Raw genomic sequence first — 72,089 nt, 5'->3', positions numbered from 1 at the left:
CCTTCCACCAGAGTGACCACTACACCCCTTCCCCAGAATCACCACTACACCCATTCCACCAGGGTGAACGCTAAACTGATCCACCAGCGTGACCACTGCACCCTTTCCACCAAAATGACCAATACACCCCATCCACCAGGACGACCAATACACCCCATCCACCAGGGTGACCACTGCACTCCTTCCATCAGAATGACCACTACACCCATTCTGCCAGAATGACCACTAAACCCCATCCACCAGAGTGACCACTACAGCCCTTCCACCAGAACGACCAATACACCCCCACCACCAGAACGACCACTACACCCCTTCCACCAGGGTGACCACTGGCCCCCTCCACTAGGGTGACCACTAAACCCCATCCACCAGAGTGACCACTACAGCCCTTCCACCAGAACGAGAAACCCCTCCACCAGAATGACCACTGCACTCCTTCCACCTGAGTGACCACTGCACACCCTCAACTAGAATGGCCACTACACCTTTTCCACCAAAGTGAACACTACACACCTTCCACCAGAATGACCACTGCACCCCTTCCACCAGAATGACCACTGCACCCCCTCCACCAGAATGACCACTGCAACCCTTCCACTAGAGTGACCACTACAGCCCTTCCACCAGAGTGACCACTACACCCCTTCCCCAGAATCTCCACTACACCCATTCCACCAGGGTGACCAGTACAATCCTTCCACCAGAATGACCGCTAAACTGATCCACCAGCGTGACCACTGCACCGTTTCCACCAAAATGACCAATACACCCCATCCACCAGGACGACCAATACACCCATCCACCAGGGTGACCACTGCACTCCTTCCATCAGAATGACCACTACACCCGTTCTGCCAGAATGACCACTAAACCCCATCCACCAGAGTGACCACTAAACCCCATCCACCAGAATGACCACTACACCCCTTCCACCAGAACGACCAATACATCCCCACCACCAGAACAACCACTACACCCCTTCCACCAGGGTGACCACTGCACTCCTTCCACCAGAATGACCACTACACCCCCTCCACCAGGGTGACCACTAAACCCCATCCACCAGAGTGACCACTAAACGCCATCCACCAGAGTGACCACTGCAACCCTTCCACCAGAACGACCAATACACCCCCTCCACCGGAACATCCACTACTCCCATTCCACCAGGGTGACCACTGCACTCCTTCCACTAGAGTGACCACTGTACCCCCTCCACCAGGGTGACCACTAAACCCCATCCACCAGAGTGACCACTAAACGCCATCCACCAGAGTGACCACTGCAACCCTTCCACCAGAACGACCAATACACCCCCTCCACCGGAACGTCCACTACTATGACCACTACACCCCTTCCTCGAGCGTGACCACTGCACACCTTCCACCAGAGTGACCACTACACCCCCCAGAATGACCACTACATCCATTCCTCCAGGGTGACCAGTATAATTCTTCCACCAGAATGACCACTAAACTGATCCACCAGAGTGACCACTGCACCCTTTCCACCAAAATGACCACTACACCCCTTCCACCAGAATGACCAATACACCCCGTCCACCAGAATGACCAATACACCCCGTCCACCAGAAGGACCATTACACCCCTTCCACCAGGGTGACCATTGCACTCCTTCCATCAGAATGACCACTGCACTCTTTCCACCAAAATGACCACTATACCCCTTCCACCAGAATGACCACTACACTCCTTCCACCAGGGTGACCACTGCACCTCTTCCACCAGAGTGACCACTGCACCTCCTCCACCAGAATGACCACTACACCCATTCCATCAGAATGACCACTACACCCCTTCTACCAGAATGTCCACTAAACCCTATCCATCAGGGTGACCACTGCACCCATTCCACCAGAACGACAAATACACCCCCTCCACCAGGGTGACCACTACACCCCTTCCACCAGGGTGACCACTGCACTCCTTCCACCAGAATGACCACTGCAACCCCGCCACCAGAATGACCACTACACCCCTTCCACCAAAGTGACCAGTGCACCCTTCCACTAGAATGAACACGACACACCTTCCTCCAGAATGACCACTACACCCCTTCCACGAGAGTGACCACTACACCCTCTCCACCAGAGTGACCACTGCACCACCTCCACCAGAATGACCACTACACACCTTCCTCAAGAGTGACCACTGCACCCCTTCCACCACAGTGACCACTACACCCATTCCACCAGGGTGACCAGTATAATCCTTCCACCAGAATGACCACTACACACCTTCCTCCAGAGTGAACACTGCACCCCTTCCACCTGAGTGACCACTGCAACCCCACCACCAGAATGACCACAACATCCCTTCCACCAGAATGATCACTACATCTCTTCCACGAGAATGACCACTGCACTACTTGCACCAGAGTGACCACTGCACCCCATCCACCAGAATGACCACAGCACCCCTTCCACCAGAACGACCACTACTCCCCTTCCACCAGGGTGACCACTACACTCTTTCCACTAGAGTGACCACTACACCCCTTCCACCAAAGTGACCACAGCACCCACTCCACCAGAATGACCACTACACCCCTTCCTCCAGAGTGACCACTGCACCCATTCCACCTGAGTGACCACTGCACACCCTCAACCAGAATGACCACTACACCTTTTCCACCAAAGTGAACACTACACACCTTCCACCAGAGTGACCACTGCACCCATTCCACCAGAATGACCACTGCACCCCTTACACCAGAATGAATACTGCAACCCCTCCACCAGAATGAACACTACACACCTTCCACCAGAATGACCACTGCACACCTTCCACCAGAGTGACCACTGCACCCCCTCCACCAGAATGACCACTACAAACATTCCATCAGAGTGACCACTGCACCCCTTTCACTAGAATGACCACTACACTCCTTCCACCAGAGTGACCACTGCACCCGCTCCACCACAATGACCACTACACACCTTCCAGCAGAATGACCACTACACACCTTCCACCAGAGTGACCACTGCACACCCTCCACCAGAGTGACCACTGCACCTCTTCCACCAGAATGACCACTGCACCCCTTACACCAGAATGAATACTGCAACCCCTCCACCAGAATGACCACTGCACACCTTCCACCAGAATGACCACTACACACCTTCCACCAGAGTGACCACTGCACCCCCTCCACCAGAGTGACCACTGCACCACCTCCACCAGAATGACCACTGCACACCTTCCACCAGAGTGACCACTGCTCACCCTCCACCAGAGTGACCACTGCACCTCTTCCACCAGAATGACCACTGCACCCCTTACACCAGAATGAATACTGCAACCCCTCCACCAGAATGACCACTGCACACCTTCCACCAGAGTGACCACTGCACACCCTCCACCAGAGTGACCACTGCACCTCTTCCACCAGAATGACCACTGCACCCCTTACACCAGAATGAATACTGCAACCCCTCCACCAGAATGACCACTGCACACCTTCCACCAGAGTGACCACTGCACACCCTCCACCAGAGTGACCACTGCACCTCTTCCACCAGAATGACCACTGCACCCCTTACACCAGAATGAATACTGCAACCCCTCCACCAGAATGACCACTGCACACCTTCCACCAGAGTGACCACTGCACACCCTCCACCAGAGTGACCACTGCACCTCTTCCACCAGAATGACCACTGCACCCCTTACACCAGAATGAATACTGCAACCCCTCCACCAGAATGACCACTGCACACCTTCCACCAGAGTGACCACTGCACACCCTCCACCAGAGTGACCACTGCACCTCTTCCACCAGAATGACCACTGCACCCCTTACACCAGAATGAATACTGCAACCCCTCCACCAGAATGACCACTGCACACCTTCCACCAGAGTGACCACTGCACACCCTCCACCAGAGTGACCACTGCACCTCTTCCACCAGAATGACCACTGCACCCCTTACACCAGAATGAATACTGCAACCCCTCCACCAGAATGACCACTGCACACCTTCCACCAGAGTGACCACTGCACACCCTCCACCAGAGTGACCACTGCACCTCTTCCACCAGAATGACCACTGCACCCCTTACACCAGAATGAATACTGCAACCCCTCCACCAGAATGACCACTGCACACCTTCCACCAGAGTGACCACTGCACACCCTCCACCAGAGTGACCACTGCACCTCTTCCACCAGAATGACCACTGCACCCCTTACACCAGAATGAATACTGCAACCCCTCCACCAGAATGACCACTGCACACCTTCCACCAGAGTGACCACTGCACACCCTCCACCAGAGTGACCACTGCACCTCTTCCACCAGAATGACCACTGCACCCCTTACACCAGAATGAATACTGCAACCCCTCCACCAGAATGACCACTGCACACCTTCCACCAGAGTGACCACTGCACACCCTCCACCAGAGTGACCACTGCACCTCTTCCACCAGAATGACCACTGCACCCCTTACACCAGAATGAATACTGCAACCCCTCCACCAGAATGACCACTGCACACCTTCCACCAGAGTGACCACTGCACACCCTCCACCAGAGTGACCACTGCACCTCTTCCACCAGAATGACCACTGCACCCCTTACACCAGAATGAATACTGCAACCCCTCCACCAGAATGACCACTGCACACCTTCCACCAGAGTGACCACTGCACACCCTCCACCAGAGTGACCACTGCACCTCTTCCACCAGAATGACCACTGCACCCCTTACACCAGAATGAATACTGCAACCCCTCCACCAGAATGACCACTGCACACCTTCCACCAGAGTGACCACTGCACACCCTCCACCAGAGTGACCACTGCACCTCTTCCACCAGAATGACCACTGCACCCCTTACACCAGAATGAATACTGCAACCCCTCCACCAGAATGACCACTGCACACCTTCCACCAGAGTGACCACTGCACACCCTCCACCAGAGTGACCACTGCACCTCTTCCACCAGAATGACCACTGCACCCCTTACACCAGAATGAATACTGCAACCCCTCCACCAGAATGACCACTGCACACCTTCCACCAGAGTGACCACTGCACACCCTCCACCAGAGTGACCACTGCACCTCTTCCACCAGAATGACCACTGCACCCCTTACACCAGAATGAATACTGCAACCCCTCCACCAGAATGACCACTGCACACCTTCCACCAGAGTGACCACTGCACACCCTCCACCAGAGTGACCACTGCACCTCTTCCACCAGAATGACCACTGCACCCCTTACACCAGAATGAATACTGCAACCCCTCCACCAGAATGACCACTGCACACCTTCCACCAGAGTGACCACTGCACACCCTCCACCAGAGTGACCACTGCACCTCTTCCACCAGAATGACCACTGCACCCCTTACACCAGAATGAATACTGCAACCCCTCCACCAGAATGACCACTGCACACCTTCCACCAGAGTGACCACTGCACACCCTCCACCAGAGTGACCACTGCACCTCTTCCACCAGAATGACCACTGCACCCCTTACACCAGAATGAATACTGCAACCCCTCCACCAGAATGACCACTGCACACCTTCCACCAGAGTGACCACTGCACCACCTCCACCAGAATGACCACTACACACCTTCCTCCAGAGTGAACACTGCACCCCTTCCACCTGAGTGACCACTGCAACCCCACCACCAGAATGACCACAACATCCCTTCCACCAGAATGATCACTACATCTCTTCCACGAGAATGACCACTGCACTACTTGCACCAGAGTGACCACTGCACCCCATCCACCAGAATGACCACAGCACCCCTTCCACCAGAACGACCAATACACCCCCTCCACCGGAACATCCACTACTCCCATTCCACCAGGGTGACCACTGCACTCCTTCCACTAGAGTGACCACTGTACCCCCTCCACCAGAATGACCACTACACCCCTTCCTCCAGAGTGACCACTGCACCCATTCCACCTGAGTGACCACTGCAACCCCTCCACCAGAATGACCACTGCACACCTTCCACCAGAGTGACCACTGCACCACCTCAACCAGAATGACCACTGCACTCCTTCCACCAAAGTGAACACTACGTACCTTCCATCAGAGTGACCACTGCACCCCTTGCACCAGAATGACGACTACAGACCATCCACCAGTATGATCACTACACCACTTCCACCAGTATGACCACTACACCCCTTCCTCAAGCGTGACCACTGCACCCCTTCCACCAGAATGACCACTGCACCCCTTACACCAGAATGAATACTGCAACCCCTCCACCGGCGTGACCACTGCACACCTTCCACCAGGGTGACCACTGCACCCCCTCCACCGGCGTGACCACTGCACCCCCTCCACCAGAGTGACCACTGCACCCCATCCACCAGAATGACCACAGCACCCCTTCCACCAGAACGACCAATACACCCCCTCCACCAGAACGACCACTACACCCCTTCCTCCAGAGTGACCACTGCACCCATTCCACCTGAGTGACCACTGCACACCCTCAACCAGAATGACCACTACACCTTTTCCACCAAAGTGAACACTACACACCTTCCACCAGAGTGACCACTGCACCCCTTCCACCAGAATGACCACTGCACCCCCTCCAACGGGATGACCATGGCAACTCTTCAACCAGAATGACCCCTACACCCCTTCCACCAGAGTGACCACTGCACCCCCTCCGATGACGACTGCACGCCTTCCACCAGAGTGACCACTATATCCCATTCACCAGAAAAAGCACTGCACCCCTTCCACCACCACTACATCCTCTCCACCAGGGTGACCACTACCTGCCTTCCACCAGAGTGACCACTGCACCCCTTCCACCAGAATGACCACTACATCCTCTCCACCAGGGTGACCACTGCATCTCCTGCACCAGAGTGGCCACAAAACCCCTTCCTCCAGAATGACCACTGCAGCCCCTCCACCAGAGTAACCTCTGCACCCCCTCCACCAGAGTGACCACTGCTCCCCTTCCACAAGAATGGCCACTACACACCTTCCACCAGAGTGACCACTGCACCCCCTCCACCAGAATGACGACTACAGATCATCCACCAGTATGACCCTTACAACCCATCCTCGAGAGTGACCAATACACCCATTCCACCATGGTGACCAGTATAATACTTCCACCAGAATGACCACTAAATCGATCCACCTGAGTGATCACTGCTCCCTTTCCACCAAAATGACAACTACACCCCTTCCACCTCAATGACCAATACACCCTGTCCACCAGAATGACCATTACACCCCTTCCACCAGGGTGACCACTGCACTCCTTCCATCAGAATGACCACTAACACCCCTTCTACCAGAATGACCACTAAACCGCATCCACCAGAGTGACCACTGCACCCTTTCCACCAGGGTGATCACTGCACCCCCTCCACCAGAATGACCACTACACTCCTTCCACCAGAGTGACCACTGCACCGGCTACAACACAATGACCACTACATACCTTCCAGCAGAACGACCAATACACCCCTTCCACCAGAACGACCATTACACCCTTCCACCGGAATGACCACTGCACCCCTTCCACCAGAATGACCACTACACCATTCCACCAGAGTGACCAGTGCACTCCCTCCACCAGGGTGACCACTTCCCCCACTCGACCAGAATGACCATTGCACCCCTTCCACCAAAGTGACCACTGCACCTCCTCCAGCAGAATGACCACTACACCCCTTCCACCAGAATGACAACTACACCCCTTCCTGCAGAGTGACCACTGCACCCCTTCCATGAGAATGACCATTGCACTCCTTGCACCAGAGTGACCACTGCACCCCTTCCACCAGAATGACCACTGCAGCCCCTTCCACCAGAATGACCACTACACCCCTTCCTCCAGAGTGACCATGGCACGCCTTTCGCCTGAGTGACCACTGCAAGCCCTCCACCAGAATGACCACTGCACCCCTTCCACCAGAATGACCACTGCAACCCCCTCCACCAGAATGACCACTGCACCCCTTCCACCAGAATGACCACTGCACCCCTTCCACCACCACTACACCCTCTCCATCAGGGTGACCACTACACGCCTTCCACCAGAATGACCACTGCACCCCTTCCACCAGAGTGACCACTACACCCCCTCCTCCAGAGTGACCACTACACACCTTCCATCAGAGTAACCGCTGCATCCCCTCCACCAGAATGACGACTACAAACCATCCACCAGTATGACCCTTACACTACTTTCCCGAGAGTGACCACTGCACCCCTTCCCCCAGAATGACCACTATATCCATTCCACCAGGGTGACCAGTATAATACTTCCACCAGAATGACCACTAAACCGATCCACCAGTGTGACCACTGCACCCCTTCCACCAGAGTGACCACTGCGCCCCTTCCACCAGAATGACCACTACACCCCATCCACCAGAATGACCACTCACCCCTTCCACCAGAACGACCACTACATCCTTCCACCAGGGTGACCACTGCACTCCCTCCACCAGAATGACCACTACACCCCATCCACCAGAATGACCACTCACCCCTTCCACCAGAACGACCACTACATCAGAATGACCTCTGCACTCCCTCCACCAAAGTGACCACTACACCCTCTCCACCAGAATGACCACTGCACCCCCTCCACCAGAGTGACCACTGCACCCCCTCCACCAGAGTGACCACTAAACCCCCTCCACCAGAGTGAAGTCTGTACCCCTTCCACCGGGGTGATCACTATAACACCCTCCAACGAAGTGACCACTGCACCCCCTCTGCCAGAATGATCACTGCACCTCCCTTCCACCACCGTGACCACTGCACCCCCTCCACCCGGGTGTCCACTATGTCTATTCCACCAGTGCTATCTCTGCATCCCCTCCACCAGAAGGACCACTGCACCCTCTCCAGCAGAAGGACCACTGCACCCCTTCCACCAGAGTGACCACTGCACCCCTTCCACCAGGGTGACCACTACACCCCTTCCACCAGAGTGACCACTGCACCCCTTCCATCAGGGTGACCACTGCACCCCCTCAACCAGGGTGACCACTGTGTCCACTCCACCAGTGCTATCTCTGCATACCCTCCTCCAAGGTGAACTCTGCTCCCCCATCACCAGGGTTCATACTTTGCCGATTGTGCCAGGGTAATCCCTGTGTCCACTTCATCAATGTAACCACATTGTGCTCTCCACCAGGGTGAACTCTATGTCCAATCCATTAGGATAAACTGTGTTCCCAGACCACCACAGTGACATTTGCACTGACTCAACAAGGAAACTGAACTATTTTCCTGATCAGCCCCACTTGCAAACTAGTTTGTAGTTCATTGAAAGTGGATACGCAGGTAGGTAGGATAGTAAGAAGGTGTTTAGTTTGCATTCCTTTCTTGGTCAGAGTATTGAGTACAGGAGTTGGGAAGTCATGTTGTGGCTGTACAGGACATTGGTTAACACACTTTTGGAATATTGTGTGCAATTCTGGTCTCCCTCCTCTCTGAATGATGTTGTGAAACATGAAAGTGTTCAGAAAAGATTTACAAGGATGTTGTCAGGGTTGGAGGGTTTGAGGTATAGGGAGTGGCATCGAAGGCTGAGGAATGATCATATAAATGTTTCTAAATAGGAAGGGTTTAGAGGGATATGGGTCAAGTGCTGGCAAATGGGACTAGATTAGTTTAGGATATCTGGTCGGAATGGGCGAGTTGGACCGAAGGGTCTGTTTCCATAATGTACACCTCTATAACACTATGTGATAAAGACTTATGATTTTAAAATTCCTTCAGTTCTTTGCAGTGTATTGGACTGACATTCACTTCAAGTGATGTTGAAATGGGCCCAGATTACTTTCATACACATTTGGATCCTTCTAGAGAATGGAGGCACTTACCACCACCAACGCCATACGCGACCCTACACCCTCCATAAGACCATAAGTTATATGAGCAGAATTGGGCCACTCGGCCCAAGAATTCTGCTTCATCATTTGATCATGGCTGACATGTTTCTTAATCCCATTCTCCTACCTTCTCCCAGTAACCCTTGATCCCTTACTAAACCGATCTATCTCTGTCTTAAGTGCAGTCAATAACTTGGCCCCCACAGCCTTCTGTGGCAGTGGCAGATTAACCACTCTCTGGCTGAAAGGATTCCTCCACAGTTCAGTCTCCTACTAAAGGAAGCATCTTCTCTATATCTCTCTATCTAGGCCTCTCAATATTCGATAAGCTTCAATCAGATCTCCCTCATCCTTCTAAACTGCATCAAGTACAGATTCAGAGTCCTCAACTGCATCTCATATGACAAACCTTTCATGCCTGGGGTCATTCTTTTAAACCTCCTCTGGACCTTTCCAAGGCACATCCTTCCATCATTCTTGGGTCCATAACTGCTCACAATATTCCAAATGTGTCTGACCAAAGCCTTCCACAGCCTCAGCAGTACATTTATATTTTTGTGTTGTACCCCTCTCAAAATGAATGCTAACATTGCATTTGCCTTCCTAACCAACAACTGAATCTGCATGTTAACAATAAAAGAATCCTGAACAATGACTCCTAAGTCCATTTGTGCTTCAGATTTTCAAAATAGCCTAAGCCTCTATTCTTTTGACCAAAGCACGTAACCTCACATTTTCCCACATTCCATCTGCCCACTCTCCTAACCTATCCAAGTCCTTCTGCAGCCTCCCTGCTTCCTGAACGCAATCTGTCCTTTCACCTCACTTTGTGTCATCTGCAAACTTAGCAACAATGCCCTCAGTTCCTTTTTTCCAGATCATTAATGTATAATGTGAACAGTTGTGATCTCAACACTGGTCTCTGTGCAACTCCTCTAGTCAACGGCTGATCTCCTGAAAAATAACTTTTATCCCCACTCTCTGCTATTTTGCCAGTCAGCCAATCCCCTCTCCATACAGTACCTTACCCCTAACATCAAGGGTTTTTATCTTATTTAGTAGCCTTCTATACAGCATCTTTCAAAGGCCTTTTGGAGTTCCAAATTTCACTGGCTCTTCTTTATTCAACTTCCTCATTGCCTCTTCAAAGAATTCTAACAGATTTGTCAGGCGTGACCTCTGCTTGATGAAACCATGCTGACTCAGCCCTATTTTATATACACTTCCAAGTATTCCGCAATCTCATCCTTAATAATGGAGTCTAAATGTTTACGATTTGGAGGTGCTGATGTTGGACTGGAGTGCACAAAGTTAAAAATCACACAACATGAGGTTACAGTCCAACAGGTTTACTTGGAGGCACTGACTTTCGTAGTGCTGCTCCTTTATCAGGTGGTAGTGGAGCAGAATCATATGACACAGAATTTATAGCAACAGGATTGCAGTGTCATGGAATGTAATATTAAACAAATTTAGCTTAAGTCTTTCATCTTTTAGAATGATCATGTTAGTTTTGGTTCCTTCATTTGTAAATCCCAGAACTTTTTAAAGTTACATTCTCAAGATAGCTTTGACAAAACCTCCACACAGATAATGCATTAAAGGCATGAGGTTAAAGTCTATTTGTGTCCCAATGTTGGGTCAGACTGATTATTATCAAGGTCAGGTTAACCAGCCTATAGCTTACTGTCTTCTGCCTCGCACCCCTCTTAAACAGGGGTGTTCCAGTAGCCATTTTCCAGTCCTCTGGGACGCTCCCTGACTTCAGTGATTCATGAAAGATCACCATCAATGCCTCTACATTCTCAGTTATCTCCTTCAGAAGTCTGGGGTGTAGTCCATCTGGTCCAGGTGACATTCATGTTCAGACCTTTCAGCTTCCCCAGCATCTTCTCCTTGGTCAAGGTGATATTCAAATCCTGTGCTTGGATATCGCAAGGTAGAGAGGGAAAAAGAAACCAACAGGGAGGAAAGTTTTAGCCAACATCCACAAACTAGATCAGTAACCTGATCAGATTTCTTTGTTCACCATTGCTAAAAAAAACTTGTTTATTCTTATCCCACAACGGAAGAAGCACTCTGGAGAACCTTACATTCAACTAGCATGAACCTTAGCAAGCGATATACTATGGAAAATAAAGAACATGAAAGCATGGGAAGGGTTAAAGCATGAGACCACTGGCAACCTATGTTCTGTGGAAGGCAGGATGGGATAACCAGAGTGGAACATTCTTACACCAATTAGCAGAGTAAGGTTAAGGCTGAAAGATCACTATGGCGAGATAAGATAACACAACTAATAAAGCAAGTTTCTCTGTTAAGAGTTATTATGACAGGGTTGGGGCAATAAATATTTGGGACATGACATTAAAGTATCTAATTAATAGTAGAGTCAGCTTGAGACAGGAGACTATTGTAACAGATGGAATAGCTAAATATCTATCATGACAGGTTAGTCTGAAATGGAAAGATCACTGTGGCAGAGTTAGCAATAAATATCTAACGGTGACATTAGAATAACATTAAGTAGAATGTACAACTAAAGAGATAATGGGAACTAACATCACTGGGTTATTGTGTAGCTAGAGTGAGGTACTTTGATTAATGTAGTTGGGCATGCTGATAAGCTAACAGAAACATGATTAAAAAAAAATCCACGGACCCTGAGGTTAATGGGCATTCGCGAATCTGCTTTTTCAGTGTCACGGATTTTTGTTTGCAAATAAAAGACCTATTTTTTGAAGAACTCGGTGGTTCTCTACATTTTCTCCACAACAATACCTGACACAAGCAACAGAGGAGAAAGTGAGAACTGCAGATACTGACATTGCTGCTGAAGACCTTACGCTCGAAACATGGACTATCCTGCTCCTCGGATGCTACCTGACCGGCTGTGCTTTTCAGGCACCACACTTTTTGACAACAAGCAACAGAGCTTTGAAATGGGGGGGGGGGGGGATACTTAAAGAAGAACGATCAAATCTGTATTTCTCCTTCTGGAAGGTTTCCTGCTATCTCGATCTTTTTCTTATTCTTTGTGATATGTGTATAAAACACTTCTAAAGTCGCATACCTGAGACTGGTATTCACAGTCCGGAGAAATCCTATTTTGAGTTTAAAAAAAAAACCACGCTTTTATGTAGCGCCCTTCACAACCTTCGCCAATGAAGTATTTTTGTAATGTAGCCACCTTTCTAACACAGCCAACATGCCTCCTTTATTCATGTTCTCTGAGTATGCATCTGCTCTGGATAGAACGTTATTGACACCCGATCGTGGTCATGTGTTAGAGTTTTTATTATCTGTGTTTTAGCCGGAAATGTTTCGGTTGTACTCCGTCCACGGAGTATGTTAATTTGGGCAAGAAATGAAAAGGTTTATGGTACCACAGAAACACCTCACGGCTTCAGTCTATCTTTTTAAAGGATGAAAGAAATTTCAAAACTCTTAACTCTCTCTATCTTTTGTGGTGATTGCAACACTAGTTCCACTTAATTAATCATGCCATTTCGTTCTGGAGAGGGATTTACGTCGCTGAAGTTTCACTTTCATTTTCCAGGTTTCCAACTCACATATTGAGAAAGATTTTGTCACAGTCATTCAGCAAGAAAACGACGGGCAGAAATGTCGCTGTCAACACTCCAACAGAAAATCGTCAAGATCCTGTGTTCCAATAATGGATCACTGCTTCATGAGCAGCTCCGCAGAATTCTCTCCAAAAGTGAAGCAGTATCTGACGTGCATCTAACTATGACATTGAAAGGCTGCCAGCGTTTTACCATTGTCCAAGGAACTGGGGGAGAGTCTGAGCTAGCGTCGGACAGTCGAATCATAGCCACTACCGTTGTCCGGCTCTGTAAGGACTACCCGAACAAGAAATGTCAAGACTGTGGCCAACTTCACCTGTGCAGATTTTTTATTCTGGGCCATTGCAAATACTCAGGAGAAAGGTAATGTATAGACAAATCGTCAAAGACTAAATAGCTATTAAGTCAATGTGAGATACTGTTAGTAACTGAGATAATGGAAAGCTAGTGGCAAAGGCAAACTTTAAACAATATTTATGGAAGAATATCTTACTTTGTCATACCGTATTACCATTGTTAAAAAAAAGTTTGTTCTTCGCTTTCTGTTGGTGTTTCTGAAATAAAGTCTAAGATTGTACTCAGTAATAAAAATGCATTGGGATGGTGGGGGAAAGCACCTTCAGCCATGGAAGGGTGTAGCCTCTTCCGTATTTGCAGATACCTCCACATAAAGTAGTTCTGGTGCTGCTTTGGTCTCCCCACTAGAAGCACGGGGGCCAATTCAGTAAGGATGTCTAGGGAATAGGGTTGTAACACGGATTGGAGGCAGCCTATTATGTTTTCGTTTGCGACATTCAGATCATACAATTTCCGTTAATGTTCTCAGCAGTTTATTATCTTTGTGCGGTTTGGTCCAATAGCTGCTTTCAAGAAGTTCTAAAACAGGGGAAAGCACCGGTGAGCAGGCAAAAAGGGAAAGCAAAGGTATTTTGATTCCATTGCAAGTAATAGTAACTAACTGACGACGCACCAAAATCTAATGTCAGAATTGGTGGTATTCAGATTATACTATCTAACAGTAGCACAATAATTTACTGAGAGTCTAAATGTAACTGGTAGTTATATTTACATTATGAACATTTCTGCCACTAGTACTTAAACAGATTGAAGATAAGTCTGAGTGGCATTGTGGACAACAAAATAGACAAGCCATGGGATGTTTTTCGCTGTCGATCGTTAACGAATTAGGCAAGGCATTTGCAGAAATACTAGTCTTAATTTTCAGAAGCTCTCCAGATGTAACAGTTGTGCCATTTGAATTGGAAAAGAGCATTTTTAAACATTTAATTCATGATAAATGGACAATGGTAGCAACACAAGAATTTCATGCCCATTTATAATGTTAATCCTTTTGTTGTCCCGGTTCATGTTGTCTCACTCAGTAGCTAGCTGACCTCTGGCACTCTGAGTGGGAGAATACCTTTACCTGCAGCGTTGAGTAGCTGAGGTACAGCTTTTGACAGTAATCACCACAGTATGCTAATGCTGAAACTCAGGCTAATACACTGAAGTATCTTAGTCTGCAAGACCCATGTGGACACACCATTATAGTTGAAACTGGCTTTTTTACCATTGCATTTGTGTATTCTTCAGAGGAATAACACAAAATCTGTCTGCAGTTTGGGATATAGTCCCCAGGCTGTTGTGCCTTTTTTACCCTTTGTAGCCACAAGAGATCCTGGTCTGGTCTGCTTTGATTTGTCTCCTCCTGCTTTGAAGAGTTGTCATTTGGTGTTCCATTTTCAACTTTATGAGTGAAATTCTCATAAAGAGTGGGTCTCTCTCTCTCTCTTTCTTTCTCTCTTGCTCTACAAATGCTATGTAATTTATTTCCATAGCCATTTTTGGCTGTAATAATCCCTTTTAACACATACACTTTGGAGATAGAATTTAAAATGTGCATAATACTTCAGGGTTCTGACCTATGGTCATGATACAGTTTTTTAATCATCGGCACATTTCTATTGAAATACATCTGGTTTAGAAGTTCCCCCAACTAAGCTTTTGCCTCAAAATAACTGAGCCTTCACTGGAGTTACACACCTTTGCGAGAGAATCGATATTTGTTTCTGACCCTAGTCTGTTCTCCTCCAAAATTCCTAAAAACTCTCAATCTCTAGGTTTTTCTAAACTATAACCAAACTTTTCTTATTCTAAATCCAAAACTAATTCCTTTCAATGTTTACATTCCCTGCTGCAATCCTCAAGAGTATCAACAATCTTCCCTTAATGCTGCAGGGATTTTGCCGTCACCTGCTCACTGACATATACTGAATTAGATCATTGTTCTGGAAATAACTCACTAATTTGTTTCTTTTTAAACCTTTCACAAAAATAATCAAGACTTATATGCACTAACTTGAAATCTGAACTCTAAAAATGATAAGAGATAGCCCACAACTTTTACTACAACTCCTTTTGAATAGAAGAGATCACTCCTCACACTATCATCACCAAAGCCTCCGGATGAATAATTTTTTGAGGCTGCACTCTGCAGTGTTTTTTCATGACTGTTTCCTAGGTCAAAATAACATTTAAAACAAGTGTAGTCAGTTTCTAGCTGCCTGCATTGAAAATGGAGTGTTGCAGGGAACACCTCTGGGACACATGCACCCAACAGCTTCACCACCCTGTGGCCAACCACTTTAACTCTCCTTCCCACTGAGCCAAGGACATGCAAGTCCTGGGTCTCCTTCATCGCCAAATTCAAGCTAGCTGACATCTGGACGAAGAATGCCTCATCTTCCACTTTGGGACTCTTCAACCACATGGCATCACCGTCAACTTCACTAGTTTCCAAATCTCCCCTTCCCTCACCTCATCCCAGATCCAACCCTCCAACTTGGCACCACCCTCTTGACCTGTCTCAACTGTACGATTTCCTTCCCACCTATACATTTCACTGTCCCCTCACCTATTACCATCACCCTCCACCTGCAAGCACCTATTGCCTTCCCAGCTACGTTCCCCCAGCCCGATCCCATCATCCTATTTATCTCTCAGACCCCTACCCCTCACATTCCTGATGAAGGGTGTATGCCCAAAATATTGACTGTCCTACTTCTTGGATGCTGCCTGACCAGCTGTGCTTTTCTACTGTCACACGTTTTGACACAGAATATGGTAACTGAGTGTTGTGATAAAGGGAATGTCGTTTGCCTTCCCCTCCACAGTTCTGCGATACAGGGAACATGTCAGAATGGAAGTACAGCTTCATATTTCTGAAGGAAGCTGATCAGCATGTGGGGCTCTTTTGCCATGTTAAAAAGAGGGTTTGGGGTTATCATCTGCCTATGATTACCATTCCTTGGAACATTTGGCCCAATGTTACACTATACATGAACTATTTGAAACTTTCTTATTAAGATATTGGAAATAAAAGTTCAATACTTTTTCCCTAAATCACGTTTTATTGACTCAAAGCTCAGCAAACGGTCAATTAATTTTATTTTATTAATCCTTTTCTCTCAGAACAGCTGTAATTACTTTATGGAGATTTCTTCTGACTTCTGAACATTTTCAGACTAAACACATAGCACATTCAACTTCCAGCAGATTTATGTTTCTAGTTTTTTTCTAACCTATTCAAGACTTTTTGCCAGCCCTGATGGTTTTGGAGACTGCTGTACTAACAGCATTTAACTTTTTGGTCTGACTGAACTTGTGAACACTGGGACCTACTAGGTAGTTCTGCCTTTCAGTGATACAGCATCCCTGTTACTATGCAACCAAATTTTTTTTCTATGCCTTGTTTCTAAAGCACTGAACTATTCATCTCAAGCTCTGTTCTAAGATTTTAAACCCTCTTTGAAAATGCACGTGTCAACAAATATCCAATCAAGTTGACATCACTCATAGAATTTAAAAAAGAGACTAGGGCTATGTGTTCCCTTCTTATTACACACAATATAGAAATAAAATCCAACCATAAAACTATACATCATTTTCCCAATTTAGTACCGAGGTTTCAAAATGTAATATACCATGAAGTTTCATTAGACTTGATCGGTTATTGCTGAGTAAGTCCTACTTAATGCAGTCATTCCTTTGCTTTGCCCATGACTGAAGGTAGACTAGTTGCGCAGTAGTTGTCCAGTTTGGATTTGTCCAGCTTTTGGTGACAGGGCATACCGGGGGCAATTTTCCATTTTACCAGATAGATGCCAGTGTTGTAGCATTTTTGGAATAGTTTGGCTAATGTTATGGCCAGTTCTGGGGCACACATTTTAAGAACTATAACTGGGTGGTTGTTGAAAGTCTTTGTTGCATTCAGCACAGTCAGTCATTCTTTGAAATCAATTTGAATGAATTGAAATGGCCAAAAACCTGTATTTCAGGTGCTGTGAACCTCAGGAGGAAGTTGAGATAAAACATCCATTTGGCACTTTTGGCTGAAGGTGACTCAGATAATTCATTTTAGTCTTGTTGTCATGTACTACATTTTGCCAAAATTGAGAGAATCAAAGTTCATGGATCATTTCATTGTTTAATTTATACCACCATTTGCTCAGGATAAGGGAGGACCATGCAATTTTGATCACATCAGTTCTGATGATCAATCTGAGATGTTAACTCTGTTTCCTCATCTCCAGATAATGTCCAGTTTTCTGAGCTTTTTCTGCATTTCTAACATGCGCAGTGTTTTACTTCTGATCTGATTCTTTGCGTGGTCTCTTATTTCTGGCTGTAGCATGCTGTCTCAGCTGTTTTGCGTGCATTTTTACTACAGGGTTTGAGACTGTGATTCACAGTCACCTCACATCACATTGTTCAGTTCACTTCAGCTGCAGAAAGCATCAGAATATCCAGTCCAGAGCAATCAGACATCGAACTGGAATTAGAGCAGAAAGTGTTGGGTGGAGCACACAATTGAGAATGGGTTGGAATGACAGAACAAGATCAGAATGGACTTGACTTCAACGTAATGCCAGACTGTCTTTAAGTACGATATAAAGCTGTGCTGAATAATATAGTTTCTAATAATCAAAGCAGTCAACTCTCTGAGCATGAATCATTCATTGAATCATTTGCAACTGTGCGAAAACGTTTTGCCAAGAATGACAGCTAGTGAGGCACAGACAATATAAATAGCTGCATCACAGAACTGAAGTTGACACTGGAGCACTCTTCCAGTGACATCTCCATTGATCTTCCTAGTTTCACGAGTGACTGTAAGACATTTTCAATCCCACAAAGGCTGTATCTCATGTGATTGAGACCCAGTCCTTCAGAATCCATGATATAGTTCTGTCTATTTTTTGCCATTTTGGAAAATTGGACAATACTCTAATGTGGGGCGTCACATCATTGTATTGCTGCTTTATTCAGTTTGGTAGAACATGCTGAGCAAGTGACCAGCAATAGAGGCCTGTGGCAGGAATCAACAGGTATAGGGGAGTTGCAATGTCACTAAGGTAAAAACAATGACTGCAGATGCTGGAAACCAGATTCTGGATCAGTGGTGCTGGAAGAGCACAGCAATTCAGGCAGCATCCGACAAGCAGCAAAATCGACGTTTCGGGCAAAAGCCCTTCTAAGTCCAGCCAGCTCATGTGACTGTAATTGGTGATGTTAGGAAATGGGAATAGGCAGTTTTAGTAATGGTGTAGATTTGTGAGATTGGTCATCATATTTTATATTCTCCACATTTTGAGACAGGCTGCTTGGTACAACTGTGAAAAAAAAAACTGCAGGAAATCCATAAGGGATAATCTACATGAACTAAATTCTAAGAAGAGGGCAAACACACATTGTTTTAGTTTCAGAAGAATTCATATTGGTAGGAAACGTTAAGTTTAGTCTCTTGCTAAGGGAATGCTGTGAAAATACATTATAAGCTTTTTCTCTGAAATAGTTATCATTTATTCCTTTCAGTGATGCTTGCAAATACTCCCATGATATCCATAGTTTACACAACTGGAAAATCATTCGCTTTAACCAGCTTCAGGATCTGGACATGAAAGAACTGCGTTTCCTCTTGCTTCAAAATGACCCATCTTTGCTGCCTGAGGTGTGTATCCTAAACTTGTTGCAACACTTCCTGTCCTTTGTCAATGGAGCAATTCAGTAGAAGGTAAAGCAAGATCCCAACATTTGCTGCATATGTTCATACAAAAAAAAGTTTGAATGCAAACTTTGATAGAAATTTTAATTAATTTCTTCCTGCCTATTATGAGAGAAAACGGTGCTGGAGGTGGGGAGAATATGTAAAACTGGCATTCAAATCAAATAATGCAGTCAGCTACATGAAAGTAATCAACATAGCTTTGTGATTTACAATTTTGGAAGGGCTATGAGATGAAGTATTGTTGAATTTTCCAGTTCCTGAATTGCTGTGAGTACTGTTCGTTGGTCTCACCACTGACAACAAAATAGTTAAAAGCTCAAGGTGTAGGGGATAAGATACTAGCATGAATACATATATTGCTGGCAAACAGAAAACAGAGTACATGTAGAGGGTCTTTGATCAGTGGGATTTGAAGAATGGCATCCCGTTGGTGCCTGTGATGGGACTCCACCTTTTACAATTTGTGTCAATAACTTAACGATAGGAACAAAACATGGCAATTAAATTCACAGATAGCACCAAGATAGGTGAGTGAAAGGCAGAAGTCAGACAGATGAAGTATTATGTGGCAAGAAGCAGAAAAAAACATAAATGGAGAATAATTGCAGAATTCCAATGTGCAAAGCAATTTAAGTATTTTGATGCATGATTCATGAAAAATTAATTTGCAGGTGCAACATGTAATAAAAAAAAGCTAGTGAGATATAATTAGTTATTTTTTATTGCAATTCTTTATTATGTGTCTCATTGAACATCAAAGTAAAGATGTTATAATTCATTTATACACAGATTTGATGAGACCATATGCTGAAGGCTGTGTGCAGTTTTGGTCTCTTTATTTAAGGAAGAATGTAAATGCATTGGATTCAGTTCAGAAAACATTTACTAGGTTTATACTTTGAATAATTAGGTAGTCCTATGAAGATTGGTTGTACAGGCTGGACTTGTTTGAATTTGAATTTCACAGACTAAAGTGTACCTTGATTGAAGTGGTCTTGAGAAGTTGGAAGTGAAAAGGATATTTCCTGTTGTGGATGAGTCCAAAACTAGAGTTCACTGCTTCAAAGTGCACCCTTTCAGCCAGAATTGAAATTTTGTTTCTTGCAGAGTGTTGAGCAACTTTGAAGCATTAGATAGTGGTGGAAGCAAAGTCGTTAAGTATTTTTAAAGTAGAAGTAGGTGGATTCAGTTCGGCAAGGGAATCGATGGTTATTGAGGAGAGATTAGAATGTAGGATTAGAAACACAAACAGATCAGCATGTTCTTATTGAATGACAGAGAAGGCTTTAAGTGGCCAAATGGTTTTCTTGTGATCTTATTACATATGTTTGTAGGTTCATGAGACTTGGGATCAAATATGATTTGAATTCTAAGAAATCACTCATTAGCCAGAATCATGACTCTCTGGAAGGGAATATGGATCAGAATCAGAGCAGTAACATTAAGACCTTGATTCCCACAAAAAAATCGAATATTGGATGATTTCCCCTAGAATGGCAAGATCAGACAGGACTTAATCATGATCTGATGCATAGAGCACCACCACCTTCAGGTTCCCTTCCAAACTTCACACCATTCCACATGGGAAGAATAAAGCCCTTCCTTTCCTCTCCCTGGAACAAATCCTGAAACTCCCTTCCTTACATGACTTGCATGTATCTACCCCAAATAGGCTGCAGCGGTTCAGGAAGCCAGATCACCATCAATTTTGCAAGGGCAATTAGGATGAGTGGTAAATATTGGCATCCACATCTTATGTATGAATAAAAAGGGTCCACTCCTTGTTGGAGATTGCACAGATCAGGAAAACAACTGGAATCCTTGCGGAAGGGTATCAGAGCTGCCATACAATCAGTTGAGGAGCTTGAATCATGACTTCATTTGCCCAGTGGCCTGCCCAGCCAATGTTCTATTGAACAGATGACATTGACTGTGTTGCCATTTCCATAGATGGATGAGTGATCTCCCTAATACAGCAGGGAATGACAGTGTCAGATATTGCATATATTGCCTGCTCCAACGTGGAGAGGGCCTGATATAAAAACATCACGACCAGGCAATGCTGACTTCACTTGGCTCTGAGGTTTGACAGCTGCCACTCAGATATAAGGTGGCAGACTTCAGTGAAACAGATATGATAGATCTTTACTAAGTTTGAATTTGGTGAATTAAGACCCTCAGTGGATATGTCCTACTGTAGGCTGTTCTTCCTCTCTTCTTTGAATTGTATGTCTTCCTCTATTCTGCTTAGTCTCCACTTATGTGCAAGAGACATGCCAAATGCTGCAGACATAACTGGGAGCAAGAGGTCAAAACAGAATCTTTGAAGTGAAAACTCTGGCCTTAACAAGTTTTACATACTCTCTGGAGAATGCAGAAATTTTAATTAGCAGTGAGTACAACCATACACTGCCACCTCAGCGGTCAGTAGAAATCTAAAAGTGGTATTTAAATGGTTGTGTTGGGGAAGTATGTTTCCTCCTGCTGGCGAACCACAGTGTGAAGTTAAGAGAGGTTACTAATTGAAATATTAAAGCTAAAGATGGCATCACAAAACTCAAAGCAGCATTAGACATTGGCTAATTTTGTGTTTTGCTTTGATCAACGTGTAATGGCATCCAGTGCAACTTGCCCAATGAGTGTGTGTATGCAGTATGGGCAATATTGTAGACCTAAAACAGAAATCAATTGCTGCATGTTAAAAATATCAGCACAGTACAACAATCATTTGCGCAAGGAATAAAACTAGGACCCTCTGTTGTTTGTATGGCTTAGTAACAAACAAAATACTTCACAGTGGGATAGAGTTTACAAGAGCTTTATCCTGTATCACATTTATGCTATTCAATTGATATTGCATGGTGTAAGTAGCCTATAATTTAAAGATTTTCACTTCACTTGCAATAATTTTCCTCAGTTGAATGGTACAAAAGAAGTCCTCAGAAGACATATTATTTTCCTTTGTTTCAGTTTACTTTGAACATTGAATTTGAAATCACTCCTTTTCTAGGTCTGCCTGCATTACAACAGAGGAAATGGGGAATCTCCATTTGGAGGCTGTTCACATAAACACACCTGTAATAAGCTCCATATTTGCTCATACTTCATTTCCAGAAATTGTAAGTATGGGGCTGAGTGTCGCCGTTCCCACAGTGTCCGTGACAACAGTGCCTTTCTCAAGAAATTTAGTCTGGATGAAAATGTTATGAGAAACCTGCTACTGATATATCAGAACAGGAGCCACATTAAAGAAGCACTCACTCCAGCTGGTGAGACTACAATCCTAATTTTTTTCTAATCTTTTGAAATTTATATTGGCTCTATATACAATCATAACAGTGCTCCAAACACAGATGATGCCAAATTCAAACTGATTTAACTAATTTCAGACAGGGTGGCATTGGACATGCTCTAACTGGCTCTGAATTCTCTGCTGCTGATTGTGAAAATGTGGGAAGTGTTTGACAGCACGATTGAACTAGAATATAGTCTTCCCTACAGTTGAACTGCCTGGTAAATGTAGGATAGATAGACTTTAGGTAATCCTGCATTATAGTATTATCACCTGTAACAAAGGCTGAGTGTATTAGGTATTACACATGGGAAGTAATAACAATGCATCACAAGTATACACAGATTAGTAATAACAAGTGAGTTAAAAAAAAGGTAACAACTAAAAAATAAAATTATAGGTCGGACTCTGAGTCATTTGTAAAGAGTAGAGCATTAAATATTGTGGTTGATACAGAGAATGCTACCAGTAACATTGATGTTGTTAGTTAAATGATCCATTTCAAGATTCTTGGACTTGAATGAAATTCCGTTATCCTGGTTCCTTTTCACAGTGGCTGGCTGGTAGCAATCAGAGTGAGTGAATATATTTTATTTTACTTTAGCGGTGGTGCAGGGATACTTAAAAGCTTTGATTTTCAAAGCTTTGATTCTCATAGCGCACTAATCCATGCACTTGGATGTCCAGTTACTAAGACACAGATCAGGGTTGAAACTCACTTTAAACCCCACTTTTTGTTTATCCCTGAGAGGATAAGACACAAACATGGAGGAGATGGAGTTCAGCTGAGAATGGTTTGGCAAGTCCACCTCTCATCGCTTCCTGTTTAGTCTTTCTGTTTGAGAGTTTTCCTGACTCTGTACAGGTGTGACATTTCATGAGTCCATACAGGACTCTGGCAGACACTCAGTGAATTTATATGCACACTCACTTTTGAGTTCTGCAGTTCTTTTAAAATCTCATGTTTGAATTAAAAGTTTGTTATGTACATAGATGATCTAGAATTAAGATCTTTGGTCATGATAGGTGCAAAATATTATATTAGAAAATCCAAAGAGTAATCTGAATAAGTTTAAAGGTAGGATCTATGGATCCTAATTCTTCTATTGCTAAAGTTTTCTAGCCCTCAGGTCTGGATCTGTTTCAGACTAACCAATCAAAATTGATTGCTGCAAATGGTTAAAAACTCCTATCTCATTTTATAGTGCAATCACCAAGATAGTAGAAGGTGAACTGACTAGCACAGACAGAGCCCGGAAGTGGAGGAAGGTGCTGCTATCTAAATCATTCGAAGTACTGTCCATGAGTCAGTGGCTTGCAAATGGCAGGTTGCTAGTAACACAGGAGACTGTGCCTATTCAGGCATTTGGTCTTGAACATTTGCTTCTTGGTCCACAATTACTCAAGATCTCACAAACCCTACTGCAGACTCTGACCTGCAGCATTAAGGTTACTGTTGTCATCAAGTTTTATGCTTCTAGGTCCTTTCAAAAATCAGCTACCAACCTGAGTGGTATCATCAGTTGACAGCTCATCACCCTTCTCAGACAGATCAGAGATGTCCTATTCTAACACATTTAGCTGAGAACAATGGACAGTGCAGGCACAACAGATATTGGTCTTTGCCATCTTTGGTGGACTTTTTCAGGTCCATGGTGTCATTGATAACACCGACAGCATCAACAGACCAGCATTTTGAATCATGAAGAAAAAAAGCTTGCACTCACTGGTGGCCTGTGAGCATGAGAAGCATATCCTGTACACCTGATCCTGTGCTTGGTGTTATGATTGTTTCAGTCTGTAAGAGTTCCACATGCTGCGTGTTTTCAAGCAACATCAGACTCTGTTGGTCATTACTGGAAGATAAGGATTATATTAGGGCACGGTCTGGCCATTCAATCTGCTCAGTTCTTGCGCTACAGAGTTGCTGTGTACACAGCCAGACAGCTGACACTGGTGTTCCACTTGCCACTTTTCCAAATATCAGGTCATCAAATTTCTTGTAGTACCAAATTAATATCCTCCTGTTGGCACTGCGATTGCTGACAGTGGCCCCTCTCCCTTGACCATTACCCTAACCCCACTACTTCCAGTCTTTTGGTATATATTTACAGGAAGGCAGGTTAAAGGGAGGTTGTTGCACCTGCCCGGAGGCTGGAAACACAATTTTCTGCTTCTTGCCCAGACCTTTCTTAAGCACCTTTTGAGAGGCATCCAAAAATCATGGGCTACCTTTGACCATCTGCCCCAGATGGCACTGGTCCAATCTTTTACCTTGGTAAAAACAAGGACTGCAGATGCTGGAAACCAAAGTCTAGATTAGAGTGGTGCTGGAAAAGCACAACAGGTCAGGCAGCATCCGAGTAGCAGGAAAATCGACGTTTCAGGCAAAAGCCCTTCATCTATTCGGATGCTGCCTAACTTGCTGTGCTTTTCCAGCACCACTCTAATCTAGACCCCAATCTTTTACCTTTACAGGCATGCCCTGTCATACATCACAAGTCATCATATGATAAAGATTATTCAACAATAGCGTTGGTTCTCAACTAGCAAGTAAGACTATGTATGTACAGGGGCTGGGAATCACATCCAAATCTGATACTGCATCATCAGAGCAGAATCAAGGGACTACTACATCACACCCTGTCTTATTGCTGAGAGTGACTCACAGCTGTTTAAGGTACATCTGCTGTAAGAAACATATACATCATAAGACAACATGGGCTAAGTGAATGGCAGGTCCAGTCATGGCTGTGACTTGCCTTTCTCGTCTTTAGGCCTCTCTCAGCAGCACTGCTCAGACATGGGATACAATCCCTTAATGTGCTTCAGAACAGAAATTGATGTGACAGCCATCTTCCCGATATCAGATGCAAATTCATCCCCTGATGCCAATCTGCTGCTGCTTTTTAAAAAAATTAACCTATCTTTCTAATCAACCTGTAAAGAGATGTTATTACACACTTCTGGAGCAGGTGGGTCTTGAAGTCATACCTCCCAGTCCAGGGGTAGGGACACTACTACTATGACACCAAGATCAGAACTCAGAGATATGAGAGAACTGATCATTCAGAAAGACAGCAGAAGAGAAAGGCTGAGGAAAAGAAAAGTGAAAGAGGAGTTCACATAACAGGTAAAGAATGACAAACTTTAACTTCCTTTGTATTAAAGAACAAGTTAATCTAGATCCCAGATTTGTGTGAACAGTTTAGTCACGCACAAGCCATTGTATATAGCAAATTCCTTTCCATTGTGCTAGTGTCCTACTGAATCATAACGAACAAATTATTTCATGCAATTCCTATTCCCAACCCATTGATTTACATTTTGTGCTGAGAGATCAGCTATAAACTACATGGTCACTAAATGCATTATTAAAATTAGTGCAGGAAATCTCCCACCAAATTTAATCTATTATACTGTACATGCAATCATGAGCTCTACAGACCAGGAAGATTCTAAATTCAAATCTCTGTCGCTTGGCTGCAGCTTTGTTGATGCCAGGACTCAATCAGATTTTGAACGTTATTATTAATAGATTATCTTGTCACTGCATTGTGTCTTGGTTATTATTGTCACTAAAGCTGTGAACTAGGTCTGTTTAAGAAAGATTACCTCAGTTAACACCAAATTTTGGAAGATCTATTCCTTGGTTCGGTTGCACATAGTAACACAGTTAGATCATTTAGCTGCTCCTGCCTGTTCCGGCAGGTTTAGACTGAAACAATATTATCAAAGATATCACACAGAGGAAACATTCCTCATATTGACTCAGACTGGACTCTAAACTTTAGAGGTGAAGGAGAATTTGTTATTTACTGTACATTAAACTTTCCATTAACCTTGGTTCTGTTTCCATGAGAAAATATTTGACAAGTCTTTTGCTGTTTTTTATTTAACAAATTGTTTCCTTGCCGTTGGTTTCCCTCCCTTCCCTATGTGCCATTCCTTGCTCTTTATCACCTTATTTATCTAATAATTACTGGCATGAGTTTTACTGTTGTTGTGATCTAAGTGATTAGTTAATTCAATAGAAAGTAGGCATTCTAGCTGGCACTCTCGAGAATGTGTGAGCTATCTTATTTCCAACACCTCAAACTATCATTGCATCATATTCTGATTTTGATTCACTTCATGTGATATCAAGAAATAGCTGAACACACTGGATATTTCAAATACAATGATAACATTCTGACAATAGTATTGGAAACCTGTGTTCCAAATTAGTCATGCTGGTATTCCAGTACACCTATGACTCAGACACCTACCCAGTAATGTGGAATACTGCTCAAGTATGTCCTGTCCACAAATAACAGGACAAACCCAGCCGAGTCAGTTATTGTTCTATAAAGTGATGGAGGGTACTGTCACAAGTTCTGTCAAGCAGCACTTGCTCAGCAATAATCAGCTCATTGACACCCAGTTTGTGTACCAGTGGGGTCAGTCAGGCGCTTATTCCACCTCAGCCTTGGATCAAGCATGAAGGAGCTCAGTTTCAGAAGAAGGGGGTAAGAGTGATTAAGCAGAATTTGACAGCGTGTGGTAGCAAGGAGTGCTGGCAAAACTGGAGTGAAGTGGAATTGGATTAAAACTCTTCACTGGTTGGAGTTATATTTGACACAAAGAAAGATGGTCGTAGTTGTTGGAGTTCAATCATCTTAGTAGCAAGGCATCACTGCAGGAATTCAAAGTAATATCCAAGGCCCAACAATCTTCAGCTGAATATTGTTTAAAAACAAGACATTTTCTCAATTAATACCACCAGGCAAAAAACTTTAGCTTCTTTATCAATGACCTTCCCTTGATGAGAATGTCAGATGTGGTAAAGTTCATTGATGATTGCACAATGTTCAGTGCCATTCACAACTTCTCTGATACTACAGCAGCTTGTGTCCAAGTGCAGCAAAACTTGGACAATATCCATCTCTAGGCTGGTAACTTTTGCACCACATCAGGACTAGAAAATGACCATCCCCAACAAGAGAAAATCGCCCATGATGTTCAATGGCAATGCCATTACTGAATCTCCACTATCAATATAAATACACATGTACATATATACATACAATAGCTTTGGAGCAGGTCAGAGCTAGGAATTCCACAGTGAGTAAATCACCCCCTGTTTCCCCAAAGCCTGTCCACCATCTATAAAGCACAAGTCAGGATTATGATGAAACATGCTGCACTTGCTTGGGTGAGTGCAGTTCCATCTACACTAAAAAAACTGGACACTGTTCAGGAAGGAAAACCCACTTGATTGGCACCACATCCACAATATTTACCTCCTCCACTACCAATGAATATGGCAGTAGTATGTGCCATCCAAAAGATGCAATGCTGCAGCTCACCAAGGCTCCTTCAGCGACACCTTGCAAATTTATAATTTCTACCATCTGGGAAACAGATGGATGGGAACACAACCACTGGTAAATTCCCCTCCAAATGATAGTCCATCTGTATTGCATTCCTTCATTATTGCTGGGTTAAAAACCCTGGAACTACTTTTCTAAAGCATCGTGTGTAAAACAGAGTGTAGCAGATGAAGAAGGCAATTCACTGTTACCTTTGGAAGGACAATAAATGCTGGACTAGCCAATGACAATTGCATTCCATTAACAAATAAAAAAGTCAGTCAAGTAACCCAATGTTTATCTACATGGTTTCAGATCAGTAAAACAAATAATTCTTCAAATGGGTAGCTGGATTTATAATCTTTTGCTGTGTTTTTGCAGGAATGAAAGCTGTGCCTACAGCTTCTCCAACAAAGTCCCAGCAAAATGCTGACGCTGAGGAAATCTGTCTCTACTACATCAGAAAAAACTGCAACTTCAAAGGTATCTGTAAAGTTTCAAATATTTTGCCAAAGATGATGACTTTCTGTAACACACTTTTACTGATGCTTTGTTTCATTATATGAGGTATTAAATACACATTTATTTTTACCCAATTTGCTTTGCGCACATACTGCATTTACCTTACATTTCCTTCACTGATAGCATCTTCACCTAAAAAGTCAGTTTTAAAAGGTATATGAGGCTTCCACGACATAAATTTCATTATAAGAGTAGTTTCCTTCATCAATTCTAGAGCCAGCAGGACACCTACGTCAAGTAGCTGTTCCTTCTGAAGGTAGTGTAACTCTTCTGATTCAGTCTTAGATGATGTATAGCATTTAATTCATTCCATTTATCTGTACTACTCACTAGGAAAGATCAATAAAAAACAAATCAACGGAAATGTTCAAAAGCGTATGGAAGTGTAGTTATTTGTAAATGTACTGGCGATGTAAAACCCTGTAACTGAATGAGAGAGTTTCTACTGATCTGACAGCCTCAATCTCTCATGTAAAACTAGTTCAAACAGCTCTCCAACCTGAACACAGCCTAAAACAATACAGTCAAAATAAAGCAAATTGAAGTAAGGGTTCAGAGGAAGGATTACTGGACTTGAAATATTAACTCTGATTTCTCTCTACAGATGATGCCAGACCTGCTGAGGTTTTCCAGCAATTTTTGTTTTTGTTTCTAATTTCAAATTGAAGACTGATGTCTCAATTAAGGAGGGAATGGCAGAACAACAGCAGCCCCCAATGAATGCCATGCATGTATTGACCTTGGTATGTGTGGTGATTTGTTATCATCTACCAAGGACCACAAACATCTCTCTTTATTTGAGAGACAAAGTGATTATATAGCTTAAGGAACACTACTCCGCATCAAGAATGGGTCAGTATAAGGAGACAGAACTCCATAAACTACCAGTTAGTACAGGAACTGAAACCATGCTTTGCAAAACTCTGCACTATGTGCTAACCAACTGAGTTAATCAATCTCAACTTGGCAAATGTGTTGTGTACAAAAGGTAATTATCAGTTGAGTTTGGCTGTTAAGATGCCTCATGGGGTGAGGTAACCAAATATGGTGCAGGTACAAACTCACTACTATAAAAGCCAAAGTTAGATTTGTGTTTTGCAAATGTAATATCTGACTTACCCATAATAGCAAATGTCATTACCTCCAAAAATATAGCTTGAATTTTGATAAGTAAATATAAGATTACTAAATGCTATTCATCCCTGCCTTTGTTATTGACAGGCTTGACTATTTAAATGTACTGATAGAGTCATAGAAGTCTACAGCACAGAGAAAGGTCTTTTGACACATAAAGGCTGTGCCCATCAGAAACAAACATCAATTTTAATTCTATTTGCCTGCACTTGGCCTATAGCTTTGAATGCATTGGTATTACATGTGCATATATACATATTTCTTAAATGTTGAGGGATTCTGTCTCTACCACCCTTATAGGCACTGAATTCCATATTCTCATCACCTTCTGAATGAAAAAAAATCCTCACATCCCTTCTAAACCTCCTGCTCCTTAATTTAATTCTATGCTCCTGGTTATTGATCCCTCTATGCAGGAGAAAGGTTTCTTCCTGTCTACCTTGTCGATGCTATTCATAATCTTATACATCTCTGTCATGTCTCCCCATCGGTCTACTCATGCTCCAAGGGAAACAGACCCAGTCTATCCAATCTGTCCCCATAACTAAAACTCTTCAGCCCAGGCATCATCAACCTTCTGCCTTGCAGAAACTTGAAGTCATCTGAAACACAGCTGCCTCTGTCCCAACCTGCACCAATCCCAACTGCCCCTCACTGCTCTTCTTGCTGATTTTCACTAAATTCTGGTTAGCCAATGGCTCAATTTTAATGTTCTCTCCTTTATTTTCAAAGCCCTCCATATACTGACACTCCATACCTCAGTGATCTCTTCCAGTTGTACATTCCTCCTTGAAATTTTGATGCTCCTCACATGTGGGCCACTTACATGTCTCCAATATTGAAGGCCATACCTTCAGCTTTAGCAGTCTGGGTTCCTAAACTCCGAACTTCTCCTCCTCTTCAACTTGCTTTCATCCTTTTAAAAGTCTCCTTAAAACCTACCTCTTTGACAAAACTTTTTGGGTCTCTGGCTGAATATCTTCTTCTGTGCCACAATATCATAATTTGTTTAATAATGCTTATGTCAAAAGTATTGGGACATTTTATTGCATGAAAGGAACTTTAAAAATACAAAAGTATTTTGCTGTTATTCAGTTCATTGTGTTTGCTTTGAAAACTTAAAAGGAGAAACTGCCTCAATGATATAGGAATTTTGCAGAATCGACTCAATCTAAAGGTTAATAACCACATTCATATTTTTACAGACAAGTGTATTCGGGTTCACTTCAACCTTCCCTATCGGTGGCAAATATGCAAGGGAATATGGCAGGATTTGCCAAACATGGAGGAGATTGAAATGGAATTCTGTGATCCAAAGAATATCACCAGGTATCTTTCTGATGTATTAAGTCCAAAATTAGACCAAATCATATCTGAATGCTGATGTATTTAAAAATACAATTATCAAAATCACTGAATTCTAGACTTGCATTTATTCCTGTATCCCATGAACAACTTTAATTTCAAATCCAACCTTCAAAAAAATCTAAGGTAATTCCAAATTCTTAACTAAATTTACTTGACAGTTTTATGAACAGGCTTGAGGGGCCAAATTGCTTACTCCTGATCACATGCACTCCTCAATCCATGGAAGCTAGTTGCATGGAACTCCAAGAGAAAAAAAACACAGAAAGCTTATCTATAAGGTTTTACTAATGGAGTTTATCCTTTCTGAAATAGATGGCCAACTGGCAATGCTTGGAATATCCCTGAGCAAGTTGAAAATTCATATGGATGTTTAACTGGATATTTTATTTATTCGGGGAGAAAGTGAGGTCTGCAGATGCTGGAGATCAGAGCTGGAAATGTGTTGCTGGAAAAGCGCAGCAGGTCAGGCAGCATCCAGGGAACAGGAGAATCGACGTTTCGGGCTGAAGAAGGGCTTATGCCCGAAACGTCGATTCTCCTGTTCCCTGGATGCTGCCTGACCTGCTGCGCTTTTCCAGCAACACATTTCCAGCTATTTTATTTATTCACACTGTTTCTCTGGATTATAAGAGAACAAATGGAATTAATTAAAATCATCCTTTCCCAATGAACAATTAAATGACAGTGAGATCTTATGACTTATCACATCACATTTTATAATAACTCTCTGTTGTCTATTAGCTAGTCAGTCCTCTATCCATGCTAATATACTACCTTTAATACTCTTACCTTATTAAATAGCCTTATGTGCAGTACCTCGATCTTTCCACTTCTACAGAAGGAAGTTTAATCTTCAGATGGTCTGATGTCTCAAGTTCTTGTATCATTCTAGTAAATATTTTTGTGTCTTCTCTTGCGTCTCTGTATCCTTTTGTAATGATATGGAAACCTCCTGATGCTCAATGTTCTTTAAATGGAACCTAACTAAGGCGTACAAAATTTACCCAACACTCTCAAAAGTAGTTAAAGGCAACCAGCCAAAAGGGAGGTACAGTGACGATAGCATGAAAGGAAGAGATCCTGCAGGGATTATACACAACTTTAGTTTGAGAGCTTTTTTTTGGTTTTTCAGGAATCATTATATGCCGGTTTAAGAGCTTAGTCAAAGCATACATAAGTGTAGGATGAAACAAAGTTGCTATGTTTTGGTATTAACTCATGATTCATTCTACAAAGACTTAGCCAATATCATAAAGAGAACAAGTACTGATGTGCAACTTTGATGTACAGAAAGTCATTTGCGTCATTACAATGTTGGTAAATGTGAACTCTCGGTACTCCTCTTCTATCATCTGATTTTAATATTAGAGACCTTCATGGGTTAAGATAATTTTTAAAAAAGACAACTACCAATCTAAAATAGATGGTGTAGTTACCTGACCACAGATTGAGCTGAAAATGTGTTGCTGGAAAAGCGCAGCAGGTCAGGCAGCATCCAAGGAGCAGGGGAATCGACGTTTCGGGCATAAGCCCTTCTTCAGGAATCAGATTCCTGAAGAAGGGCTTATGCCCGAAACGTCGATTCTCCTGCTCCTTGGATGCTGCCTGACCTGCTGCGCTTTTCCAGCAGCACATTTTCAGCTCAGATCTCCAGCACCTGCAATCCTCACTTTCTCCTTTTGACCACAGATTGAGGCAAATTCAGGGAACTCAAAATGAAGACACTCAACTGGATAAACTGAAATCACGACCCAAAAACATGGAACCCAGGGAACTAAATCAGCATCAAGAGATTAGCATCCTTGTTTAATTTGCATGATATTGGGAGAGTATTCAGTTTGGAAAGATATTGGAGCTTGACTTAGGAGTATACAAATGAACAATATTCATGGAATTATTTTGCAGAATATTTCAACATATTCTGAAATTTTGGTTTTGGTTTAATTCAATTCATATAATGATGTTTAGAATGCAAAGTACAGAGAATAAAAGATTGGCCAGCCCAATTCTTTTCAAGCTCAGTTATAATTGATCCTGTCATTGACTCCATCCATAAATTGGATGGAGTCAATGACAGTGCTATAGAAATTGCAGTGCTATAGAAATACTCCCAAAACTCTAAAAGTTAATCTAAGAAATCTTCTGAAAACATGATCATCTCAATGTTCAAACCTCCAGTCTACTGTCCTCTGCAAAGATCATTTTTCTTACATCAGGAACACGGCAATTATAAACATGGAACATGAGATATCTATATTTTTCCCTGTAGCCAGCAGTCTTGCGACAAAACTAAATATCTAGCTACAGCCTGTTCCATGGGTCCATTACATACATTCTAATCACTAGTCTCTTTGGAGAATTGGTCGAAAACCTGTGCACGTCATTCCTGTGTTAACTTGGTGCTTGTATATTTGTATATATATTCATGCCCTGAATTAGGTCTCCTTTCAAGTACTCTTTCCTAAATTATTTTAACAGCTCAGGACCTACTCACATCAACTTTGAATTAATGATGTGTGGATCTCACCAGGTGAGACGTCTCTGTACTGCATCTTCAGTTACTAAACCCCCACACTACATCCTTACAACTGAATGGCTGTGGTACATGAATGATATGTTTGGAAAATGGACTGAATATGATTGTCAAGTAAGTTCTATGTTTCTTTTTTGTTCTTAATCTTGGGCAGTAGGCAGCAATGCTGTGTGACAGATCAACAGCTTTAATTGGTGAAAATCATCATTTTGAGGCAGATTTTCAATACACTACCCAGTCAGATATTGCCTTTCCTTAAGAGTAAACACCTTCAGATGAGTAGGAGATAAACAAACTGGTTTGGGGGGGGGGGGGGGGGGGGGGGGGGGGAGACAGACAGAGAGAACAAGAGAGGGAAAACAAATATTTCTTAAAATATTTTCAAGAGCGCAGGAGTTCTTTCCACTGTCTGGGCTAATATTTACTCCTCAATCCATATCTCAAAAACAGATTATCTGATCATTATCACATTGTTCTTTGCTGGAGTCTGCTGTGTGTAAATTAGGTAGTGAACTTCCTATACTACAATGTATTGACTACATTTCAAAAATGCTTCATTGGTTGTAAAGCATGTTGAGACATCCAGCAGTCATGAAAATTACTACATTAGTACAAATTTTTCATCTTTGACATGTCCAATGTGATTACAAACCTTTTCAATTGTACTTTCAAAAATGAAATGTGAAATAATAGATAGCATTTTGTCCTTTGTTACAATCCTGATGGAGACTGATAATTTTTAAAAGGTTCTCAGACTTCCAATCAATAGCTGAATGAGTGATCCCACAAGATTACATGTTACAAAATCTCCATTGTAACAAGTGACTAAAATAATACTTATTGATTAAATGCTATTTTATTTTCGTAGGAAAATCATACTTTCGATACGGTAAGTGACATTTACCTTGTATACTTACCACACTTCACATTAGTTATGGAATTTTAGCAAAAGATCTATTTCCATGTTGTAAAACTCTATGACTCTATGATTGCACTCCCAGATTCCAATGGGTTCCTATCTTCCCATTTCACGATGTAGTAACTTTCGGTGACTGACTACAGACACTGACCTCAGTTTCTGAAGTGTTTTATTAATACAGCACCAGCAGAAGAAGGCAGTTTCAATGATTGTTTTTGCCCTACCCATGCCAAACCCATCCCAGAATCAGTGGAATACTGCAGGATTTGCCTTTTTGACAGAGACCGTCTCACTCTCACTTCTGGCTGAAGTAGCTCAGAAAGTTAAGCAGCCTTTTCTCCCAGAACTTCTGCTGTCAGTCTGTAATGAGTCACTAATTTGTAGGGAGGCCTGTACATCCTCTGGCATAATTTAATTGCACGTATGCCCCTATTCAATATTTAATCTGCCGAACCTCATATGTCTCTTCACTAAATTGAGCTGGCATCCTGTGACCATTCCACTGTCCTGTTTGTATGCTCTTGAAGCCTTTTGCAGTCTGTTTCATTTTCATTTACAAACTTCACCTTTTGTACAATCAATGAACATATTGTGTTGATAGCCAGCTCCCCCAAGATCTATTACTTGTCCTCAAGTGACTATAAAGATACCAACAAAAAGACCTGAAACACTTATCAACAGGTAATTTATCAGCAGTCCATCTGTGCCCAGTCAGTCTGTGGCCAAAAGAATAACTGACACTGGTTGAATGGAAGCCTCCTTATTGACAGTAACCAAACAACCATCCTTCCAACAGGACTCATAGATAGTCTTCTCTGGCACGTAAGAACTTGATGACTTGCCCCTCTAGGACAAGCTGAGCTCCTGTGGGACAACCAAGCTGGGCCACTAGTAACAGTGGCCATTTTCAAGGCTGTACTTTGTGGACTTCAGCACTCAGGCCCTGAACTGACTGGTCTAGGATACGAAGAGAGGCAAAAATGAGGATTGCAGATCTGGAAACCAGAGTTTAGATCAGAGTGGTGCTGGAAAAGCACAGCAGGTCAGGCAGCATCCGAGGAGTAGGAAAATCGACATTTTGGGCAAAAGCCCTTCATCAGGAATAGTGGCAGGAAGCCTTCAGGGTAGATCTCTCCACCCTGGAGTCTTCCTGCCTTTATTCCTGATGAAGGGCTTTTGCCCAAAACGTCGATTTTCCGCTGTGCTTTTCCAGCACCACTCTGATCCAAAAACTAGGATACAAAGAGAGCCACATACCCTGTGTATGACATCACGTTACTCTTGCCTGCTCTCCAGCTGCTGCCACATCGTGTTCTCCATAAACTAGCTACTCTCACATCAGCTCATGCACTTCAATCCCTAAAATGTGATTGAGCTCATCTGGTCTGTAGATAGCTCCCTTGTACTTCATGCTCTGCTTTATGGAAACACCTAGTATTAGAGTCATAGAGCCATGGAGGTGTACAGCACGGAAACAGACCATTTAGTCCAACCCATTCATGCCAACTAGATATCCTAACCAATGCTAGTCCCATTTGCCAGCATTTGGCCCATTTCCATCTAAAGCCTTCCTATTCATATACCGACCCAGATGCCTTTTAAATGTTGTAAGTGCACCCACCTCCACCACTTCCTCTCGTAGCTCATTTCATACATGCCCTCTGCATGAAAAAGTTGCCCCTCATGTCCATTATACATTTTTCCCCTCTCACCCTAAACCAACACCCTCCAGTTCTGGACTCCCACCTCAGGAAAAGTCCATGTCTACTTACCCTATCCATGCCCCTCATGATTTTATAAACCTCAATAAGGTCACCCCTCAGCCTCCGATGTTCCACAGAAAACAGCCCCAGCCTATTTAGCCTCTCCATAGAGCTCAAATCTTCCAATTCTGGCAACATGCTTTTAAATCTTTTCTGAACTGTTTCAATTTTCACAACATCCTTCCAATAAGAGGGAAACCAGAATTGCACACAAGATTTCCAAAAGTGGCCTAACCAATGTCCTGTACAGCCGCAATATGACCTCCCAACTCCTATACTCACTGCTCGGACCAATAAAAGGAAGCATACCAAACGCCTTCTTCACTATCCTATCTACCTGCGACTCCACTTTCAAGGAACTGTGAACCTGCACTCCAAGGTCTCTTTGTTCAGCAACACTCCCCAGGACTACCATTAAGTATATAAGTCCTGCTCTGATTTGTCTTTCCAAAATGCAGCACCTCGGGTTTATCTGAATTAAACTCCATCTGCCACTCCTCAGTCCATTGGCCCATCTAATCAAGATCCCATTTGTACTCTGAGGTAACCTTCCTTGTTGTCCACTACACCTCCAATTGTGATGTCATCTGCAAACTTACGAACTATACCTCCTATGTTCACATCCAAATCATTTATATAAATGACCAAAAACAATGGACCCAACACTGGTCCTTATGGCACTCCACTGGTCACAAGCCTCCCGTCTGAAAAGCAACCGTCCACGACCACAACCCTCCATCTTCTACCTTTGAGCCAGTTCTGTATCCAAATGGCTAGTTCTCCCTTTATTCCAAGTGATCTAACCTTGCTAACCAGTCTATGATGAGGAACCTTGTCGAACACCTTACTGAAGTCCATATAGATCACATCCACTGCTCTGCCCTAATCAATCCTCTTCATTGCTTCTTCAGAAAAACTCAATCAAGCTAGCGAGACATGATTTCCCAAGCACAAAGCCGTGTTGGCCAGCCATAATCAATCCTTGCCTTTTCAAATGCATGTAAATCCTTTCTCTCAGGATTCCCTCCAACAACTGAGGTCAGGCTCACCAGTCTATAGTTCCCTGGCTTTTCCTTACCACCTTTCTTAAATAGTGCCACCACATTAGCAACCTTCACTTTTCTGGCACCTCAGCTGCGACTATTGATGATATAAACATCTCAGCGAAGGGCCCAGCAATCACTTCCCTAGCTTCCCACAGAGTTCTAGGGTACACCTGATCAGGTCTTGTGGATTTAACCACTTTTATGCGTTTCAAGATATCCAGCACTTCCTCCTCTGTAATATGGACATTTTTCAAGATGTTATCATCTATTTCCCCATAGTCTATAACTTTCATGTCCTTCTCCACAGTAAACACTGATGCAAAATACTTGTTTAGTATCTCCCCCATCTCCTGTGGTTCCACACATAGGCTGCCTTGCTGATCTTTGAGGGTCCCTATTATCTCCCTAGTTACCCTTTTGTCCTTAATGTATTTATAGAATCCCTTTGGATTCTCCTTAACCCTATTTGCCAACGCTATCTCATGTCCCCTTCTTGCCCTCCTGATTTCCCTCTTAAGTATACTCCAACATGCTCCCCCCAACACTTCAGTCACTTTTCCTGCCTTATTTCCCAAGAGTAGGCCATGTTTTGAGACGTTCTCTAGTAGGTACACCCACATACTGAATCAGAAGATTTTTGTGTACACACTTAATAACTTCTTCTCCATCTAAACCCTTAACATAATGGCAGTCCCAGTCTATATTCAGAAAGTTAAAATCCCCTACCATAACCACCCTAAAATTCTTACAGATGTCTGAAATCTCCTTCCAAATTTCTTTCTCAATTTCCTGCTGGCTATTAGGAGGTTTTTAATGCAATCCCAATAAGGTGACTTTCCCTTTCTTATTTCTCAGTTCCACCCATATAACCTCCCTGGCTGTATTTCCAGGAATATCCTCCCTGAGTAGAGCAATCATGCTATCCCTTATCAAAAATACCACACCCCCTCCTCTCTTGCCCCCATTTCTATCCTTCCTGTCAGTTTGAATCCTCCTGAGCAGCTCTAATGAATCTCCCTGCCAGTATATTAGTCCCCTTCCAATTTGGGTGCAATCCATCATTCTTATACAAGTCATGTCAACCCCAGAAAAGATTCCAGTGATCCAAAAATGTAAACCCTCTTCCCCTGCACCAGCCACGCATTCTTCTGCTCTGTCCTCTTATTCCTACCCTCATTAGCTTGTAGCACTGGGTGTAATCCTTATATTACTATTTTTGAGGACCTACTTTTTAAATTTCTGCCTAACTTTTTATATTCTCCCTTCAGAATCTCATCCTTTTCTCTTCCTATGTTATTAGTTCCAATGTGTACAACGACCCCCTGCTGGTCCCTTTCCCCTTTGAGAACATTCTGCACCCTCTCTAACATATCCTTGATCCTGGCACCAGGGAGGCGACATTCTGATTTCTCACTGCCAGCCACAGAAACGTCTGTCTCTGCCTCTGACTAGGAAGTCCCTCATCACAATCAATCGCTTGGAAGCTGACGCACCGCTCGTTACATTTGAGCCAGTCTTAGTACCAGAAACTTGGCTGTTTGTGCTACATTCCCCTAAGAATCCATCAACCCCTACATCTTCCAAAACAGCATACTTGTTTGAGATGGGGATAGCCACAAGAAACTGCTGCACTACCTGTCTCCCTCTCCAACCTTTCCTGGAAGAAGCCCACCTACCTGACTGTATCTGCGGTTTTTCTATCTTCCTGCAACTGCCATCCATCACACCCCCTAGCTCCTGTAGTTTCCTTAATGCCTCTAATTGCCACTCCAACTCATCCACGTGATCTGATAGGTTTTTCAACCAAAGACACTTCCTGCAGACATAATCATCAATAACATGGAAATTCTCTTTAATCTCTCACTTCCACCAGGAAGAGCACGTCACTCGACTAAAGGCCATCTTTGCTCCTTAACCTTCTACAGACCTAAAAAAAAAGCACAGTCTTACAGTCTAAAAAACACTGCTCCAGGCTCGCTTAGTAACTATGTTTTATATTTTTAAAATTTAACAAAGTGTACATAGTTCTACATAGCATCTCTGGGCTGTGGATAGCTGCATGAATGATCTTTGAGGATGCTCCCTTTTACTATGCTGGCATTTTTCTTGGTCACTAGCATCTTTATTTTATCCATAACACAGAGTGAGTGTCTCTCATTCCTTTCAATATTATAACATCTTCATCTTAATTTTTATACTACAGTTTGCTCTCTAGTGTAGTATTAAGATCTCAGTCTTTAGAGGCTTTTTCTGATGTCTCTATTCTGATCTCATTTGCATATTCTATTCTACTACATTTGTGGACACGAACTCTCAATACTTCGGAGAACTCTGCCAGATTGTCACACATCTGCTGATGTCCAAGTACTCAGCTACAACCTATAACTCTTGAGGATTTACCTCTTTGTCCCATGGAGAATCAATATGACAGTCCTCCCCTCTCAAAGGGGGCTGTACACTGATATCTCTGCCTTTAACACCTTCTCCAGCACAGTAATGCTGCACTCCTCACCTAATGCCCTTGACATTAAAACAATACATCGATTCACTAGTGTGCCGGTATCTGTGCTGGTGTGACAATGCTTCCTCAGACAAATTTATCTTCTTTTGTTTCCCAATATGTTTTGGTGTCTGGGGTGGGACTACAACCTGTGAGATGAAGACATGAAAACCATTATCATTCTTCAGTGATGGGTCTGTATACTACATCTAGTGCTTAGCATGCTGTCAGACTAGATTTTCCTCATAAATTCAGTACTACCCTTTGACTTTGCATCCACATTCCCCGCAACCCAAAACCCTTCAAACTCAATAGCCTCCCAAAGTAAACAGCCTTGTGAACCACCAGCATATAATTCCGGGAATGCCTCTTCTGTGGTCGTGTTCAGGTGAAATGGGGGATTTGCTGACACTCATATGTTCTCTAGATAGGATCCTGGTTCACACTACATACCACATTCAATCTCAGCATTGATCTTCAACACCATTCATCTCCCTTTCTTGACCTCTACCTATTTGTCCTGCAAGGACAATAGGGAGAGGGAGATGAGTCAGTGCAATGCTCTTTGGAAAAGGGGATTTCCTCCCGCTGATTTGAAACAGCATCTCCCATCTGGTAGCCTTACTTATTATCACTGTGTGCTGTGTAGGTGACTTGGGTACACATTCCTCCAAGCTTGAGGAGGAATATGCACTCTGTGTCCCCCGAGATGCTTTGCATGATGTATGCTTGAATCCGAGGGGAGACACCAAATATGCAGAAATTTCAATGACTTTGCTAGATTACAGCAGGCTGCAAAAGTGCTAGTGGCACTGCACTTCAATTTTTCGGAGCTCTGCACAAACTGAATGCAAGCTGTCTTCACCATGATTGGGAAAATCTTGGAGCGGTTAACAAGAGATTTTCCTTCATGTCATTGAACTCCTGCACCAGAATGTTTAGCTCATGGTTCTTAAAGTTCTGAGCTGAAAGTCCCAGCTCTTGCAGTTGCTTCCTGGGTCTGACTTCCTGGTACTGGAGGAGATGGTTCAGTTTGTGTATTTCCTGTGTGGGACAAAACATTGGCTTGATAAGATAAGACCATGTTAACATGAGGTTGGTGTCTTGTGGTCTGAATGCCAGTTTCTCATCTACAGGCTTGGTGGCTATTGATAAGTGATTTGGCATGCATTGTGGCACTGTGGCCATGTTGTAGGGTAACAGAGCTCCTTGAGATACACATATATTTGCCTTATATCCCAATTCCTTTACCTAGAATTGTTTTCAAAGCATGTAACAAGTATGTATAACATTGTAGGCTCGTACAGTAACCTAATTTGATTTTGGACATGCAAACTCTATCTTTCTAGGGAATAAATAAAGTGATTTATTTAGCTGGCAGCAGCAGTCATTACAGTCAGGCATTAGTCACCAGTCAAGGGACGGAAGGAAATAGTATCAGCAAGATGATGATGATCTTAAGAAACCAATCAAGAATTAGGCACATACTGCCTAGAGAGATAAAGCAGTGAAAAAAACAGTAATATTGTAAATGGACATACTGGAGCCCGGTTTTGAAGTCTAGAAGATAAGTTAGATCAATGTACATTCTGTGCTTTTTTAGATTAGATTAGATTAGATTACATTACAGTGTGGAAACAGGCCCTTCGGCCCAACATGTCCACACCGACCCGCCGAAGCGCAACCCACCCATACCCCTACATTTACCCCTTACCTAACACTACGGGCAATTTAGCATGGCCAATTCACCTGACCTGCACATCTTTGGACTGTGGGAGGAAACCGGAGCACCCGGAGGAAACCCACGCAGACACGGGGAGAATGTGCAAACTCCACACAGTCAGTCGCATCCTGCCAATCCAAGACTGATTGTACACTGTTTATATATTGGCGACCTAATTTGAGTTCACAGTTGCCAGTGACAATATACAAGAGTAGTACCGAGCAAGAGCTAATACTATAATAACTCTTAGCAGTCCAGGAGCACAGTAGTATGAAGAGAAGAGAGAAGAAGAATTCAAACCAGAACAGCAGCAGACATGTACAGAATCAACCATGAGCAGTTGTTCTGAAGTGAGTTGGCTAAATCACTGCTCACATTAAGAATAATTATTTTATACTTTTCGTGATACACTTACTAAGTTATGTGAAATGTGTGATTTTGTAGCTAATCAGCATTGAAGGACTTTTCACATCAGCTATCTCATGCTCAGTCTATAATTATAATTGAGGATTCCTGTTGTGCTGTGGTAGCACCCCTGCATCTGGGTTCAATCCCACCTGACCCAGACATGTGTGATAGCATGCTTGAACAGGCTGTTCAAAAATATCTGTAATTGTAATTGTCTTATGTTTTATAATTAAAATTAAATTAAACCCTATAAATCTGACACAAAGGCAGCACTGATCAGCATTTATAGGGTAGCAGGATATAGAGAGAAGCCTGTGTTATCAAAACTTAGCTTTTCTAAATGCTGAGAACATTTGAATATTCTGAATCAAGGAAAGGTCATTAGGCCCAAGCATCGATTTCTTCATAGACCTCAATTCCAATCTTCTCACTATATCCTTCAATTTTTATTTATTGAAGATGTACCTGTTTGCTCATTTATGTATTTACACTGTCTGCTATAATGACAGCTCCTGCTAATTTACATCGTTGCCAACCGCCTACATGTAAAACATAGTTTTGTATGGTTTTGTCTGCCTTTCATTCTTATTAACAACCTATGCTTTGACCAAAGCAAATCAGAGCAGGACTTATACACTAAATGGTAAGGTCATGGGGAGTGTTGCTGAACAAAGAGACCTTAGAGTGCAGGTTCATAATTCCTTGAAAGTAGATTCACAAATAGATAGGATAGTGAAGAAGGTATTTGGTATGCTTTCGTTTATTGGTCATAGCATGGAGTATAGGAGTTGGAAGGACAATTTGTGACTGTACAGAACATCAGTTAGGTCACTTTTGGAATATTGCGTGCAATTCTGGTCTCCTTCTTATCAGAAGGAGGTTGTGAAACTAGAAGGGGTTCAGAAAAGACTTACAAGGGTGTTGCCAGGATTGGAGGATTCAAGCTATAGGGAGAGGCTCGAATGCTGAGGGATGACTTATAGAGGTTTATAAAATCATAGATAAACAAGGTTGGTGTAAGTGGGTCCAGAACTAAAGGGCATAGCTTCAGGGTGAGAGGGAAGAGATATTAAAGGGACCTAAGAGACAGCATTTTCACTCAGAAGATGGTGCGTGTGTGGAATGAGCTGCTAGAGGAAGTGATGGAGGCTGGTACAATTACAGCATTTAAAAGGCATCCGGATGGGTATACGAATAGGAAGGGTTTAGACGGATATGGGCCAAATGCTGACAAATGGAACTAGAGTCAGTTAGGATATCTGGTCAGCATGGATGAGTTGGACTGAAAAGTCTGTTTTTGTGCTGTACATCACTATGACTCCATGACTTTATGTATCCTTTATCACTCTGGTCTCTGGATTTGAACATATGAATTAGGAGCAGGAGGTGGCCACATGGAGCCTTTAGCCTGATGTGCCATTCACTAAGATCATAGTTGATCTGATCACTCCACATTCATGCCTAATTACAATAGTCTTTCATCACTTAGCTTATCAGAAATATAAGTCTGTGGATAGTACTTGAGAACCTCTTCTGTAATTTGGCTTTTAGTTTCCGTTCCTGTGTCAGCAAAACCTCTTGCCTACTCCTTCCTGTCATGCCTTAAAAATATTCAAAGACTCTGCTTCCACAGCCTTTAAGAAAGAGGGTTCCAAAAGCTCTTACCACTCAGAGAGAAAACAAATCTTCTCATCTCTTCATTATTTTTAAATCGTGATAATCCTTGGCAATCCTATCTCATACTTAAAAACATCATTATCATCCAGAGCTTTCTCCAGCCTCTCTCAGAATTGAAACTTTAGATTATACATTTGTCCATGTTTACCTACTTCTCCATCCACTAAAAAAAACAACAGTACTAAGTGATGTGTTAGTAAGCTTTGATTTGAAGTATTAAGCCTTCACAAGCCAGAAATCTGATCATCAATGGGCATTTTTGACACAGGATGACGTGCATGTGACATCGGCAGACCTTGAGAATGTCTATTTGGCCAATAGCAACGCTGAAGTATCTATTGGAGAATTCAATGAAACATTAAGTTTTAAAGGTACGGTCAGTTCATGTAACACTGTAATCTGTGTAATTTACAAATGTAATGTGACATTGTTGATGCATTTTAGTTTCATGGTATCTATAGAGGAGTAGATTTGGAGAATTTGTTGGAGACCAGAATAGAGCTGAAAATGTGTTGCTGGAAAAGCACAGCAGGTCAGGCAGCATCCAGGGAACAGGAGAATCGACGTTTCGGGAATAAACCCTTCCTGAAGAAGGGCTTATGCCCGAAACGTCAATTCTCCTGTTCCCTGGATGCTGTCTGGCCTGCTGCGCTTGTGGTCTGGCGATGGAGGAGTCCAAAGACCTGCATATCCTTGGTGGAGTGGGAGGGGGAGTTAAAGTGTTGAGCCACGGGGTGGTTGGGTTGGTTGGTCCGGGTGTCCCAGAGGTGTTCTCTGAAACGCTCCGCAAGTAGGCGGCCTGTCTCCCCAATATAGAGGAGGCCACAGACTATTCTGGAGACCAGAATAGTCTGGTATTCAGTGGAGGAAATTATGACCCATTTCCCTCCTCCCCCAACCCTCACTCCACAAAATTGGGGTGGCTACAAAGAAGCAGAAGTAGGCTGTTTAACCACTGAGTCTGTCCAATCTTCAATGAGATCATTACAGAACTGAAACCTTCTCCATAGATAGTACTTGAGAAGTGTTGTTTTAAAATTTAGCTTGTAATTTCTGCTCGTCTCCAAACAGAACCCCTTCTCTACTCCTTTCTATCTTGTTGATCTATTGTTTGGTTTCCACTACCTGAATTTTCACTCATATCCAAACATCTTATACAAAAACATCAATTTTTTTTAATGAAAAAGAAAAAAAATTGATCTTTTTGTCTAAATAGGTATCTGTTTGTATACTGTTGGTTTATTAAAAGAAAAATAAAGAATTAGGAATGTTTTTCTGTTTGGTCATAACTATTGGAAGGTATAATCTTTAACTTACTCCAGTGTTTAATAAGGAAACCTCAGGCTATTTGATGTTTATCCTGTTCTAGTGGGAAACAGAACCCTTTGCTCCGATTGTCATTTGTCCTAAAGTTTTGGGAGGATGTGACGAGTGGCACTACTGAGTAAATTGTGTTAGGCTGTCAGTTATGGATAAGAAAAGTATCTTCATTATGCATATGCTTCATTAAATGTTGCACCAAATATTCACATTCAGAGATATCCCTTAACCTGAAAAAAGGCCACCTGCTGTAGTGTCACCTTCTCAAACATGATCTCCAGTTCTCAATAGAAAAACAGCAGTTCTTGCATCTCCTCCAGTCACCATCTTCAATAAGTTAGCTTTCATCAAAACTAATTGTTCCTTTAGTTTAATCTTATAGCTATTTAAGAACAACTACAATTCAGGATCCCTATCCAGAGCTGTTAAAAAAATATGTAATCTGTGAATGGTCCTGAGTATGTCACAAATTGATTGAATTACTTAGATCACTGCCCATGGAATTTTATTTTACAAAATCATTTGAGATTCCATTTCTGGATGCATATTGATTGCTCATTGCCTGTATTTGAAATTGTATATCTTCTTTCTCTTAGAAATGATTCAAAAAGATAAATTTTCTGAAAGTGCACATAAAGTTCGGAGAAGGCCAAGATTTATCTCTAAAGAAGATGTGGAGACAAAAGTAAACAGGTAATTAAAAATGCAATTAATGAGGTTGGCAAGCACTTCTCATTATTGTATGTTTGTTTATTCAGCCTCTATTATCTTGCACAGTTTGAAGTTTTCAGTGAGGTAAGCAATGGTAATAATGGAGAATGGAATGTTTTCTAGCTCAGGCAATAGCATCAGCATCAAGCAACTCAGGGTGGGAATTGTAGGCAGCAGCAAAGGCAACCTGAGGATTCTTTACTTGTTCACAAAAGATGTGTTTATTCCAAACATTCAGGTTTTTCCGTGAAGGCACCTTCACAGCCAAAATCTTACAAGTTGCTCCTTCACATTGTGCCTAAACATTTTTCCTGTAACTTCATGTTTGAGTTCTCCAGTCAGGCAACTGCCTTGCCATAGCACACAATGGCATTAATCAAAAGCCATAAGTTACAGACTGTGTAACGATGTTTGTAAAATGGTATTTCTCCTCGATCCCTGTTTTGTAAGGTAATGGTTCTGAAAGGGTTAATCTTGAAGTTGCATTAAGTCCACACAATTTGATGAGGCACTCAGTCTTTGTGTGAAGAAGCAGTGTATATGAGCCCCTGATGGAGACAGACATGTCATCTCTGGCTATTAATAGTCTTTGAAATTTTGTCCAATTAGTCAAAGTAACTTGTAGCAAACTAATCCTGTTATGTAAGACATGTGCCTCTTCTCAGTAAGATTCATTGGTGGTTTCTGCTCAACCAGTGCTAATTAAATGGGCTATTAGTCTCAGCTCAAAAGGAGGATGGGTAGCAGTACCCTACCACAACCAGTGCTGCCGTGATTGGTGCCACAACATGCAACTGCCACGTTATCACCTCTGGATTTCTTGACTGTACCATAATCCTTCAGTGTCTCTTCTCTCCATTGTTTCACAAAATATGACTTCCTTCACCTCTTTCCACGCTTGGATTTTTGGATCATGCCACAATATCTTTAGAAATGACATGTATTTTACTGTCCCTGGACTACTACTTGTGGAATGTCCTATGGATCTGTCCTTGTCTCTCCTCTTTCTCATGTGGGCATTGCCTCTAGATGGCATTATTTAAAGACATAGAGTCAGCTTCTACAGAATGGCCTTTGGCTGTAGTGAGGTGCTGATAGCCTGGGATTTAATTAGGGAGCAGTTTGCAAGATGCTTCTCTGGCCTCTCCAGCTTGATGGCAGGATGCTGCCACTTTTCCATGTGCAAGCTTCATTAGGGCTATGGGGCCTTCTAGAAAGTTCTGATGGCATGTGAAGAGTGCTGTCATTTGGATTTTAATTAGCTTAATTAATACCATCACTGGATAGTCATCAATCATCAGAAGCCATCTTTGTTGGCAAAATGGTCAGAGGTTGACAGACATACCAATTGGTCGGGAGAAATTGCCAGGCCACTAAACTCTAAACCTGGCTCTATCTCAGGATGAAAATTTTACCTAACTATTTCAGTGCTCCCCAACCAGCCTTCCATCTTTAATCCTCCATATATTTTAACTCTTCACAAACTTTGTTAGCTGCAGTCCCATTCAGCTATCATCCGATTTTTGCAAAAATGCTGCCCCCTCCACATTTCACGTCAGCTCTGATGAAGAGTCATCTAGACTCAAAACGTTGGCTTGCTCTCTGTCCATGGATGGTGCCTGGCCTGCTGTGATTCCCAGCACTTCTTGTTTTCAGTATAGATTCCAGCACCTGCAGTAATTTGCTCCTTCACTGTCAACTACATTGCTCCTGCTAACATTAATGGATATAAAATCACAGACCATGAAATCACAATGTTCTGACAAACCACTTGTGGTTTGGAAAGTTGTGCCAGTACCACAGGACCTTGGAAAGCTCTACCAATAGTGTGTCCAGATGGGAACATTTCCCTTTCAGGGCTTCATAGCATCAACAAAAGCTCAGAATAATCATTAGAATTTATGATATATAAGAACTAAATGGTTCTGTGAATGTATTATCAGCTGGTGGAATGTCCAGTGGTTTATTTTGGAGGTGTGCATTCCTAGCAACTTTCCACATGAACTTCTCATGCATATAATTTTCCAGTGGTGTTAGTATGAAACTACACTGCTTTTCTTTGCATATTTTGTTTCACAGCTTCAAAGAGTATTTAAATAAAGCCTTAGTGCATGAAAATTGAAACATACAGAACTTCCCCATAAGTTGTGATGGGACTGTGCTCAAACTCCAGCCTTACCTTTACCGTTGTATATAAAGAGAATACCAGATGTAAAAGAGTTTTCAAGATAAGATGCAGTTTTTAAATGTTAGTTCTGAATAGTTTTTTTTGTGTCATTCTTAACTTTTGAAGGCATTTTTCTATAATTCCCAATTTTTTGTTAGTTTTACTCTATTGGCATTTTTACACAAATAGGTGTTTTATTTGGAACATCTATAGGAGGTTCATTGTTGGTCACAGTCTCACTAAGGGTAATTTTACATGAATATCGCATTTGGAGAGGGATTTTATCCATGGGAATTTTAATTTGTAAATTCAGGCTACACTGTGATTCTCCCCTATAACTTCAGGTCTTTGCATGCCTATCATACCATTACCAAGAATCACAAGCTCTTTAGGCTGTTGTTCAGCTTTGCATAGTTATTCAACTTTGACATGATTTGCAAGGATATGTGAAGCCAATCTCTATTAGAGCTATTACTACCAGTCATAGTGGCAGCACTTTTAAAAACTGCAATTGTGTATGCTCCCTGATTTATATATTTTTTGCCTCTTACTATCCTCTCTCCTACTCCCTTACCTTTTGATATGCTCCCAGCTGGAAAATGGGAAGCCTTCAAAAATGAGATAACAAGAATCCAGAGCCAGTATATTCCTGTTGGGGTGAAAGGCAAGGCTAATAGGTGTAGGGAATGCTTGATGATGAGAGAAATTGAAGTTTTGTGTTAAGAAAAAGATGGAAGCATATGTCAGGTATAGATAGCAGATATCAAGTGAATCCTTAGAAGAGTACAAAGGCAGTAGGAGTATACTTAAGAGGGAAATCAGGAGGGTAAAAAGGGAACACGAGATGTCCTTAGCAAATAGGGTTAAGGAGAATCCAAAGGGATTCTACAAAAACATTAATGGCAATAGGGTAACTAGGGAGCGAATAGGGCTCCTCAAAGATCAGCATGGCAGCCTTTGTGTAGAACCACAGCAGATGGGGGAGATACTAAATAAGTATTTTGCATCAATGTTTACTGTGGAGAAGGACATGGAAAATATTGAAATGTGAGGAAATAAATGGTTACATCTTGAAAAATGTCTATATTAGAGAGGAGGACGTGCTGGATATTGTAAAATGCATAAAATCCACTCAACTGATAAAAGCACATTTATCTACTCAATCCCCAGGACCTGATCAGGTGTGTCATAGAATTCTATGAGAAGCAAGGGAAGTGATTGCCAGGCCTCTTGCTGAGATATTTGTATCATCAATAGTCACAGGTGAGGTGCTGGAAGGCTGGAGGTTGGCTAATGTGGTGCCACTATTTAAGAAAGGTGGTAAGGAACAATAGACCGGTGAGCCTGACATTGGTGGTGGCAAGTTGTTGGCGGGAATCCTGATGGACAGGGTATACATGCATTTGAAAAGGCAAGGACTGATTAGGGGTGGTCAACATGGCATTGTGCATGGGAAATCATGTCTCACAAAGTTGTTTGAGTTTTTTGAAGATGTAACAAAGATTAGGGCAGAGCAGTGGATGCAATCTATATTGACTTCAGTAAGGTGTTTGACAAGGTTTCTCATGGTAGACTGGTTAGCAAGGTTAGATCTCATGGAATACAGGGAGAACTAGCCATTTGGATACAGAACTGGCTCAAAGGTGGAAGACAGAGGGTTGTGGTGGTGGGTTGCTGTTCAAACTGGAGCCCTGTGACCAGTGGAGTGCCGATGATTTGGATGTGAACATAGGAAGTATAGTTAGTAATTTTGCAGATGACACCAAAATTGAAGGTGAAGTGCACATTGAAGAAGGTTACCTCAGAGTACAACAGGACTTTGGGCTAAAGGGCTGAGGAGTGGCAGATGGAGTTTAATTTAGATAATTGCAAGGTGCTGCATTTTGGAAAGGCAATTCAGAGCAGGACATACACTTAATGGTAAGGTCGTGAGGAGTGTTGCTGAACAAAGAGACCTTGGAGTGCAGGTTCATAGTTCTTTGAAAGTGGAGGCACAGGTAGATATAACAGTGAAGATGACATTTGGTATTCTTTCCTTTATTGGACAGAGAATTGAGTACAGGAGTTGGGGGGATGGGGGGCGTCATGCTGCAGCTGTACAGAGCATTGGTTAGGCCACTTTTGGAATATTGTGTGCAATTCTGGTCTCCCTCTTATTGGAAGGATGTTGTGAAACTTGAAAGGGTTCAGAAAAGATTTACAAGCATGTTGCCAGGGTTGGAGGATTTGAGCTATAGGGACAAGCTGAATAGGCTGGGACTGTTTTCCCTGGAGCATCGGAGGCTGAGGGGTGATCTTATGAGAATTTATAAAGTCATGAGGGGCATAGATAGGGTCAATAGACAAGGTTTTTTCCCTGGGGTGGGGGAGTCCAGAACTAGAGAGCATAGGTTTAGGGTGAGAGGGGTAAAGTTTAAAAAGGAGCTAAGGGGCAACCTTTTCACGCAGAGGGTGGTGTGTGTATGGAATGAGCTGCCAGAGGAAGTGGTGGAGGCTGGAACAATTACAATGTTCAAAAGACATCTGGATGGCTCTATGAATAGGAAGGGCTTTGAGGGGTATGGACCAAGTGCAAGCAAATGGGGCTAGATTTGGTTAGGATATCTGGTTGGCACGGACAAGTTGGACCGAAGGGTCTGTTTCTGTGCCGAACTTCTCTATGACTTTATGACAAAATGGCTTAGGACCTTTCTTCGAATATGGGCCACCTTCAAAACATACCAACAGAACATTCAAGTAGGAAGTTGTTGATATTTAAATTGTTGTGCTCTGAGATTAAAAAGAAATCTCTCATTGCACCAAACTTTAAGACTTGAGTTAAAATTGAAGTCAATCACAGGCAATGCTGTATTCTGCAGATCCTGAAGGTAAAATCTGCTTAATGCATGCTCAATCAATTTTACTAAAGAACTGAATAACTGTACATTCTTTGAACTTAATTTTAATCCAAAAGATGGTTTTCTGATTGTCTTATTGGCAAACTATCTCTCAAAATGCCCTAGTATTCAGCATTAAATAACTTTACAGCACAGAGGAACCTCTTGGCTAGACCAATCCAAATTAATCCCAATGTGTCATTTTCACTATGATGTGTTTTTATTTCTTCTTTAAATTGTTTATCCACTTTTTTTAACAAGATGCAATGGTCTGTCTTTCAGCCAAGTGTAAAAGTGTGTAATTTGAGATGGAACTCCCCAACTCTCTATATGAAGAATTTACTCTAATTCTCCATCCTCAGTCGTAGTTTTAAATTGAAACCTCATTATTAATGATTTGTTCTCCATAGGGAATAGGTTTCCTCTATTAATTCTATCATATCACTTAGAGTTACTGGAAAATATGACGAAGTTATCTTGGAATTCTACTGACTATCTTCCAATCCCCTGGAGTTTTGCATATTTAAGAGGAAATAGAAAGATCCTTTTCAGATTATCTGATGTCTTACTTCAGGATTTGTTTATAGTTTCAAGTCCATGCCACTCAGCTGCCTTGAGAACTATTACTTAAAATTAATGGTTATAAAATCATGAGTCGAGCAACTGCATTATTCCAACGTGGCTACCAAATGGATAATGTATATATGAGAGAAAGATCTAATATGATTAGATCACATTCTGAAAGGTCAGAAGAATGACTTGTGGAAAATTGGTATAATAAAGAGTGTTCGAGGTTGAGATTGTGCAAAAGAAATTTTATGCTGTATTTACCAGTTTAGTAATTGAAGTCAGGCAGTGCAAAGAAACCTCCCTCCTGTACCAAAGCAAAAAATGCTGGAAAGTTTCAACAGGTCAATTTTCTTCAGAGTTCTGTAAAATGGTCACTGGACTCTAAATATTAACTCTGAGATATTCCAGCAATTTATGTTTTTGTTTTAGATTTCCAGCACCTGCAGTTCTTCATGTTATTTTAACCTCTCTCCTCTGTTGTACTGAACTTGGGAATGTGTAATTTTAACATCTCTCCTGTGTTGTACTGAACTTGGGAATGGTTGGTGAAACTGATACCAAAATGTAAAGAATGTTCACTTCTTCACCTCTGATATCTATTTCACTGAAAGCAAAATACATAAATGTTGCAAGTGTCTTATATGACTCTTTATTGTATAATATTGTGTAATATTTAATATTCTTTAATTTTACAATAGTGTTCAATCAGGACAAGGGAAAGCCAGTTCCTGTGAATCTAAAAGCATTCCAGATTACTGGGACAAGTCAGCTTTAACAAGTGTAGGATTCACGGTAAACTCCTTTCCTCTATTATATCGTAGTGTTACTGAGATTCTGCAACAGCCAGTTTACATTTAATGTATTTGATTACACATTTATAATTCCTGCTATAAGGTGCTGGTCCATCATCCACTCCCTGTGGTTTAGATCTCACTTAAGGAAATGTGATTAAGGGGGTTCGAGAGTTGGGTCTACAGCTCATCGTTGAGGTGCTGGATTATTCAGGGACTTTTTTTGGGGAAAACTGTGTTTAAAATTTTTTATTTAAGTTTTCAACACTTTTAGAGGGTCAATGAAAGAAAAACAACGAAGAACAAATATCAAAATGACATCAAAAACAATTGCGTGACAATTGGTAGACTAAAGCTGCCAAGATATTCTGCCTTGATGAATGACAAAATGGATGGGCTGTTACATCAGCTATTTACAAGAAGGATTGCTGTCCTTGAACTGCTGAACCATACTTAACAGGAAGTGGTGAGGCTCAATGCAGTGTTGGGCATAAATATAGTTTTTGAGTTATTTATTGTCACATATAGCTAAAAGGGTACTGTGAAAAGTGTTTTGTCACCACAATCCAGCACCATTTTGAGTTACTAAAAGAAAAGAAAGCAATTACATAGAGTTCATCTTCTATACAAGGGGTCTTCAAACACAGCTCCAGGGCTTTGCAAGATCTCTGCTATGTGTCCCAGGCCTCTGCTCAGGGTACAGCAATGACAAACATGCTTCTGGCATATTGCAACCAGGAGTCCCCACTCCAGGCAGTGCCTCTGCTGCAGCCGGAGACTCACTGAGTCCCCAAATCCACACTGTGAGCCTCCCGGGGCCAAGAGTCCTTGCTCCAGGCACTGCCACCATTGCAGCTGAGGCCTCGCCACACCACTCTGGCTTCTCCATGGCGTCAGAAGATGAAGGAAAGGAAAAAGATAAAGAGAAAGATGATAAAGAAGAAAGAGAGATAGAAGGATGCAGCCAGCCTGGAGCAGACATGCCCAGAAGGCTGAACACGGTGGCACAGTGGTTAGCACTGCTGCCTCACAGCGCCAGAGACCCGGGTTCAATTCCCGCCTCAGGCGACTGACTGTGTGGAGTTTGCACATTCTCCCCGTGTCTGCGTGGGTTTCCTCCGGGTGCTCCGGTTTCCTCCCACAGTCCAAAGATGTGCAGGGTCAGGTGAATTGGCCATACTAAATTGCCCGTAGTGTTAGGTAAGGGGTAAATGTAGGGGTATGGGTGGGTTTCGCTTCGGCGGGTTGGTGTGGACTTGTTGGGCCGAAGGGCCTGTTTCCACACTGTAATCTAATCTAATCTAATCTAATCTCACTACCCATCATGCCAACACCGCCATCTTCGAAATGGAAGGATAGGTGATAAAATACTTTAAGGAACTGGTAGAGTAAGGTGATGCAATTTGTCAGGTACCATATAGCGGCTATTCAGAAGATAGCTCTATTAGTCTGTTACCAAATTACTGTTTGTCCACACCAAGTTCTCATTCAAACTTATAAACTTGTAAAAGTGTCTCATGTGTCTTAAGTGTGATTCACACATTGTCCTCTACTGACAGCCAGGCTGTGTAAATATCAGTGAGCCACCCTGTTGCATTTTAGAAACACATTAGATGTTGTGTCCATGCTGTTCCTTGTTGAAGGAAATCAAAACGCTGGCCACGTTATCGATCCAGCTGTCTCCTGTTGGATCCATATATGGACAGTACATGAGATTACATCGTAGTATCATTCAGATAAGCAGTACAGCCTGCAAATTGGTGAGAAAACAACTTGCTATCACCCCTCACCACACCCCAAGAGTTATTTCCCTGATGAGAACATTGGATCATTAAATAAACCAGACAGAATGAATCTTTATTTGAACATTCTCACTTACATACTCATGGTCTGGATTCTTTTTGCAGCGTATTCAGCTCTCTCCACTCTCCAATGAATATAAGAAAATCCGGTCCCTCTTCGAGAATAGCATGGAGCCCAGCAAAATCCAGAAAATTGACAGAATCCAAAACCTTGGACTTTGGGAAATATTTCAGTGGTTTGTAAAACATTACCAATTAGTACAATTCTAGCTACCTACTTACAACATTCTGATACTAGACAAATGTAACAAGGCAGTCAAGAGCAAGATACAGAGATTAAGAAGGTAAAACAGTATAAGGAGCAGCAGAGGCTACTTAAACAGCAGTGGAGCACTGGGGAACATGGAAAATGTATGTATAATATAAGCAGAAGTAAGTCATTTGATCCCTCAATCTTGCTTCACCACTTACTAGGGTAATAGCGGACCACTTTGTGTTTGAATTCTATATTCACATCTACTCCCAATAACTTTGATTGTGTTGTCTAAGAAGAATCTTTATACCTCTATATTAAAAATATCCTTACAGCTCTCCCTTATTCAGTAGCCCCACTTCTACTACCTTCTGAAAAAGTGTTCAAAAGTCTCACAACCTCTGGTAGAAAAGAATCTCCTCTTTTCAGTCCTCAGAGGGTGACCCCCAATCTTAAAATAGTGACCTCTACTTCTGGACTAACCCATGAGTAGAAACATCCTCTCCATATTTACCTTGTCAAGACTGTTCAGGATTTTTGACATTTCAATCATTTCATTTCTCACTCTTCTAAACTCCAGTGGAGATAAGCCCAGCATGACCAACCTTTCTGCATAAAACAACCTCGTCCACGTGTTAATCTAGTAAACTGCCTGTGAACCATCCCTAACACATTGATATCTTTCCTTAAATAAGGAAACTAAAATGGTACACAGTATTCAAGATGAAATCTCTAATGTCCTGAAACATAACATCTATCTCTGTTCAACTGCTCTCCTAATAGGCTTTTTGCATTACATGCCGTACCTGCATATGACCACCCTGCACCTTGGAATTCCACAGTTGTTCTCCATTTGACTGATACACTGTTTTTTTATTCTTCTGAACAAAGTGAACAACTTCAAATATTATACTGCATCTCACAGATGGCTGCTCATTAATTCAACCTATATATGTAGATATGAGATGTTTTCAGACAGATATATATAGCTGTCTGAAAACTTATTAAGTCTTTTTCACAACATGAAGCAGAGTCTTATAAAGAGCTGAGGGGTATAGCTTTGGTGACATATGTGGCAGAATGAGATGAGAAGTGCAGTAGGGCAGATCTCAACTGTGAGATTGTCTTGGTCCATCTTTTCCACTTTCCACAAGCAGGGTAGGAAGATTCTTACCAGTCAGCAATGAGTTGCCAGTTGGCAAGAATTAATGCATGTTAAGTTTCTTATTAACAACTGAATGAGCCTCGTTAATGTTCAGATTCTGAAATTATCAAACTCACTACCAAATTAGACTTTGGGAAAACATTGTGTAGAAATCCTAGAGGATTCACCTCCAAACAGCCACCATGTTGGAAACAGGTAATAATATTTCAACACACGATCTATGTGCACTAGCTGCACACATCCACATCCACAGACATTAATGTCCCATTTTTCCAGCATCCAAGAACCCTCAATGCATATCTCTGATCCACATATAGGACACTTATGAAGGTTAAGTGCTGTCCATCAGGCGCACTGGCAACTAACATTGTAAGGACATTGTGCACTCAGGGACACACACCCAGCTCAAGATTGGACCAAACTGAATCTCCAGGCTCTTTACTTATTCTCATAATGCTCACTCACTCTGAGCCTACCTGGATGATCACAGCACCCCTGCCCTGCATTGCCTTACTTTGCCTTTTGTTTCCTTGCCCCCTTAGCCAGAGATACCAGATTCATATTACTGTTGTCTTATCTTGCCATTTGGTGCAGAAACAGAGCCAGGAATCTTCTTGTAGTTGTCAGCAGGCTTCAGTCAAATCAAGGGGGAATAGCCTTCCCTCAAGGATTCCTGGCTCAGTATAAGGGCAGCCTTCAATACCACTTCCGTTTGGAATGCTTAGAGTAGGATACTCTCCTCATAAAAGGTGAGAAACCAAATGAAAGGCAGCGCACCACTGTCATAAGTCTTTCTGTCCTATTATGTGATGTTTCTTGGAAAGGTATGAAAGACAAAGGCAACAAGATACATAAGAACACCACCACTTGTAAGTTCCCCTCCAAGCTGTTCATCATCCTGACATTGAAATATACTGCTGTTCCTTCTCATGTTGCTGGGTCAATATTCTGGAACTCCCTTCCTACCAGCATTATGGAACTACCTACAGCCAATGATATTATAGCCTGATATTCAACAACAAAAATTTTTTGAGAAAACAGCATGTTGATATGGCAAGAACATTCCTCTGGTTTCCATGTTGCGTTTTCCCTGATGGCTAGTTTGTATAGTGAGTTTTGTGAGATTACAACCAGTGGCAGGTTGAGTTGTTAACAATACATTTAATAAGTAATGATGTATGTCAATTCGAAACTCAGCACTGACTAGTGAGAAATCTCACCACACTGCTTGGAAAAAGCATACATGGTTAGGGCTCACCAAATACCTTAGCCCAGGTTGCTCAGAACCTGATACGATTTCATTCAAAGATCTTATAATACAAAGCAAAATAAATACTCATCCTGTTGTTAAATGCTATCCATTACAGAGAGTCACATCTGCTGAAATTGCACGTCTATAGTAAATCATTAAGTTAAGTAATTCTTCTCAGTTGTTCTTCCAAAGTTTTTATTCATCTTTTGCGTACTGATACTCAGGCAGAAAGAACAAATAAAGAAAAAGAATCATGAGGATGTGGATGAACAATTTCTTTTTCATGAAGTTACAGATCACTCAATTGTTGATGCCATTTGCTACCAGAACTTTGATTGGGGAAGCTTCACACAGAATGGAACTTTATATGGGAAAGGTAGGTAACTTTGCTTTATTAATTTTCATGAAAATTAATTTTAAATTATTAACTTGCAACCTAAAGCAATGTACTAAATAGAGAAAAGTCAGAGTCCTGGTTCGAACCAAACTGTAATTTTATGTATATCATGTTGAGTGCTTTCTGAGACACCTTGGCTTCCATATGAGGTTGAAAATTAAGAAGAAGTTGTACAATGGTATCTTAAGCAAAGGAGATACCTCAGTTCAGGCAGTCTTTGAACCTGACTTGGGAACTAGCTGCAGAACACCAGAAATCCAAATTACTTAAAATTGGTCTAGTTTAAAGTTCATCTAAGCATCTGTTGTCAGCATCGTTATTGCATTGTAAGCCTCATTGTCTCATCCTGACAAATCTTAGTCCATAAAAGGATAAGTCTAGATAGCTGGTTACAATCCAGATGCAGTGGAGGGAAAGGATGTCTCTTATGCTTTGTTGAGCTTTACACATTCCACAACACAATGCTGACACATTTTGTAGAAAGTTGGACCATAGGTTGGTCTCATCCACCTGAATCAGTCTGTACATGACAGGGAAGACAAATCTCTTAAGTTATACAGAGAAGAGTCCTGATGGCTACCCTTTCCTGGTTTGACAAGCCCATCACAACAGTTTACCAGGATGTGGCTACTGTCAAAAACTAACTACTACATAGAGCCATAGGTGACAAAATGCCAACATTGCTCACAGAAAAAAAAGTTCTAGAAAGATGGCCAGATCATTTTAAATACATCCTGTAATGATCTTCATATATGAGTGAAGAAGCAAACAACAGGCAACCACAGCTTGTGATCTGTTACTCTCTTGATGGACCTCCCATGCTGTTGCCATCAACAAAGTATAACAAACTCCTGTTTAATGCAAACCTCTAGGAGTCAATACTGTCCCAGTGGATATATATATATATATATATATATATGGTAATAAACAATACCTCATCAAGAAGCACACTGAAAGTCTATGTGGGAGCAAGGAAGCATCCTGCAAAATACAATGATCCTCCATTTTATATTTTGTGACATCACTGACCTGGTAGCTGTATTGTAAGGAAAAAATAGCAAGTCCTTTAAGATATCTATGGAATGCCTTTTTTTAAGAGTGCTTGAAAAAGACTACTAAGAGTTTGCATCAGCTGTAAAGTGATCAGTTGTAATGGCCATCTCCACCAAGCAATAATTTACCTATAATCCTTTGATGTTCAGTGTCATAACCAACGCTGAATCCTGCACCAGGCTGGGGTTTACCATTGTCCAGAAACCAAAATGTGCTTGCTACATAAGTACTGTGACTATAAAAGCAGGGCAGAGGTTACAAATGCTACAGTGAAAAAAATCACCTCCTGACTCCCCAAAGCCAATCAATCATCTATCAGGCACATGTCTGGAGTGCAACAGAGTACTCCACACTTACCTGAATGGGTGCAGCCCCACAAATGCTCAAAAGGCTCAGCACCATCCAGGGCAAAGCAACTCATTTTATAGGTGCAATGTCCATAAATGTGCATTCACTCCATTAACTGATGCACAGTGGCAGTAGTGTGTACAATCTACAAGATGCACTGCAGAAATTCACCAAGGCTTTTTAAACAGCACTTTCCAAATCCATGTCTGTAAGGACAAGGCATATATGTGGAAACATCACAATCTGCAAGTTCATCTCCAAGCCACTCAGCACCATGACCTTGAAATATAATCGGCATTCCTTCACTGTCAAAATCCTGGAACTACCTCCCTAATGGCATTGTTGGTGTGCCTATACCAAATGGACTTCAGCAGTTCAAGAATGGAGCTTAACACCACTTTCCCAAGGACAATTATGGACAATAAACTTTGGCACAGCCGAAGAAGCTCACATCCCCTGAAAGAATAATCCAAAAACTCTTGCGTTCTAAGAAATATTGGCTCACATGCTCAAACAACAGTTGACCTGGAAATAGTATCAGCAGGAATAAAAAAAAGAAACTGTGTTGCCGATGGACACAAAGTAAAAAAGAGAGTGAAAAGTAGAGGGGCTTCGAGGATAAAGGTAATCAACAACCAGCTGCAGACACAAAGAGAATTTAGACAGAGATAGAAACAAGAGCAGAGCAAACCGTGAGAAGAAACAAATCAGTTCAGCAGCAGGTAAGGTTTCTCTTTTGGTAGAATAGTTCTTGGATTACTGCAAGAGGAAGGTGAGAAGGTCTAAATCCTGGAAAGCTTTGTGAATAGCTCAGAGATACTATTTACTGTTGGCCTGGAAGTGGCCAAAACATATGTTAGTGGTTAATCAGTTGAATTGGAACTCTGAAAGCTACATCATCCAGACTGTTGTGACTTGACAGAAGCAAGGTTCATAAAAGTGCACTTTATGAAAGATAATTATAACCATGAAACTCAAAAGTAAAACATACTGTTGGATAGGACTTCTAGCCTACCTTGCATGAATAAAGAACAGCATGTTATGAAGATTGCGCAGATATGAATTGTCATATGGTGGTAAGAAGTATTGCTAATGCTTGTGGTTATATTAGATTCATCCCTATATCACTTGAAGTTAAATTTAACTTTTTCTTTGAAATATCATCTGCTTGTTAATTGAGTTTAGTTTGGGTTGGTTCTGACTTGTGTTAAAGTATAAGTACAGAATGCCAAATCCTATTGGCAAATTCTTAAGTTGGGGGTTATTCGGCAAATTTGATTAATTTGGGTTATGGTTCCCTGGGGATTGTGATAATCTATACAAGTAAAAAGAACTTGAACTTGCCACTCACATGACACTCAGTGAGGGTATTTACTTTCATCACTGGTAAAACTTGCATCCAGAATTTTTCTGAACCACTTAGGGCAATGTATTTACCAGAATCTCTCAGCAGAGAGCCATTGGGTTTTCAGAAAAGGTTGAGGAACTATGGAAGTATTGCCTACGGTTAGATGGCTCCAAATGAAATTCCAAAGAACAAAGACCTCATTTGTTTACCTGACCAAGGCCTTCAACATAATCAACCATGAGGATCTTTTAAAGATACTGGAGAAGCACCTGACCTGAGGAATTTATCACAATGATTTGACAGTTTTACAACAGCATTCACATGTGTCTTTGCTGATAGTGAGTTTTCTGACTCATTCCTAGCTACTAATAGAACACCAAACCTCTTCAGCAATGTCTCCCATGATGATGATAGTAGCATCACTATCAATGATCACAAGGATTGGAAGCTGCTCAGTCTGAGGGAGATACTTTGCATTTCTCTGCTTGCCGATGTCTACACTCTAGGTGCCAATTCAGAGTTGGGCAATGTAGGATTAATTTGTTCTCCCATGCAGGCAACAACTTCAGCTTAATTTTCATTACAAAGAAAAGTGAGGTAATGTTCAGGAAAGTTCCATCTTGACCTCAAGGTTTCAGTCTAGATTTTTAGATTAGATTCCCTACAGTATGGAAACTGGCCCTTCAGCCTAATAAGTTCATATCAACCCTCTGAAGAGTAACCCACCTAGACCCATTCCTCTACTCTATATGTACTGCTGACTAATGCACCATAACACTATGGCAATTTAGCATGGCCAATTCACCTGACCTGCATATCTTTGGATTGTGGGAGGAAACCCACATAGACACAGGGAGAACGTGCAAACTCCACACAGACAGTCACCCAAGGCAGGAATCGACCCCAGATCCCTGCGGCTGTGAGGCAGCAATGCTAACCAGTGAGCTACCATGCCACCCCGTGTAAATGGGAACAAATTCTATTACCAAAACCTGTCAGCAGAGAATAAGTTCATGAGTAACTCAGCACCTATCTCTTTCAAGCTGAATATACTGACAAAAAGATACATGTGACATTTGTCAAATTAAATTTAGCCTTCTGCAAACTTTGAACGTTAGCCTGGAACTGAAAAGAAGTAGATCCCCCACCAAACTGAAGGTACATATAATATAATCTTGTCCACTCTGCTCCAAGCATATCAGAATTGGACTGTTTACCAGCGTCATACCAAGAAGCTCAACCACATTAATTGAGGTGTTTACAAAAGCTGTGGAAGATGAGATGGAAAATATCAAACTCTGAGTTACTCAACTGAGCTGGTATGCCAAGCATTTGCACCACATTCAGATGATCACAATTGAGTTTGCTGGTCATGTAGCCAGAATGTATGATTCACATTTATCAAAGCAAATCTTGTATGCTGAACTTATATCTAAGGTATGCTGTCATGGCACTCATAGAAACCACTATAAGACTACTCTGAAGGCTTCACTAGGAGTTCTGATATCGAGGCTGAATCCTGGGAGACGCTCGGCTAGATTTGTTGCAACTAGTGCAGCTGAATATATGGTGCAGCTTCCTTTGAAAGTGCATATCAGAAGCAGCGAGAGAACACAGCAAATCCTAAGTCAGCAACTCATCCATGTTGGTTTCATACAACTTGGTCAACCTAATGGGACATGTGATTCTGGTTGCTATTTTAAGACAATGTTTTTGGACCCTTTTAAAAAGTCATTTCAATCTGTGGATGTCCCAGGCATTAAATTGGCTTATGGAGCTCAAAAGTTCAATATTCCATATATTATAAATTAAAACTTTCCATAAATTTATAATGTGCTTTAAAAATTCTGGTCTCCCTACTGTAGGAAAGATGTTGTTAAACTTGAAAGGGTTCAGAAAAGATTTACAAGGATGTTGGGATTGGAGGGTTTGAGATATAGGGAGAGGCTGAATAGACGGAAGCTATTTTCCCTGGAGCATTGGAGGCAGAGAGGTGAACTTACAGAGCTTTATAAAATCATGAGGGGAATGGATAGGGTAAATAGCTAAGGTCTTTTTCTCAGGGTAGGGCGAAGAGGGCATAGCTTTAAAGCGAGAGGGGAAGATTTAAAAGGGACCTGAGGGATAACCTTTTAATGTAGAGGGTGATGCAAATGGAATAAGCCACCGGAGGAGGTGGTGGAAGTGTGTACAATTACAACATTTAAAAGGCATCTGGATTGGTATATGAATAGGAACAGTTCAGAGAGATATAGGCCAAATGCTGGCAAATGGGACGAGATTAGATTAGATTAGATTACTTACAGTGTGGAAATAGGCCCTTCGGCCCAACAAGTCCACACCGCCCCACCGAAGCGTCACCCACTCATACCCCTACACATCTACCCCTTACCTAACACTACGGGCAATTTAGCATGGCCAATTCACCTAACCTGCACATCTTTGGACTGTGGGAGGAAACCGGAGCACCCGGAGGAAACCCACACAGACACGGGGAGAATGTGCAAACTCCACACAGTCAGTCGCCTGAGGCGGGAATTGAACCCGGGTCTCTGGTGCTGTGAGGCAGCAGTGCTAACCACTGTGCCACCGTGCCGCCCACGAGATCAGTTTAAGATATCTGATTGGCATTGACAAGTTGCATCAAAGGGTATGTTTCATTGCTGTATAACTCTGGGACTCTCTTTGACATAGAAAATAGCTTGATTATCCCATTTTCTTCTTATAATCTTGTTTTTACATGGAGAGTCTATGAGAAGAAGTTGCTCCTTCTCCCATTTGTAGAATTTGACAACAACATGTGCTTTTCTTTTCTTTAGGGACATACTTTGCCGTGAAAGCATCCAACGCCAACTTTGACTTGTACTCAGATTCTACAGCATATTTCAAAATCATGTTTTTGGCACGGGTTTTGATAGGAAAGTTTACTAAAGGACACCCAAGTTATGATCGACCACCATCACAAGATGCCACAAGCTTCAAACCCTATGACAGCTGTGTTGACTGTGTTGATAATCCATCTTTGTTTGTCATATTTGAGAAATATCATATTTATCCAGAATATGTGATCCAATTTAGTAATAAAATGTAGAAAATCATTTGTTTCTGACAATCTTTGGCTAATAATGATATCTCATGGGGAGATATGACAACATTATTTTTGCTTTAAAGAGTGTGTACTACTTGGGAATTTAATGCTTCTGATTTCTACTAATTATGAATTGATTTTGTAAGTCTGTGCATGACCAGACGGGTATTGCATGCAGCCAATTCACATCAGAAAATTGTATTTTGTTGCATGTTATTTTTTAATATGTGCTGGCGGCAGTTTGGCTTCAAGTTAGATCTTAGCATCACTATAAATTGCTTCAAGGATCAGTGTCTAGAAAGTGTTCTGTCCCTCCAGAAATCATCTCACTCCAACATTGAAACACTGAGCACAGGCTTCTGCACTCTGGTTCTTGTGACCTGTCTGAATGAGAGCGATAGTTTAGTGAGAGCTTGTGCTTGCTTACAAGTAATGAGTCTCAACTTGATAGCTTGTAAAAGCCCACAATTCACCTAGTTTTGGATCCATATTTAATTGAATCAGACCAATGTGTATTACAGGTTAATTTACAAAAGTATTTCTAAAATACTATTCACTCTTCTGGGCAAGATTTTAAAGTATTCTAAAAATCTTTTTAGTTCCCAATATCATCCTTATAACTTCTTTATCATCAGTTCTGCCTTTAATTCTTTCTCACACAGGATTTTATGAGAAAACAGCAGATTTTTAAATAGCCAAGAAATAGTCTTTGTTTAATAGATCTGTTTACATCTTGCCTCTGCTCAAATTAACATGACCAAAGCTTTGTAGCACTTTGTCTTTCCTCCGCCAATGTCCCCAGAAAGCTAATAGGTTCAGTAAGCAAATGATTGTATTGAATCTTATAAACATATTGCCCATTTGAGGGAATTTATCCAGTTGCATTGTATGCACCATTTTATGGTGCATGTTTATCCCTGATAACAGGTTTATGGAGATTATTATTCTTTCTTTAAATCAAGTATGATTAGCTAATTTACAGAAATATTAACTTATTAATTGGATAGAATGCACTCCAAATGTAACAGATGAGGCTTTAATTTGGAACACATATCATTGGTGACTGCCTATCAGGTTTTTAATTTGGGAAATGAGAGTTACCATTTTTACTACTCATGTCCTTAAATATGCATGTTTCCTTCTCATCGGCTTTTATTGTAATTCTGATTTAAGTATGAAAAATGTTCTAGTTCCTGTTAGAAAGTTCTACTGTTATTAAGCAAGTTGAGGATATTTTGCTAATCCTATTTGAGAGACCTGCTCCTTCTACTCATTCATAAATGTTGGAATGATCTTTTGTCCCAAAAGTGGGAATTGTTGCCCATCTCATTTTTTTTAACTGGCAACTGAAAATATCCCTCATCCATTATATGAGATGGAATTATAAAAAAGGGATATACTGTATAGCTGCAATGTGCATTTCTATATTATTTTGCTCCTACAGTCATTAACCATATTGAAGTCTGTACAATGTAACTGTGTGAATCTTAATGTACATTCATCTCGGCTCTTGTTCTTTAAGGAGTCTGGTTTGGTACTGTATGTTTGTTAAAATAAATCTTTTGGATTACAAAATTAGAAAATGTTTATTTAGCAGACTTGACTGAACATCAGCAGCATCATTTTGCAAGTTCACCATTTCACAAGAGACAAACAGGAATAGAATTGAATTTAGTAAATAAAAGCAAAATAAAAGGGAGATAAACTGAAAGCAAACTTTCGAGTATTTAGAGTCATAGTCATAGAGATGTGCAGCATGGAAACAGACTCTTCGGTTCAACTTGTCTATACCAACCAATATCCCAACCCAAACTAGTCCCACCTGCCAGCACCTGGTCCATATCCCTCCAAACCCTTCCTATTCATATACCCATCCAAATGCCTTTTAAATGTTGTAATTATACTAGCCTCCACCACTTCCTCTGTCAGCTCATTCCATACATGTACCACCCTCTGCATGAAAAGGTTGCCCCTTAGGTTTCTTTTATATCTTTCCCCTCTCACCCTAAACCTATGCCCTCTAGTTTTGGACTCCCCCCATCCCAGGTAAAATACTTTGTCTATTTGTCCTATCCATGCCCCTCATGATTTTATAAACCTCTATAAGGTCACCTCTCAGCCTCCGACGCTTCAGGGAAAACAGCCCCAGCCTGTTTAGCCTCTCCCTATAGCTCAAATCCTCCAACCCTGGCAACATCCTTGTAAATATTTTCTGAACCCTTTCAAGTTTCACAATATCTTTCTGATAGGAAGGAGACCAGAATTGCACCATTTGATACTATAGCATGATCTTTGCATCATTTTAAGCAATTAAAGCCTTGTCTCGGTTTATTTTAAGTTACTGCTCAATGTGTGACCTTGTAATAACATAAGCTTAATATTTATATTATTGTCATCTGTACATGTGCTCCTTCAATCTCTCAAAAGACAGAACCAGCAAATTTGTTAAAACAAAGTCAGCAATTATTTTTAAGTTGTTTTATTGTTTTTTGAATGAACATACAGGGAAACAGTTGTGATCAGATCCATTTATTTCAATTGATATAAATATTCTTAGCATTGTAATACAAAAGATTGAACACACCTCTTTTCTGACTTAAAAAAATCTAAATACTCCACTGTATTTTAACCTTTTCACAGTCTTTACTGAGCATGACTGCTCAATCATAGAATGATAAAATACCGAAGGGTGCAATTCAGTCAATTTTGCCAACTGTTTAAAAGAGCTACCAGCAATTCTCACTTCTCTTTTCTAAAGCTGTGCAAGTTTTTTTTTCTCTTTTTTGATGTATACATCTAATTTCTAAGCTTCAAAGCATTTTGCTTGAAATATCCCGGTTGACTATCTATGTTTCTGATTTCATTTTTCATCTCATATTCCCAGCAAGGAAAAAGAGAGATTTTCCAACACAATAGGTACAAGATGAATATTGTTTTCTGGAATAGGCTACTAAACTGTTAGTTACAGTTTATGGGAAAGTAATGTTAAAGTATTAGTATTTCAATCATATATTGCACGTTTATTTAAATTCACATTATGAACTATGCACGAGAATAAACTTTATCCAAATGAATTTTATGAGTTTTTTTATTCCAACTGTCAAGCATGAGTGATTGCAGGCATGGCTCAGCAAATAAACTAAAACAAAATAGTTTATTTTGCAGATGTGTTTATTATTTGCTGCTGATATAAGCCATTAGAATGACTTTAAACTACATATTAGACTATGAAGCAAAGCAAAAGGATTCTCAAAGCTTTGGTGAGTATTTTAAATTCAGAAGAGCTTATAGGAACAAATAAATGGAAGTTCATCTGAACAGACTCTCTCATGCCATTTGCCTTCAATACCTGAAAAAAAAAGTAATTGTTATGATGAACACTTTCTGTCACAGATATTGTCCTTAATAAATGATTGCTTTATGGAGATATATTTCTTCTATTCGGATTTAATGCATGAATGCTGGATTAAACAGTTCAAGATGAAAAAAAAATTGGATGTATTCCTTTCTGATTTTTCTTTTGGAGGTGAAAAAGCATTTATGAACAGTATTACGAGCTACTTTCACCTATGTTTCAATAACACAATTAATTCTTCATCATTCAAAATTTCCCACACATCATAGGAGTCTCTCCATATTCCAATTGATTGTGGAAAATGAATGGACAAACTAGAGAATATTTGGTGCTGAGTTTGAAGAAACATTGCCATTTCTTTCTAAATTATTGGAATTTCAGAATATAGTATTTTTTTCTTGAGATTTTTGAGATGAGGACCAATTTCTCTAGTTCATTTTCATAACTAGATTCTTATCATTTTAGGAATTGTTTTACAAAAGAAGTAAGTATGGATGCAAATGAAATAAAGTTCTTCTGAATTAACCAGTCATGGTCTGCAAAGTTAATGAGTTGCACTTCATTATTATGATCTTTATGTGTTCTTGCCAGTTATTTCTCAACAGCTTGCATATATGCATAAATATAATATAACATCCCAAATAATTTCAAATAAAATAATGTAATACCAAACCACCAAGGAATTGGAGGAATGTGAAAAAGCCTGGTCAAAACAAGTAGGCTTTAAGGAGCATCTTAAAGAAAATGAGAATGGAAATGAGGGAAGGTTTAGAGAGGGAGTTCTGAAGCCTATGCCTGGATAGTTAAAGGCAAGTCTAACAGTGGTGAAACAATTAAAATTTGGAATGTGCAAGAGGCTAAATGGAAGGAGCACAAACATTGTCAATGTTTATGGGGCTGAAGACAGTTACAGAATAGAGAAGGATGAGGCCATGATGTGACTAGAAATCAAGCATGAGAATTTTAAAACTGAGACACTGCTTAACCAGTCATAATGTATGTCATAATCACAAGCGTGAGAGATGAATAGTGCTTGTGCTTGATATTTAGACTCTGCATCAACTGGGAACAAAGGTGGATGAATACTAAAAACAGTGCCACCTACCAGTGTGTAAAATCCCTATCTCGATCTTGCCTTGGGCCATACTTTCCAGAGACAGGCAAGCACAGGTGGCCAGTCAGCTTATAAAGGCTAATTAATGGTTTCCAAAGGAGGCTGGGCACCATTTAGATACCCAGAGATGTGGTCCTAATGGCAGTCTGGGGTATGGGTGGTGGTGATAGTGTCAATGCTCCAGGAAGGCCACAGGCTGTCCTTGCCTATCTGGCTGCAGCAATATCTGTATACGACCCTATTATGCATTCCCCCTCATTTGCCTATTATACAGCAGTGGCATAGCTAAAGTGTCATTCTCTAACTCAAATTTCATGAAGCTAGAGAGAGAGAGCGCTTCCATTTTGAAGTGCCCTCTACTCACCATCACAGCCTTGGACCTTTCATGAAATGAGGTTTCTGACACACCCTCCAGATTCAAGAGCCTTAATTGACAGCTAAGTCAACTTTTGGCTATTTCCTGCATCACATAAGCTGAAAAATGTGTTGCTGGAAAAGCGCAGCAGGTCAGGCAACATCCAAGGAGCAGGAGAATCGACGTTTCAGGCATAAGCCCTTCTTCATTCCTGAAGAAGGGCTTATGCCCGAAACGTCGATTCTCCTGCTCCTTGGATGCTGCCTGACCTGTTACGCTTTTCCAGCAACACATTTTTCAGCTCTGATCTCCAGAATTTGCAGTCCTACATCACATAAGGCTTGCACTTCAAAAATATTTCATTTGGCTGTAAAGCAACGAGACATCTATTTGCTGGTTATGACAGACACTAAATAATTGCCTGTCTTATTGAGATAGAGTAGAGAGAGAGTAGCTTTTTATTTGTCAGTTCTACCATTTACAACTGATACAGTAAAAACAAGACAGCGTTCCTCCAGGACCAAGGGTGCTACATTGACAGCCCAAACCACACAATCGTACACGGCATTAAGTGCATAAGAAGTGAAAATAATAGGCACTTTTCTAGCATCAATTCAAAGTCATGCAAAGAATTTAAGATGGGAAAGAGTCCGATCATACTGTGTTAAGGAGCCTGGTGGCTTGGGGGATGAAACTGTTGCATAGTCTGGCCATGAGAGACCGAATGCTCAGGTATCTTCTGCCAGATGGCAGGAGGGAGAAGAGTTTGAGTGAGGGGTATGTGGGGTCTTCCACAATGCTCTGAGCTCTTATAATTGATCTATCTATGGAAAAAAAACACAATAAGTGACCAAATAGTGAGCTGCACCCTGGTGTAAATGGTCTTGACCCTGTTTTCCAGTCTTATCCAGTAGCCATTTAAGAGACATCAAGCCATTAATTTGGCTTGAGTCAGACCTTCCATCACAGTTAGCAGATGGCCAATCAAATAGCGAGCAGGTCTCTGTTCCCAGAAGCGCCATCATGAGCGGTGGCCAGAGCTGGGACAGCATCAAGTCCTCAAAAGTGATCAGCGCTGGAGCTGGATGTAAAGGCAAAATAATTGTAATGGCTGGGTGGGAGTCATTGCCAGAACCAGGCAGTGTTTGAAAAACACTTCAATTGAAGAATGAAGCATTTCAATAAAAATAGATTGTTAATTTTAATTCTTTTGCATCTTTAATACTGAATAAAAGTCAATACCATCTCTTGAAAGCAAGGCATAACTATTTGGTTCATTAGCAATTGTTGACTTAACAACAAATGTTTACATCATTTCAAGCAATAGAGATATTCAAAAAAAATGAAGAAGTTTTAGGTCATAGATCTTACCAATGGTATCAAATGAGACTGATTCATGACACTATGCCAAAGATGTAATTAATTAAACTTGTGGAGATTCCATCAAAAAAGCATTTTTAACCGTTGGCTATCAGGACAGTCTTAGAAAAACCTCTCAGATACAATACAGCAGAATCTAAAAGTTAACACTGTCGATGCAGAGTTCAGTTCAAGTCACATCTTATTGTAAGAGTGATTAAATGTTCAGAGTTAGTTGGAATGCAAATCTCTGTGATGGCTATTTTTGGGTAAGAATTTGCCCCATTGTTCATTACATCAATTTTTTCATGGTTCTGAAATTAATAAGCATAATAACATAGTTTACAGTCTCAATGTACCTTCAGAATTAACGCTCACACAGTTTTCAGAGTCTGACTCATCATCAGGTTGGTCAGTATTCCACTTTGTGAAATCCAGCAAAGACCCATCAGTCCAGAGATAAATGCCCTCCTTCATGAGAAATAATGTCATTAATGACAAAATATCAGTCACATAATATAAAGTTGGAAATTACAGTCAGCATCAGCTGTCAAGCCTGCACTTTTGAAAGTTTATACAGCAATCTGTCCATTATAAATACTACTATAAATACAGCAAAAACATGCAGCTATGTTGTGTCTTTAGCATAGAGAAATGTTCCTCGAAGTGTTTGATCAAGAAAGGACAGTAAGCCAAAGAAATAGTGAGTCTGAAGGTTTATGACTAGACTTCTTACAGAAGACATGGAATTAATCCTAAAAGATTAAAAGAAGTGAAGAAGTTTGAAAAAGGAATCCCAGAATGCAGACTTTTGGCTTCTGAAGGTACTGTTGTTGATAGTGGAGCAAAGAAAGTGGAGGGCGACACTAGGTGCCAGATCAGAGGAATATAAAGCTTAAAAGTGAAGATGTTGATAAGGATGCAAATAGTAATGGAATTGGAATCTTTGTGATAAAGAAAAAAAATGATCCAGAAATTCAGTTTGACCTTGCTGAAATTCAGAAGAGGTAGGGAGAGAGATAGAATCAATTGCAATGTTACAGAATTTGTGCTGGGAACCAAATGTTATAGCTTTAGGCTTTTCAATATTTTGCTCATAGAATAAATGAATCACCCAGGACTGGGTCTCAAGCAAGAGTCTAGTACCAAGTTAGTGGAGCAATCAGAGAGATAATAGAGAAATAAAACTGAATTTTTCTCAACTTTTATTTAAATAACTAGAATGTAAATGAGGAAGGGTGAGGCAAGAATGATTTCTGGAGGACTCGTTCAGGTGCTGAGTATTCTATAACATTATTCAGATAGACAAGAATGGAATCAATAGGTGGAAGCTTCAACAAATTCATTAATATAGGGTGGATTAAGTGAGGAGGACTTGAAGTGAGGAATAGTCAAAATAATAACAAAAATTCAGACTAGTAATTCTGCTGTGTCATTGATAGTCAACAGATATTCATTGAAATTGAGATTTTATCACAGCTGTAGAAAACAGTTACATCCTCAGGAAAAAAAAATTGAGATGTGTGGTAAATACATGAATTGTTCTAGCAGTAAATGTCCAGGTTACAATCTCTCAAAACAGCTTTACTTTACCTTGTGACAATCACTCAGTCCAATCCACGTGTTGGATTTTACTGGATTTTTCTGCTTAATCAACCCTTGAATGAACTGATTTTGTTCTTCCCCATGTATGGAGGCAAGATGAGCACCTCGTGCGTACATTTGGCAAGACATCTTGAAATTAAAATAAACTAGTTTGTAAATTTTCTTCTCCATCCAGTTATGTACAGTTCCATCATGCTTTAATATGATTACAGCTCTCCAGTCAGTTATTCTCATTAAAATCTTATAATAAAGAGATTTCCCAGCAGAATTGCTATCAAGCACCAAGGATTGTAGAATTGCTCCGATGATTATCCATTAACCTCATATTTCCCTTCAAGAACCACTGCACAAGCAATCCCTATGAGAATCCAGTCAATTTGTACGTTTCACACATTCAAACAAGTTCCAACCAAATGAGTGAATTTATAAAAATGGAAAAATTTTATCCAACCTCTGATTTTGTCAATTGTGCCTTGTCAGCACTTGTTTCATCTTCCTTCCTCCTGTTCTGAAAGTTTTAACTTGTGCAGAAGTATGATTTTTATTGTATCAGCTGTACTTCCAATTTTTTTATTGAATTGATCATTCTTCAGTAATAGATTATTAAATCTCCTTTCCAACAAAAGGTAAAGTCCGACAATCATTAACCCAAAAAGGAACTTGAACCTGAAATTTTACGTTACTTTATTCCATACTTAATAGTACATTTGCCTACATATTGTTTATGCCATTTTGTCAGATCATCAAGCTCTAACAGTAAAATCTGCAATCCTATATCACTAGTGTCAACTATTTTTTTGTAAGGTTTCAAATACCAGTCTAATTCTGCATAAGTCCAATATAATGCATATATAAAACATCATCTCTATGACTGAATAAGCTTTGTTAACCTGAATTATCCAAATGTAAACCAGTTAGGAATTATTGGTGTTTTATCCTTTAATAGAACTGATGAGCTGTTCTAACAACTGAGAAAACAAGCACATCTAGAGTCTTACCTCAGCTTGTATCCAGGTCATTTTACCTTGAAAGATGCTGTAACAGGTAGATAATTCACTGTTAAAAATCCACCCAGGTAAACAAGATGCTTGATTGATATGTGAACTTATTGTAGCAGGTGACGGTTCCTTTTGCACCTCAATCTCTGAAGAAATTATAATGTCCTTTTCTATGTCATCCTCTGCAGAAGAATCAGCATCCAGTTCTAGCTCATCTTCTAAAGAAGGTTGAGTTTCCATTTCTGTCACATTGTCTGGAGAATGTGAAGGTTCTACCCCTGACTCATGCACTGAAGATGGATAAGTTTGTACTTCAGGATAGATAAAAGGTGCTAATTTGTTCTTGTTCACAAAAGGATAAGAATGAGGATAAGGATGGAGGTAAGGACG

The 72,089-nt window shown here is 41.5% G+C and overlaps 2 protein-coding genes across 4 annotated transcripts in view; one reads left to right on the top strand and one right to left on the bottom strand.

Moving 5' to 3' along the window:
* The first annotated feature begins 13,407 nt into the window (after window positions 1-13,407).
* On the top strand, window positions 13,408-64,488 carry LOC122559625 (protein mono-ADP-ribosyltransferase PARP12-like). Of its 3 annotated transcripts, none has more exons than XR_006314484.1 (13): window positions 13,408-13,832; window positions 19,344-19,479; window positions 22,547-22,805; window positions 28,561-28,662; window positions 31,041-31,164; window positions 33,682-33,850; window positions 34,605-34,625; window positions 44,041-44,143; window positions 45,689-45,785; window positions 52,115-52,208; window positions 54,115-54,245; window positions 56,969-57,055; window positions 62,645-62,773. XR_006314484.1 is itself a non-coding variant. In XM_043709421.1 (13 exons), exons 1-13 carry the CDS (start codon window positions 13,507-13,509, stop codon window positions 62,914-62,916), a joined length of 1,986 nt encoding a protein of 661 aa, XP_043565356.1. In that variant the 5' UTR covers window positions 13,408-13,506; the 3' UTR covers window positions 62,917-64,488. The 3 variants fall into 3 exon arrangements, 2 of the variants coding, with proteins under 2 accessions (XP_043565356.1, XP_043565357.1); XM_043709421.1 differs by having other exon boundaries at window positions 56,904-57,055; window positions 62,645-64,488; XM_043709422.1 differs by lacking the exon at window positions 34,605-34,625 and having other exon boundaries at window positions 56,904-57,055; window positions 62,645-64,488.
* Window positions 64,489-66,097: 1,609 nt separating this feature from the next.
* LOC122559380 overlaps window positions 66,098-72,089 on the bottom strand; it is a 12,615-nt gene continuing 6,623 nt past the window's right edge. Inside the window, exons 2-5 of the mRNA XM_043708832.1 lie at window positions 71,700-72,089; window positions 70,690-70,830; window positions 69,456-69,567; window positions 66,098-66,262 (exon numbers count right to left, since the gene is read on the bottom strand). The exon at window positions 71,700-72,089 is cut by the window's right edge and continues 446 nt beyond it. Coding sequence (XP_043564767.1) covers window positions 66,189-66,262; window positions 69,456-69,567; window positions 70,690-70,830; window positions 71,700-72,089 — 717 coding nt within the window. The 3' untranslated portion in view covers window positions 66,098-66,188. The remainder of the gene's footprint in view (window positions 66,263-69,455; window positions 69,568-70,689; window positions 70,831-71,699) is intronic.

This window comes from Chiloscyllium plagiosum, chromosome 19 (assembly GCF_004010195.1).
Source record: "Chiloscyllium plagiosum isolate BGI_BamShark_2017 chromosome 19, ASM401019v2, whole genome shotgun sequence".
Classification (NCBI taxonomy): Eukaryota; Metazoa; Chordata; class Chondrichthyes; order Orectolobiformes; family Hemiscylliidae; genus Chiloscyllium; species Chiloscyllium plagiosum.
This window is presented reverse-complemented; position numbering and strand designations above follow the sequence as displayed.

Excerpts from the sequence above, each read along its gene's own strand:
- LOC122559625 (XM_043709421.1), top strand. The coding sequence starts at position 13,507 with ATGTCGCTGTCAACACTCCAACAGAAAATCGTCAAGATCCTGTGTTCC. Across the intron at positions 19,480-22,546 it reads ACCCATCTTTGCTGCCTGAG|GTCTGCCTGCATTACAACAG; the intron begins GTGTGTATCCTA and ends CTCCTTTTCTAG. Across the intron at positions 52,209-54,114 it reads TAACAAGTGTAGGATTCACG|CGTATTCAGCTCTCTCCACT; the intron begins GTAAACTCCTTT and ends TTCTTTTTGCAG.